This window comes from Lampris incognitus, chromosome 11 (assembly GCF_029633865.1).
Source record: "Lampris incognitus isolate fLamInc1 chromosome 11, fLamInc1.hap2, whole genome shotgun sequence".
In the NCBI taxonomy this organism is placed as follows: domain Eukaryota; kingdom Metazoa; phylum Chordata; class Actinopteri; order Lampriformes; family Lampridae; genus Lampris; species Lampris incognitus.
In genome coordinates, this window is record NC_079221.1 from 40,838,310 (window position 1) to 40,910,398 (window position 72,089).

The 72,089-nt window shown below is 43.9% G+C and overlaps 1 protein-coding gene across 1 annotated transcript; it reads right to left on the reverse strand.

The window, feature by feature from the left end:
• Positions 1 to 42,958: 42,958 nt before the first annotated feature.
• LOC130120591 (rho-related GTP-binding protein RhoE) lies at positions 42,959 to 53,559 on the reverse strand. Its single transcript, XM_056289221.1, has 5 exons — positions 53,303 to 53,559; positions 52,847 to 52,934; positions 45,225 to 45,334; positions 44,238 to 44,372; positions 42,959 to 43,914 (listed from the first exon to the last, which is right to left on the reverse strand). The coding sequence occupies exons 1-5, from the start codon at positions 53,450 to 53,452 to the stop codon at positions 43,666 to 43,668; spliced, it is 732 nt and encodes a 243-aa protein (XP_056145196.1). The 5' UTR covers positions 53,453 to 53,559; the 3' UTR covers positions 42,959 to 43,665.
• Positions 53,560 to 72,089: the final 18,530 nt, after the last annotated feature.

Consider the following 72,089-nt stretch of genomic DNA (forward strand, 5'->3'; position numbering starts at 1 on the left):
TTTGTCCCCGGCATGTGTGTGTGCGTGTGTAATACTGCATGGTCTTTACCTGTCTTGTGCATTAGACCATATTGCTTTCATTAGCAAAGTTCTAATGAGGAGCACGTCTCAACAATATGGTACCCAATTTATGTACTCAATCACTGAAAGAATTAACATTTCTAAATGCTAGGGGTCACACTTTCCAAAATTAAAGCAAGCGAGTTTCAAATGCCATTTCCCCCTCATATGTAATCTGATCAATCTCCACGGGAGCCATATTCATGCTATAACATTTGGCCTAAACGCAACAACAAGCCCCAGTAAATCCACTTTAAATACATTTGCATTTAGATGTTTTTTTAGTCTGCCGACTAAATGGTTAATTATGTAATTCATAGCATTGGTTCTAAAATTGTGACCCTGAACAAGAAAGGACACATTGAAATGGGTAATTATGTTTATGTTTTGAATCTATCATCAGATTTTACACATGAAAGATGACCGAAGTTCAAGCAATTCCCCCACGATACTGAACTGAACAGATCTAACCAGTAATATCAACCAGAGAAAATCATTCATGTTTGATAGTCTGGATTAGCAGTAAAGGTCAGTCAGAGTGCCATGCTGTCTCTGACTGTGTACTACTTCATGTTCAGCATTCACCGTGCTATATTTATTATTGTGCAAAACAAGGCCCAGTGACCTGGGGACTAACATTTCAGTTCACATAACACAACCGCTTTACTATCAGGACAGAATTAGTTGGGACAGGAATAGTGCAACTGCAAGCCCACCAACAAATATGTTATGACATGTCTGAAACAGTACACCCTGGTCTCTTTCCCCTTGGCAATTAGGAGCAATTAAGAAATTATTTTGGAAAAGGCAACAAAGGAGCGCTATGAGGTTTGCACAGACACCTTTTCAACCCTTCTCATTAGCCCATGTGACATGCTCCATATCTGAACTTGTGCTGGTTCCTCCAGCATGAGCTGAAGACATTCCAGATGACATGATTGATAACCTTTTCTCTTTATTTTCTGAGAATCATTAAGCTTTTGTTGGATTTTAGTGGTGGCTGCTGTCTACTTCTTTAGGTATTCCACGTTGCAGAGTCGGAGAGAGAGCGAAGGCTCATTTCATCTGTGTGGACCGAAAGTGTTGACACCCTTGAGGCTGCAGACCGTGCAGAGAAGGTTTGTGTTCAGCGTTTTAAGTTCCAAAGTCATGAATTTCCCATTGTTGACGTTTTCTCCCATTTCTGGGACCACTGAAGTGAGAATGAGCAAAAGTTTGAATATCTTTTAACAATAGCTTAAGTTTAGTATGTTAAGGCCAAAATTACTAGTTTGGTTGTAAATTAGTCATAAATGATTACCTTAAATTTGGTTGTAAATTAGTCAAAAATTACCTTAAATTATGTTTTTACATTTTTCCACAAAAACGGACCAAAACAAAAACAAAAACTAAAGACCTTTCATTTCATGTGTTGGGCCTCCAAAGGGCTCTCTGAAAGTAAGCCTGGGTCCTGGGTCAAGGCTGTGTCCATGAAATGGGAAAATTAAAACTTTGTCGTATGACTAAACCAAATACATCACTGGAAAGGTCTCGACCTGAAGAGTAACATTATGTCAGTCTGGAGATTGTAAATGGCTGATGCTTTAAAATATTGACCTCTGAACCTTGACCTCAGTGCATGTTGGAAGACTTGTTTTTCAGCAACAGAGGGGGCTGCAGACATGGCACCAATTATTGTAGAGAGCTCTGACTTCAGCTATGTGAGTGGGGACACTGTCAAATATGGTCAAAATTCATCTTCACCTATTTAACAATTAGGTATGCACACAAATGTGTCACTCAAATGACTAATTTAGAGGCCTGCTTGGCTGCTGCGAAAAATTTCCAGCTTTTAAATTCGGATAAAACTGAGATGCTGGTCATTGGCCCTGCTAGACACAGACACCAATTTGATCAAGTATCAATAATGCTCGAAAACTGATTTCACAAAGTGTGGCAACCAAAAATCTTGGTGTTAAATTTGATCCCAGCCTTTCCTTTGATAAGCACATTAAGGAAATCACCAAGACTGCCTTTTTTCACTTAATATAACATAGCTAAAATTCGGTCTTTTCTGTCCATGGCTGACCCAGACACTCTAATACATGCATTTGTTTCATCCAGATTTGATTATTGTAATTTTCTGTTTTCAGGTCTGCCACATTCTAGCACTAAAAGTCTTCAGATGGTTCCAAATGCTGCAGCTAGAATCCTAACTAAAACTAGAAAATTTGACCATATTACATCAATTCTTGTCTCCCTTCATTGGCTTCCTACCCATGTTAGATCAGACTTCAAGGTGCTTCTGCTGACTTATAAAATCCTAAATGGGCTTGCCCCATCAGATCTACTTAAACCGTACATTCCATCTTGAGTGCTTCACTCTCAAAATACAGGGCTCCTGTGTGTACCCAAGGTTAAAACAAGTCAGCCGGTGGCAGAGCCTTTTCCTATAGGGCCCCGTGCTTGTGGAATAACCTGCCTGCTGCCATCAGACAATTAGTCTGTTGAGTCCTTTAAATCCAAATTTAATTTGTAGATTTTTTTGTGAATGATTTTGAGACATTTTATTAATCCCCGTGGGGAAATTCCTCTCTGCATTTAACCCTTCCCAGCTGTGTAGCTAGGAGCAGTGGACAACTGCAGTGCCCGGGGACCAACTCCAGGTCGTCTTCCCATGCCTCAGTCAGGGGCACAGACAGGAGTATTAACCCTAACATGCATGTCTTTCTGATGGCGGGGGAAACCGAAGCACCCGAAGACAACCCACCGCAGACACAGGGAGAACATGCAAACTCCACACAGAGGACGACCTGGGATGACCCCCAAGGTTGGACAACCCCAGGGTTCTAACCCAGGACCCTCTTGCTATGAGGCAACAGCGCTAACCACTGGGCCACCATGCCACCCAAACTCATCTGTTTGCCTTAGCCTACATTTAGTTCCCTTTAAATTGAGTACTTCATGCGGTACCCCAGTGGCTCACCTGGTAGAGTGCATACCACTTAAGGCTGAGTCCTTACCAGAGTGGCCTGGGTTTGAATCCGGCCTGGGCCCTTTGCTGCATGTCCCCTGTCTCTCTCTACTATCGCTATCAAATAAAGGCGGAAAATGTCAACAACAAAAATTTTTAAAAAATCTTAAATTTAGTACTTCACAACCTGTACTGCATGGCGGGTTGGTTTCTGTCTCAATGAATTTATCAAGCACTGTTCTGTTGACAAGGTTGTGGAGTATAGATTATTGACGATTGCAAACTGTTCTCTTCTCTCACATGTCTTTTCTCTCTGAATGATTTCTTCTCCTTTCTCTTCTTCTGTGTATGTGAATGGTGTGTTGTGAGTCTCCCGTGTGTGCACGTGTAGTTTGTCGTCCTCCCAGGTCTCCATGGTGACAGTAGTCGCCTCCTGGACACGGCTTGGTACCCCCCTCATCACATTTTTTTTATATAGTATCTTATAAATCCATAATTTTGTTATCCTGTTTCAATGTTATATCCTTCTCTCACTCCAACGTGTTACTAATGTTTTTTCTTGTCTCTTCTCCCGTGTATGTGAATGGTGTGATGTGAGTCTCCCTGTGTGCATGTGTAGTCTGTCCTCCTGCCAGGTCTACATGGTGATGGTGATTTGTTTTTTTTTTAGGGAGTTGTTCCTTATCCGATGAGAGGGTCTAAGGACAGGATGTTATATTGCTGTAAAGCCCACTGAGGCAAATTTGTAATTTGTGATATTGGGCTATACAAATAAAATTGACTTGACTTGATTTTCCCACCCCCTTAAACCGCTCAGTGTACTCATAATTCAGTGTTTACAACTTTCAATTCTAGGAACTACACTAATATTTTTAAAAGCTACTATTCCTTTGAGCCACGCCATGCAGCTTAATACAAATCAGCACCATAGTTGTGGTTCTCCGGGTTTCACTGCAGCCAAAACATAAATTACACTGCATTTAGGTGGCTTATTTGAAAAAAGAATACACATGTTGATTTTTAGCAAGTATTATAGAAACGCGCTTTGGGTTGTGTTCAATGTTGGAAAAGTTTGGAAACTTTGCATTCCAACAATTTTCTGGCAAGACCTGACAGAATCTTTGCAATAACTAACAAGCTAAATATCATATGCACTACTGGACGAAGATTATGAAACACATTTCTCACTAGAAATATTATCAAAATGGATTTTAATTCCAAAAATATCTTAAAATATTGCACTTGCCGCTGAAAAATAAGTCTGCCATTTTTTTCTTTTCGCAGAGAGAAACTTGACAGTCACGTGACGTGGGCACAGCTCCACCAACATTGGCTAAAAGTCGAAGTGTTGATGTGAAACGTATTTTTGGTTGAGAAACGTCGAGATTTGAACGTATCCGTGGTTTTCAGAAACGTAAAATGCCAACATTTTATTCTGTCAACTGGGTTGCCCCCCTTCTAAAGTCAAAGAAAATCTCCCAATTTATCGTTCAGTCCAGCAAGAAAAAAACCGAGAAATGCACCCATTTAAAATGCATGGGCTTAAATTTCGTTCTGTGTAGCACGAAAAAAGTCAGCCAATTGTGCTCCGGGACACGATTCAATAGATTAATTTTCATGACTATGAACACCAAAAGCGTGATATCGGGTTGCGTAAAACCTTTGAAATCATCACGACACCATCTTCGTATTCCCTAGGTCAGTGTTGTAGTAATGGACACACATAAGTGGACGGACATCACCAGCAACTTGTTTCCTGCTGGGTAAGCATTTATGCCGCCCATAATTTTGCCTGTTTAAATTGATATTATGAACGTGCTTAAAACATTCACTTAACAACTATTAACATTAAAAATAACATTACAACCATAAATATCGTTCAACTAATGTTGCTATCACCTGTGTATACTTTTACTGCATCATTTTTAAAATATAGTCTTGCAACAATATGCTGCACATCTAGCCATAGTGACAAGCGAGCAGAAAGCCCAGTCGTAATTAACTTTATCCATCCATTCATCCATCCATTATCCAAACCGCTTATCCTGCTCTCAGGGTCACTGGAGCCTATCCCAGCAGTCATTGGGTGGCAGGCAGGGAGACACCCTGGACAGGCTGCCAGAACATCACAGGACCCACACCCACACCCACACATTCACAGCTAGGGACAATTTAGTACGGCCAATTCACCTGACCTACATGACTTTGGACTGTAGGAGGAAACAGGAGCACCCGGAGGGAGGGAACCCACGCAGACACAGGGAGAACATGCAAACTCCACACAGCGGATGACTTGGGACGACCCGCAAGGCTGGAATATCCTGGGGCTCGAACCCAGGACATTCTTGCTGCGAGGCGACTGCGCTAACCACTGCGCCACTGTGCCACCTAATTAACTTAACTAATTAACATTATAAGGAATACAAATATGGCTGCTGAGGAACTTCCCTTGGCTTCAGCCTCAGTGGACATTCTAGCATTATGTTATCAATCCAGAGTTTATAGATCAGTGCACATCACAGAAGAGGCTGCTTATGGCCTTTGACAGTGCAGTCTTTCCAGACGTCCCTGCTGCCAAATCAGGATCATCAGCTCTTTTCAAATCAGGACATGGCAGTGATCAATATCTCTTATATCCTAGTATGGACACTGTAGTATTACTATAGATGACTGCAAGACACCAATATGGTTTTCATCTACTTGGGCAATCCTGTGAAAAGTAATCAGGTTTTAGTGAGCGTCATTAATTCTGACACAAACAGGACGTCAGCTACCTTTTGCCAGGCTTGCCACGGCTCACCGTGAGCTGAAGTAATATTTGGGTTTCTTTACTGGCTGCCGTGGCCACACAAGGTGATGAAAGAGAGACTTGAAACAGTTTTAACTTCTCATTAAAGTTAGAGCACGAGACACTATCGCTACTTTAATACCACTTATCACAGCGTGTGCTGCTGTTACCACCATTGTACATGTGCCAAACAGACCGTGAAAAATGTGCTAGAGGGGAAGTTTAGGATTTTCCACAAAAAAAAAAAAAACAGAAAATGGTGTCTTTCTGGGGAACCAAAGACCGCATAACTTCCAGGCATTAGTCATTTCCTTGTGTTTTGGCAACAAGAGCCCATTTTCTTTTCGTTCTTTAACTGTTAAGGCGACGACTTAACACTGAAAACAGTTTGCTTTTGCTGGGAAAGTCAAGTCAAGAAAAGAAAGAAAATAAAACGCGTAAAAGTACAATTCCGAGGTGACTGCTCAGTTCAGGTGTATTACATTATGTTATTGTAGTTACTGATCATAACTGCACAACACATTGTGTAACATGTTTGACAAGCAAACAGTTGTGTTGTGATACAACACAAGGAGGGGGGGAACCAACACAGAAACATGTCAAGTTGATGATTACCTCTGCCGGTAATTCACACAACAAGCCAACCACTGGTGAGGCGTCCCATAAACTAAGCTATGAGTCACCTCTCCCCTCCTGTCAAAAAAATGTTGCACTTCAAGCAGACATGAGAAGGAATTCAAATATTTATGGAAGGTTTTGAGTTTGAGTTGGAGAATGGTTTTTTTTTCCCCAGTTAAAAACGGAATCCTGTGCTCCGAGTTGTCCTCTCCCCGCGACGTTGCATCAGTGTTAGACCCCTGACCCTAAGTTTCCAAAAGTGTCTGGGGTTGTTTTGTCACTCAGAACCTCCTCCTACGGCAAACCTCTCAGATGACAAGAGATCGTGGCAAGTCTGACAGGAAGTCCTGGGGCAGAAGGGGCTTCAGCCAGTATTTGTTGTGCAAACCTCGGTTCGAGGCAATATTTTGATTCAAGTGTTTGCATGAGAGTAGTACAGTGGCTTAGTGGTCATCGCCTCACAGCAAGAGGGTCCTGGGTTCAACTCCAGCCCATCTGTGTGTAGTTTGCATGTTCTCCCTGTATTTGTGTGGGTTTTCTCCCACATTACAAAACAAGCTAGGTGAATTAGAGTATCTACACACTCTCCATAGGTATGAATGGTGTGAGTGACTGTATGTGTGGATCCTGTGACGGACTCCCATGCCTCCTGACTAATACCTGCCGGGACTGACTCCAGCCCCCTGCAACCCTGAATTGGTTTAAGCAGATACAGAGCAATGATGGATTGATGGTGGTAACATGGTTCAAAATAACACGGTTTCTCTAATACCCAGATAGGACTCTCTGTGATTGGATTACGGAATGTGGTTCCTTCCCATACTTCCATGTCCTTCTCACTGGCTCATTGTGGTACTGACAGTCCTCAAGCAAACTTCCTGGATCATTTTCTCCACCGGTCTTCGCGGGTTTTTTTTTTTTAAATGTTCTTTTTTGCTATCTTGTCTGAGAGATAAGTGTCAGCCAGCCATAGTTGTTTCGTATTTGTATTGTGCAAACATCTGGCTCACTGTGTCTGGTGACTTTGAACACTCACATTTTCTATCCATCCATCCATCATCCAAACCGCTTATCCTGCTGTCAGGGTCACGGGGATGCTGGAGCCTATCCCAGCAGTCATTGAGCGGCAAGCGGGGGGACACCCTGGACAGGCCGCTAGGCCATCACAGGGCCGACACACACACATTCACACCGAGGGACAATTTAGTACGGCCGATTCACCTGACCTGCATGTCATTGGACCGTGGGAGGAAACTGGAGCACCCGAAGGAAACCCACGCAGATGCAAGGACAACATGCAAACTCTACACGGAAGGTGACCCGGGACAACCCCCCAAGGTCTACCCCGGGGCTCGAACTCAGGACCTTCTTGCTGTGAGGCGACCGCGCTAACCATTGTGCCACCGTGCCGCCCATGATAACATGAATATTTTAAAAATACTCACATTTTCAAAATGCCAAAAATCACTCGCTAAGACAAATACATGCACCACTAAATCAAAATATTGAGAAAAACGAAACAGACTTCCAAAGCGTGTATTTTCACGCCAGTTTTGACCTTACTGCGAAGAAGATAAGTATACATGACTGTCAGACTGATGTGTTTATGGATTTATAATTATTAGCATGCATGTATAAACATAATCAGTAAGAGGGAAAGTCACCTAGAATGATGTAAGGGAATAACTAAACCCATTACGTAAATCCCCATGTGGTTAAACATGTTCCTGAGCAAACTAGTTCTGCATGTTTCTTGATAATAGCAACAATTATATGTCACAGGCACAGCCATGAACTCCGTGTCAACTATGGCCTTGATTTTCTTCAACATGCAATTAATGCCTCAGCATGAACCTAGATTATTTTAAGATTGAAATAATTGGGGTCACCGAGGAATCTGATAGTAGACCCCACACGGAGGACTTCAAATGGGAAATTATGTAGGTCGCCAGTCAAATCTACTATCTTTTCAAATAACTAACCAGTGAGGCAACCTGCATTAGCCAGTCTGTCTCCTCTGCAAGACTCCCCAATACTAACCCTTCCTCACAGATATACAGCAAAGCAACACAGTCACATCCACTTCCAGGGGGGAAAAAATCCACTGACAGCAACTGAAATGTAATATTAATGACACTTCACTACTGTGTGTCTTTCTAGACTTATGTTTGCCACAATACGTTGTGAGGCCTTTGGTCTAGTCTGAAGTGTTTTTCTCCATTTTGAGAATAGTAATTTACTTTCTACCAAAGAGCAGCCATATCACAAAAAGCTCCTGATTCCGAGTCTGAGATCTACGATGATGAAATCTGCTCTCTCTGATGTTCCTCTGCACTAAGGCAATTATTTGAAATTTCAAATACCTCGCTAAGTGTTCATGGCCTCGCCAAAGGAAATTTACTACACGTGGTGTATCTAGATTACATTTCAGAAAAAGGCAATATGGAGAGGCAATCTACAAACTGAAATTAAAAATGAGGCATTGTGTCAACCTACTCTTGTCCCTATATCCCAAAAGTGAAATAATAGTAATCTCTTACGGTAGAGGAATTATTGTAAAAAGCATGATCTACCAATGCTCAGATATAAAGTATACTTTACGGCATGGTGGCCCAGTGGTTAGCGCTGTTGCCTCACAGCAAGAGGGTCCTGGGTTCGAACCCCAGGCCGTCCCGGCTCCTTTCTGTGTGGCGTTTGCATGTTCTCCCTGTGTCTTTGTGGGTTTTCTTCGGGTGCTCCGGTTTCCTCCCACCGTCAAAAAGACATGCATGTTAGGGTTAATACTCCTGTCTGTGCCCCTGAGCAAGGCAACGGAAAGAAGAACTGGAGTTGGTCCCTGAGTGCTGCAGCTTCCCACTGCTCCTATCCAATAATATGGGTTAAATGCAGAAGACAAATTTCATTGTAAGAATACAATGTCAAATAAAGTGGCTTTCAGCTTTCAGACTACAGTAGATGCAGGAACATGAGTACAGATGAAGAAGAAAATATTTCATTCTCTTGTGTACGGGAATGCCACCATCAGCATTTTTCTTGCTCCGTTTTACAGAGCCAGAGGTTTTGCTTGAAAAGCAGAGCATGCTTATAGTGTTGCTTTTTTTTTATTTGATGACTATTCACGTAATATGATCGCATAATATGATCTAAATACACTGAGATCATTTTCAAGTACTCAGAGAAAGCAGTTGTGAAAAATTCTGCCGCTTTCTGGCCTCTATAACTTTTGGTTACTCACCAAATCTCTTTGAGTAAAAAGTTAGCATGTAACCATGACAACGGCTAACTTCAGAGGCGCTCACACAAACGCATAGCATCTGGTTTAGGCAACTCACAGACACACTTTCAAATAATGGATATTTTGATATAACCAAGGATTTCAGAGAACCATCACAGCGACCAGTGTGAAGGTAAGACCCTAAGCCAGGGAACCCCAATTAGTTTTCCCTAAGGGCCAAAGCGTGTCGTGCGTGGCAACATCCGTGGATTTTTTCCATTGCACCAGCAAAAGTTGTTTTATGTGCAGATGTTGTTGCTGCTGCTATTACGATTATTATTATGATTATTGTTGTTGTTATTGCTATTGTTGTTAGTACTAGTAGTAGTGGTGGCAATAGGTCTGGGATTCTTAAAGCCTGTGTATGCAGATGTTGTTGCTGCTATTACAATTATTATGATCATGTTATTATTGTTAGTAGTAGCAGACCAGTGGTTCCGACAGTCATCCTGGCTGGCGTTCGTTCCCTTGGACAGTGATTATTTTTTTGTTTAGTTTGGATATATGTGTTAGTTTGGATATGTGTGTTCTTGTAGTTTTTGGAAGTGTTTAACCCCTTGTTGACAGCTATGGCTACTATTTCAATTTTCCTTAAACAGGATCCTGAGTTCTCAGAGGTTGGTGTTCAGTTGGCTGAATGTAAATTATAAACATCAGAATAATAGAACGTCCAGGACAACAATAATAAAGAAATAACATTTATTCTCTGGTAGGTTATTGTTGTTCGTATATCTTTCCCTCTCTTGATATGTATCAGAACAGTATTTACTTATCAAACAACCAAATCCCTCTTGTGTTATCACATCAACATACTATCAGAACGTAATAACCCTCTGAAATTGCAAACCAAATACTAGAATACAGAACTGAAAAGCTATCAAATATATGAAGTGAACACCTTAATAAATAACCTTGACCCATTAATGAATTTGTAATATCAGACAAGATCCTGAATAAAAGTCTCCAAATAAACAGTTCACCTCAGAGCAATGGTGAATTATATCACCAAGCGCTTGGATTACTAAACGGTGGGGCCCATACGTTGGTGCACAAGAAAAACAATGGAACAAACTCCCAATAGGAACACGGTGATAGTGTTTGAATAGTCTCCTCTTACTCACGCAACCACGCAAAAGATTCACGAGTGGCCCATGGGCAGGTAGATGATGCAACAGGGTAACGCTGACGAATGCCACAAGGTCTGTGCTGACCACGAAGGGACGGCGCCAACGGTCTAATTAGCTTCAGTGAAATCCTCTCGTCTCCAGTTTCCCTGCACAAACTACGGCCGGTGTTTATAGATGACTGTCCCCATGACAGTTCTGGCAAAACGTCGACACTTGATAGTCAGACTATACAGTTTCACAAAGCTAGCTAAGAAAAATAACAACACGGTAAGCAAAATAGCTAACGTTAAGCTAATTGGCTGTAGGCTAGCCAACTTCCACTGCAAACTGGGGAAGAATGAGTTGCGAAACGTCGAGATGCACAGGACTTGAAGCTGTTACAGTATAATACTTGTGCAAATCCTAACAAGTATTTCAGTCCACAAAATATTACTCGCTTCGACACTAAACTGAATTTCTACCAACGAAACGATAACTCAGCAAACTCCTCTGCCATATTCCGGAACACTTCCCCCAAAGTCATCTCTGATAGGCCTAAAGTACACCACTGAAAATACGCGGGTTTAGCCAAACAGGATATCGAAGCTCACAAAAGAATCAAAGAATTATGGCAAATGCACTACTCCACTTGATTTACCCATATTGAAACATGCATAACCGTGCAGACTAGAAAATACTGTAGCGAATTCAGGGGGGGGGGGGGGCGGCCGGACCGTCACAGCCGGGACGCGAACTCGGATCTCCCGCACCGCAGGCGACAATGTTACACCAGTTGACTAAAGGGTCCGACCCGTTAGCCAAGCCTACCGAGCCTATTCATCCATGATCGTTACATTGCCCCCCTCCGTCGGGAAGGGCGTCCCCGGCTGGACCTTCACAGCCGAGGCGCAAACTCGTGTATTCCGCACCGCGGGCGACAACGTTAACCAGTCGACTAAAGGACAGACCCATTAGTCAAGGGCTAAGCGAGTCTATTTATCTGTGCATGCTACACCACCCACCTCCTTCGGGAAACACTTCCGATGGCCTCACGGTCCTTCATGATCTCACTATCCCACTTCTGACACCAATGTAGCGAATTCGGGGGGGGGGCAGCCCGGCCGGACCGCAAACTCGGATCTCATGCACCGCGGGCGACAACATTAACCAGTCAACTAAAGGGTCTGACCCGTTAGCCAAGGGCTAAAGTGTCTACTTATTCGTGTACGTTACAATATATTTCACATATGCATATTCCCATATTTGGCAGGCCTCTACATCTGTTTTTGTCTTTGTGTTGTACTACTGTGGGCTGGGGGAAACAGCATTTCATTTCATTTCATTTCATGTACGCAAGTGCATAAAGTGAAATGACAGAAATTACAAATAAAATATTCCTGATTCCTGATTCCTAGTAGGGATAATTGTGGCAATCATTTAGGCCTGGGATTCTCAAAGCCTGTGTTGAGGGTCTCGCTCTCTCTCTCTCTCTCTCTCTCTCTCTCTCTCACACACACACACACACACACACACACACACACACACACACACACACACACACACACTCTTGAAACAAAATAAGTCAAAAACCATTTAATTATGGACAAATGGACAAAAATAAATGGATGTTCATTCACCAATCCGTGAGAGAAGTGAAGAGTGACGGGATGAGGTAATCTTTCTGATGGCGGGCCTGTATTTTGTTGTGGCAAGCCTGAGGCACTGGTCAAGATGTGCACTGGAGAGTCTGTTTCTTCCCTGGTTCTTGATCAAGTTCATTGAAGAAAAGGATGATTCACATATGTACGGGGAGGGGAAAATTTTGAGTAGAAGCACTGCAATAGCGCTCATGTTTTTTAATCAAACTTGGGAAAGCACGTTAATCCAAAAGTCACTCACCCCAACGTCCTTGTGTTGTGCTTTGAGCGAATCAGATGTTCTCATCCCCAAGACCTCCATCTGAAGAGTTGCCTCATCTGTGGAAGGTCAGCCTTTTGGCCTCTGCAGTCCCCTGGCTGTCAGCCAAAACAGAGAATGGCTATCTCAGGAAGAGGAGGAAGTCACTGAAGAGTTTAGGGGAGCTTTCAAATTCTCCTTTAAGTTTTCTGCCAGGCTCGTCACGAAATCCTTCATTGCTGGATCCTCCTGCATTTCGTTCTTCTCGCAATGCTCCCGCAGACATGAAAAGTGCAACTTTCTCCCGTGAATGTCTCTCTCCAAAAGGTTCGGCTTTGACCGGAAAGCTTCAACTGCCTCGTACGGTCCTGCAACAGTGTGGAGCTTCCCTTGTAATTGCAGATTAAGGTGATTTAGATGAGACATGATGTCATACAAAAAAACAAAAAACACCATATGCCATCACCTTATTGTCATTTAAAAACCTCTGATATTCTTGGGCTTTTTGGCTCTGCAGTCCAGATAAAAATGACAAGCTCATCATGCAGGTCGCATACCCTTTCCAACACACAGCCTTTGCTCTGCCAGCGAACATCATCATGCAGCAAAAGATCCTTGTGTTCCGCTGACATTTCCTCCAGCAATGCTCTGAAAAGGCGATGTTGCAGCCTAGAACTCTCACGGATGAAATTTACCAGTCTCCTCACAGTATCCATCACCTCTTTCATTTCCCCACATAGTTTAGTGCACAAAACCGATTTTTGAATAAAGCAATGAAATGCTAATAGTGCTAAGTTAACAGGGGCAAGCCTGTTTACCAAGCCCTTGTGTTGTCCCACCATTGACAGAGCCCCATCAGTGACATTGGACACAATTTTGCTCACATCCAAGCCATTCTTCTCAAAGAACTGTGTTAATTCATTAAAGGTAACTTCCCCAGTTGTGTGCCTAGGCAGAGGAAGCAAACAAAGTCGGTCTTCCCGAAAGATCTTCCCATCAAAAAATCTTGTGAACACAGATAGCTGTTCCATATCGGTTCGGGCACAGGACGAGTCTATGGGTAGTGATATGGCTTCTGCTTTCTTCAAATCGGTGAGTAGATTGGAAAAACACCCCTCTGCTAAAAGTTCTACTCTTCTTGTTGCAGTGTTAGCCGAAAATGGCACCTGTTTTAATAGCTCCACAATTGTTTTCTTGTTTTTCTCATCAAGACTTAAAACTTTGCCAACCATATCAATTGCACACGTCAATCAACTCAGCATCAGTGAATGGCTTCTTAGCGTTTGCAAGGTTCCATGAAACATGCAATGATGCAGCTGTTGCACTCTTTTGTACCGATGTTGATTTACAGAGTAGAAAAGGAGTGCTTGTATGATGTTATCATTGCTATTTTTTGTTTGTGGCGATCTGATTTTGTAGGGTAGTTGGCATTAAAACTGGTAGCATGCATAGTGTTGATGTGCCGCTTGAGATTATCTGCTTTGCAAACAGCTACGGTCTGCTGGCATAACAAGCATGTTCGTTTGACGTTGGCGTGGTCCGGTTGAATAAAACAAAACTGATGAGCCCAGTCAGATTTGAACTGATGGTTTTCCTGGTTGACTTTCCGCTTTTACGCGCAGGCCAGGTTCTTGGTTTAGGACAGTTATTTATTATCTGTGACTTAGCTGGTGAGGGGCTCTGTTTAGTCAAGGACCGTAGAGAGCGCGGAGTACGTCTTAAGTCTATGCACTCTCTACGGCATCCAGTGTACAGTGTGGGGTGAGGTCAAAATAAAGTAGAGCAGCTTGCACTTTACTTCACATTTATGACCGATGCGTGAGTGCCAATGCGTCGGCATGGGCCATGCATATAGCTCTCACGGGCTGCATCTGGCCCGCAGGCTACTTATTGGTGTTCAGGGCCCTAGGTGATCACTGAATATGTTCAAAATGGGTGTTTGTTGAGTTTGTAAAAAAAGTTATGGGGCAAAAAGAGCCATAATTTTCTCAAGACTGCTTTCTCTTAGGGCTGAGAGATATATGGCTGATGTATCACGATAAAATTTTTCATTTCAGTTGATATCGATAATTGTTGATGAGTTTTAATGACCTATTTTTAATAAAGACGAGGAGAAAAAAGGTTGAATTTAACCACGCTATTCTGAATTTAACCACCAATGGTGTTGTTATATCGGTCAGGCTAAAAAAAATAAAAAAAATAAAAAACTGCCATACTGGTGAGCTTACCTGTCCTTTCTCCATCAACAATTTCCTCACCGTCTGCACTCATTTTCTCACTCCCTGCCGTTTCTGTAATTGTTGTGTTGCCTGTGGATGGTGCAACCCAACACACACCTGTTAATGGTTGGCTGTTTGCATGTCACTTGTAGCATGCTCCATTATCAAAGGATATATGATAGGCTGTTTATGAGCCAGGGAGGGAGCACGCATATTCGCGATGCACTTTCATGGCAGTTTGCATTTAATGCATTTAAGTGAGAGTATCGAACATCCTGTCGAACAATTTTCTTATTGCTGCCGGTGAATTGTCCACCACCGGTACATATCGCTATCGTTTTGTCACGCAGGCCTACTTTGCATACTTGCAAAGAATCTCATTGTATTGACATCCTGCAGGAGTCAGGTGAAATACAGCAAATAGCCATCACTTGTAAGCACAGTGAATCTTTAACACTTTTGAAGGCCACCCCTTTTGCTGCAAATTACCTGTAATGAAAGTGAAACCAAGGTTTCATATGCCTCGCTTGAAATCACAATAAACCATGAAATTTCTCAAAAAAAAAAAACCACTGGTAAAGGGAGAAACACATCACAATTGACCCACAATGTTACACAACATCACATGCCAGGCACTTTCTTAGTGTATGATATCTGACACGCACACTACTCTGTAAATAACTTTGCTTTCCATAGTCAAGTCAGTTCTCACCACATTTGTCCCCTCTGGCAGCTGTCTAATCCAAACAGACCGCTATCAAATTACACCCAGTAATACTTTCCAAACTATCAAAATCAGACACAAAGCTTGGTACAGCCAAACATGCATATGCACAATGTAGATGTATAAATGTGTATATTCACATACGATGTTCAATATTTTAACTTCAGGTGACTAGGGGAAAGCATCGTGTCTGCTTTGTTTTTATCAGGACTGCTTTCTTACGAGTGGAAAACAAACAGCAGGCTACATGCAAGTTCTTTTGGTTCTCGTCAGCGGAAAATGAGAGTAGGAATTACGCCTCTGGGGAGCCTTCAGGTATGTCCTGTCTCAGGAAAAGACCCTGCTCGCCCTCCTGCCCACCTCCCCTCTGCTCGAGCCAAGGAGTGAAAACGAGACCAGATTCAGAGGAACTGATTCTGCAGCACCTGGATAATGTTTCAAAAGCTGGAGCGCCCCCCCCCCCCCCAACACACACACACACGTCCAAAACCAAAATTGCACAGCACGTCGTGATCGTTTTAATTGCTGTTAAAAGCATCAAGGGGTTTTATAGTTGCAGCACTACAAACATTACCCATTGTGGTCGGCAAAGTGAGCCGTCTGGTCGTTTTTAGTATTCACTCTGCAGATTCCACACAGCTTTTATCCTAATTATGAAGGTGGATTAATTTCATAACGCGTCACAATTTCATTTTTATCCCACCGAGCCTCCTCTCGTTATCAACTCAACGGTAAACGCGGTAAACAAATCTTCTGTGACTCAGTCAGAGGGAAAAATATGTATACATACATATATATACATATACATATCTATATATATAGATATATACACACACACACGCACACACACACACACACACACACACACACACACACACACACACACACACACACACACACACACACACACACACACACAGTTAAGGTCAAAATTAGTAGCCCTTTTATGAAATCAAACAAAAACCTTAACTTTTCCATGGAAATGACCGTAACCAAAAGTGTTTATAGTTTAATTGCTTGCAAAAGAACAAAGACAAAATCTCCACTAAGCTTGATTAAGATATTTTACTGATGCGCTGAATTGAAACAAGAAAAAACAAAAATGACAAGACCAAAATTATTAGCCCTCTGACAATTAATAGTCAATAGTGTAACCTTTCTGACTCACAACTGACAACAACCTCTTGTGGTAGTTCCTAACTAGGGTGGCACATGTCTCTTGAGGGATCTTAGCCCATTCTTCCATGGCAAATTGTTCCAGCTCATCCAAATTGCATGGTTTTCGAGCATGGACATTAACCTTGTGCGCCCCCCACAGATTCTCAATAGGATTGAGCTCTGGGCTCTGAGAGGGCCACTCCAGGACCTTGATTTTGGTGTCCTTCAGAAAGTTTTGGACCAACTCTGATGTATGCTTCGGGTCTTTTTCTTGCTAGAGGACCCAGCAGTGACCTAAAGCTAGACTGGCAGCAGATTTCTTTACATTATCCTTCAAAATGTCAACATAATCTTCTTTCTTCATGATCCCATGGACCCAAACAAGGTTCCCTGTGCCTGAAGCAGCAAAACAGCCCCACAACATTATGCTCCCACCACCATGTTTAACTGTGGCAACTGTTAAGGGTTGAAGGCCTCTCCCTTCCTTCACCAAACAAAAGCAACATCCATGTGCCCAAACAGCTCAAGTTTAGTCTCATCAGACCAAAGGACAGACTTCCAAAACTCATGCCCATGTTTCAAATGTTCACGGGCAAACTTCAGTCTGGCTTTATGTGCCGCTGTGTGAGCAATTGAGTTTTTCTTGGACGATGACCTCGAAGCCCACCACGATGAAGAGCCCTCACAACAGTCTTCCTTGAAACATCAAGTCCAGAAGAGGCCAGTTCAGCAACAATCATCTTGGCAGAGATCTGGGGACTGTTGTTGACATCTCTGACTATTTTCCTCTCTATAGTTTTTGAAATCTTGCACTTTCGACCACGCCCAGGTTTGTTTCTCACAGAATTTGTCTCCTTGTGCTTTGCAATGATGCAACATACAGCTGTTCTAGACACTTGGAAAATTAAATTGAAATTGAAATGGCAGTATAGCCTTCTCCCTTAAGATGAGCATCCACTATCTCCTTTCTGAATTCCAGACTGATTTCTTCACTTTTTGGCCTGATGAAATTACTTCTTACCAAGAATTTAAGATTAGTCCCTCTCAATCAAGTGCTCAAGTGCCACTAGCCCTGTTCACTTGAGTCCCTTAAGGAGAGTTCAATGCTGATTGATTGCTCTGGTGTGGTTTGAAAGCTGACTGATTGCACAGGTGTGTTTTGAAAGCAAAAAAATCACATGGGGGCTAATAATTTTGACCACCTCAATTTTCATTACATTTGGTATAAAGCAAACCTGAAGATTTATTTTACATTCCAAAATGTACTAAATAGGGGCCTTAACACTGATGAGTGTTTTGCTATGTAAAGTTTTATTAATGATGCAAACATTGGTCAGAATTTTAAGGAAATGTTCCATAGTTCCTTGGGGGCTAATAATTTTGACCTTAACTGTATATATATATATATATATATATATATATATATATATATATATATATATATACAGTGCTGCTTGAAAGTATGTGAACCCCTTGAGCAGTTTAGATTTTTCTGTTGTTTTACCATGATTTTCTTATTCTATCATCACCAGTTTTTATGTATGAAATGTCAGATATATGTTTATCAGTTGCAGGTACTTGTTTAGTGGGACTTGTTTAAGTAGCCCAAAAACTACATGAAACATCGAATTAGTGTATGTGCAAAAGTAAGTGAACCCCCAGCTGCATTGGTTAAGTCAAGCAGGTAACAGACTCGGGTGAAACACATTTGGGTGCTTAATTAATCATTTAAGCAGACCAATGAAATGAGACATCCTTGGGAAAGGGTTTGGCCTGCACTAATTAAAAGAGAGAGGAAACCAACCAAACCACTGTGATCCCATACAAATCAACAATGCCGAGAGCAAAGGAGATACCCGAGGACATGAAGAAGAGGGTAGTGATAGCCCATCAGTCTGGGGAGGGCTATAAGACCATCTCCAAAAGATTCCAGCGCCATCCATCCACTGTAAAACAAATAATTTACAAATGGAGGGCCTTCAACATGACAGCAACTCTGCCTAGAAGTGGACGCCCATCAAAACTATCACCCAGTAGCACCAGAAAAATAATAAATCAGGTAAAGGCCAACCCACACATCACCTCTAGAGAGTTGCAGACCTCTCTGGTAGCATCTGGAACAAATGTGCATGCGTCTACAATCAGACGAAAATTGAATAGCCATGACATTCATGGGAGGGTTGCTAGAAGGAAGCCTCTGCTCTCAAAAAAGAACAAAGCTGCCCATTTCAACTTTGCCAGAGAGCACTTGGACAAACCAGAGACCTTCTGGAAGTCCATTCTCTGAACAGACGAGTCCAAAATAGAATTATTTGGTCACAATCAAAACCAACATGTTTGGAGAAAAGCCAACACTGCATATGAAGAAAAGAACCTCCCCCCAACAGTGAAGCATGGTGGTGGAAATGTGAAGGTCTGGGGCTGCTTTTCTTCTTCTGGACCTGGACGACTCCATATTATCCAAGGAACCATGAATTCTCCGGCATAGCAACAAATTCTTGACCAGAATCTCCTGCCATCAGTCAGGGAGTTGAAGCTGGGACGAAAATGGATTATGCAACGAGACAATGACCCAAAGCATTCCAGCAAAACTACAAAGGAATGGGAAAGAGAAAGAGGATTCGTACTCTGGATAGGCCCAGTCAAAGTCCGGACCTTAATCCAATTGAAACGTTGTGGCGAGACCTGAAGAAGTTGGTACATACCAGACGTCCCTCCAACCTCTCTCAACTGGCTGAGTTCTGCAAGGAGGAGTGGGCAAAAATCCCCATAAGCAGATGCGAGAGACTGGTTAGTGGTTACAGAAGACGTTTGGTTGAAGTAATGGCTGCAAAAGGAGGAGCCACAAGCTACTAATACAAGGGTTCACATACTTTTGCACATGTTAAATTTTCAGTTTTTGTGAAATAAACTACCTTTGTTGAATTAAATAATGAAAATATATCTCTTTTTGTGTGTGTGTCCATTATTTGGAAGGTGTGCTTTACAAATTGGGATTTGGATGTATGTGTAATAAGCTTATTTTAATGTTTTTTACAAAAACAGTGACCATGTCTGGAGGGTTCACAAACTTTCAAGCAGCACTGTATATATAGATAGATAGGTATATAGATATATACATACATACATACATACATACATACATAAATAAATATATACACACACACACACATATATATGTATTCATCCATCCATCCATCAGCCAAACCGCTTATCCTGCTCTCAGGGTCACGGGGATGCTGGAGCTTATCCCAGCAGTCATTGAGCGGCAGGTGGGAGACACCCTGGACAGGCCGCCAGGCCATCACAGGGCCCACACACACACACACACTTTCACACCTAGGGACAATTTAGTACGGTTGATTCACCTGACCTACATGTCTTTGGACTATGAGAGGAAACCGGAGCACCCAGAGGAAACCCACGCAGACACGGGGAGAACATGCAATCCCCACACAGAGGACGACTCGAGATGACCCCCAAGTTTGGACTACCCCAGGGCTCAAACCCAGGACCTTCTTGCTGTGAGGCGACCGCGCTAACCACTGCATCTCCATGCCGCCACATTATTATATAATCAGGAATCAGGAACACTTTGTCATTTCATTTCATGCACTTGCGCACATGAAATGAAATGAAATATGGTTTCCCCCAGCCCATAGCTGTGCAACACAAAGACAAAAACACATATTCAAACTACAAGAACACACATATCCAGACTACCAAAAAAAAACCCAACAAAAACTATAAAACATATATATCCAACATAAAAAAAAATCACTATCGAAAGAGAGCGAACGCCAGGATGACTGTCGGAACTGGTGGTCTGCATGGGCTAGCAGTTAGCTTAGCCTGCCCTGCTTCCGTGCCCTGCCTATACACATATACAATAATATTATTATATATGCTCTCAATATAGTCTCTCTCTCTCTCTCTCTCTCTCTCTCTCTCTCTCTCTATATATATATATATATATAAAGCATCTCCAAGGCATACTGTTGTATCAAGCTTTTTCATAGCAAATCCAGGTATGACTTTGTATTTCCTCACTGCAAAACAATACACTGTACCCATTAAAGTATGAAATAGCACCTGAGCAGCTGTTCAAGAGAGCCATCGAAGGAACATCTCAGAGACCCCCGTTAACGGAAACAATCCAACTGGTTTGACCAGCGGACCTTGGTCACAACTCCTTGGCCAGCCTGTGCTGTTGTGCTTTTGCTATCCAGGAGGTTAATGTCAGTGAAAGCCCCCCATGGCTACATGTCCATTCGGTTGTATGTTCCTATTGATTGAATTGATAGGCAGGCTCTTGGTAATGGAATTCGGTGCCCTCGGGCACACGTACATATTCTTCCCCTCTCCTTCGGCTCTCTGGGTAAGCGGGATGCTAGATGGGTTGCTGGTAAAAAGAAAGCGACACTAAGGAATCAAGGCAAAAGGGAATGCCCCGGATAATTATGCGAGTGCATTAGTTCACATCTCAGTGCATCCTCAGTGGAGGAGCTGGCAAAATAGCATCCCACAGGCAGACTGTGAGACCTGCTTACAACAAAGGACTCGGAAATGGCCAATGCCAACAGCTGGCATGCATGGGAACTGAAGCGGGTCTAGAGGGAAGCTGCAACGTGTTTAAAAAAAAAGTAAAAAGGTTTGATGCAGACATAATTTATTTTTACAGTTTTCTGTTCCTTTCTACATGAAGGGACGCACATTCCAATGTGGGTTATGGCATCTTGACTGCTGAAAACATGAATGATGTCATTCGTTACAGGGCGGGGTGGGCTATCTTTGTGTCATGTCTCCTGCCATTCCCTGGTAGTCCAGGGAATGGCAGGAGATTCACTGTGGGAATATAGAATACAATAGAATACTATTTTTTTAGTCATTTTGTACATACATACAAATAAAATTTACTCTCTGCATTTAAGACATCCTAGCTGTGTAGCTAGGAGCAGTGGGCATCGGGGCACCAACTCCAGTTACTTCTTTCCATTGCCTTGCTCAGGGGCACAGACAGGAGTAGTAACCCTAACATGCATGTCTTTTTGATGGTGGGAGGAAACCGGAGCACCCGGAGGAAACCCACGCAGACACGGGGAGAACATGCCAACTCCACACAGAAAGGACCTGGGACAGCCTGGGGTTCGAACCCTGGATCTTCTTGCTGTGAGGCAACAGTGCTAACCCCTGGGCCACCGTGCCGCCCGTGTCTTGACCGTGTTTGCACTGAAAATGAATAATTTACCGAGGGACACAGAAAAGAGGCTTATTTGAATGGATCCATCTTTCAAATTAACCTTTTAGGGGCAACAGTGCTTATATCTGCATACCGAGGCTGCTACTAAGCTTGGATTATCATTAAACTGAACACATAGATATATAGATATGGTAGATATGATATGGTATGGTAGGTATGATAGATATATGATAGCTCGACATAGATATAGTATAACCAGCCACCTAATTGAATGCCTCACACTCTATTGCATATTTGTGGTATCGTTAAACATTTAGCATATGTCGACAATTACACTTTAAATTGTTGATGTGCGTCTGTATCGATAACACAACAAAATCCTGTACAGTCATTATGTTGTGGATGAAGGCGATGTGGATTCAGATACCATATAACGGTTATTAATTCTACAGAGACAGCAAAATTGGTGATGGAATCCCAGCTGTAGCTATACTGACCTTTAACAGGCCTCTGCATAGCACGAGGTCAAAGGGTGAAGGCCCCTTGGTACAAGAAAGCTGATGGTGATTGAGTCTCTGTGAGCTTGGCCAGCCTCTTCGGGGAGAACGGATCCATCCAGAAACACTGACCATTAGCACCAAACGAAGTCCATTCTTCTGCAGAATCAATTTTGGCTGAATGGTCCGAGGATGAGCAATGGACCACACGTTTACCATGTCTGACTGCTGCATTTTTTTTTTCATTTATCAGGCTCCTCCAAAGCTATTCAACTGCCTCAAGCAAATAAACATGATAGAGTTCCTCTGTGGAATCCCTTTACTGGATTTCATCTGGGGTGAAAAATGACGTGCCGCTGATTATGATCTCATCTTTTATGCATTATCTTTGCTTTATTGCAGTTGAATACCGGCAAACAGATTTCCCACTCCCCAAACACCGGGGTGTTTTATTTCTTTCCCCATTTCCCAAAAGGTCACGGGTAATGGCTTCAAACAGTGAAGTAGCGTGGCACCCTCCCATGAAGTGGTTGAGGCAAACAGACTTGCCCTATTAATCACGCCGGACAAATTGACAATTTACACAGTGCGTCTGACACGTAATTGCTTATTAAAGTGCAGATAGCTGCAGTGCTGTGTAATTGCTCCTCTCTCTATACTCGGGGACGGGGCTGCAGCAGGGCTCGGGGTGGTATGGCGGACACGGGGCAGTGCGAATCGCATCAACTCTGCCTCATCGTCGCACGATGGGTTTGCAGCACTGCCGCCAATCTCATCCTCAGCTCTACACCCCACCCCACTCCCTTACCTTTCCCCCTAGGGGTCTAATCCCTGTAAAAGTACCAACACCCAGCCGCCCCCCCCACACACAATCTCGGCATCCCAGCCCCCCTCCATTTAAACCCGCCTCTTAGTGACCGTGGGGGTCCGGCCACTGTTTACCCACAACTAAATCTAAATAAATTACTGTCTGCAGGGAGGACACACTCAGCAGGGGAGTGTCTTCTGGAAGCAAACAGAGACGGGGATGAGAGAGATAAAGCCACACTGAAACCGTCACTGGACCATTAGGTGAAGATGAGGGGTGTTTTTTACTCTCTCTCTCTCAGTCTAGGGAAGGGATTTGTCAAATCAAAACACTCGGTGAGGGGGACAGATTTTGTCGCTACGCCTCACGGTCTCAAACCAAGCCCTTGGAGTCTGTGGAGTGGTGTGAGGACAGGTGTGCTTGCAGGAGTAAAAAAAACAAAAACGGCCGATGCCACCTTGTCCTGTTTGCTGGGTTTTAGGGAGGATTTGTGGGCGGTCACATTAAAAGACACCACAGGACACATCGGTCCTGCGGGCTTCGCATGGTGGATTTTCCGGGATTAATTTACATTTCTATGTGGGGCTGAAAAGAACAGGGGATTCTCTGCTCTGTGTGGAAGGCTTGAATTTATTCTTATGGGGTAAACATTTTTAGCCTTGGTATGCGAGTGGTTGTGGTAAACATATAGGGGAGGACAGGGGAGGAAAAAAACCCTCTCGGATGATTTTCCCTTCCACAGAGGGAAAATCCCAGATTAATAATCATCTATAACCTCCATATATATATATACACACACATATATATATATATATATATAGAGAGAGAGAGAGAGAGAGAGAGAGAGAGAGAGAGAGAGAGAGAGAGAGAGAGAGAGAGAGAGAGAGAGAGAGAGAGAGAGAGAGAGGCTGTCTTCCCCTCCCTTCCGTTTCACATCCTGTGCAGATCCAAAGACCAAAGACACAATCCCTCCTAACACCTCTCTGACAGAAAGTAGTCCTCACAAAGGCCGTATGTTTTCAAGGGGGCTTTGTGCTGCGTTGAGTGGCTGCCCATTAGTCCCGGTTGGTGGTGCTGCTGCTACGGCCCAATAGAGGCACGCCATCTGCGAAGGAGAGTCCGTGTGGCAGGTAGGTCTATAGATGATACGGCCTTCTATTTAAAAAGCAGAGACGCCCCCAGCGGTCCCATGGCTAGGCGGAGAAAAATGAAAGCAAGGAGAGCTCAGAGCCACACCCGAGTTATTTCACACAAAGTATGGTGGGGAAATGGAAACGGTTTCCTGACGTAAAAGAAATGATGAGAGGTGTGAAAAGGAGCGCTGAGGAAAAGAGCGCGGTTTTCTATTACAAGCGACCTTTCTTTCAAGCCATGCCGAAATCCTCTACTCAGCAAAACACCAAGCTGGCGATGTGAGCGTGATTTGCATCTTTGCATAGATGTAAAGAACTAATCTCACTTTCACTTTTGGCAAAAATAAAAATAAAATAATATTTTTATTTTATTTTCATTTTGGGCTGCACGGTGGCGTAGTGGTTAGCGCTGTCGCCTCACAGCAAGAAGGTCCTGGGTTCAAACCCCGGGGCTGTCCAACCTTGGGGGTCATCCCAGGTCGTCCTCTGTGTGGCGTTTGCATGTTCTCCCCGTGTCTGCCATGGGTTTTCTCCGGGTGCTCCGGTTTCTCCCACCATCAAAAAGACATGCATGTCAGGGTTAACACTCCTGCCTGTGCCCCTGAGCAAGGCAGTGGAAAGATGAACTGGAGTTGGTCCCCGGACGCTGCTCTGCGGCTGCCCACTGCTGCTAGCTACACAGCTAGGATGGGTTAAATGCAGAACGTGATTTCCCCACAGGGATCAATAAAGTATCTCAAAATGAAAAAGGAAAAAAAATTATGAAAATCATCATTGTCAATTGACTCGACAAAGTTATGTTTGAAAACGGTACAAGACAACTTCATAGTGAATATGGCAGGGTCTTCTCCCGGGGGGCTATTTAACATCGATCCCATTTAGAAGCAGATTTACCATTCATTAACATTTCCTACAAATCCATCAGTTTACACAGGGTAATTGGGCCGGCATCATGCACGATCATAACTACACACACACATACACACGCATGCATGCACATATGCACACAAGTGCACGCTCCCTTCTGTGCATATCGGGATACAAAATGAGGCAATGCGAATGAGGAATAAAAGTGTGGATGAGAAGATATTCAACACCAATGGGAATTTACGCCTGTGTGACTTCATGCAAATGGAGAACAGTCTGCGGAAAACAATTTAAATGACAGAGCCGCGCTAAGCGGTGCACAACTTATGTTCCTTTGAAGTGTGACAAGAAAAATTGCTAAACATAGCAAAGCATCTGTTGTGTAATACCATCTATCTCAAAGCAGTTTCACATGTCTGCAATAAGACCACTGCAGCCTTCTCACAAAGACTTAATCTTTGCTCATTATGCAAAATTCATCCGACATTGATAGCGTTTTGCTGTTTCATATTCAACGGATAGATAACACGTGACCATACAATAGTCGCCGTATCCTCTGAAAGTTCAGCCCAATTGTTAATCTTATCACTCTTCAGTATTGTTCTAAAGTCAACAACGGCAGCTGATTGAGGCGGCCTTTTCTAATAAGTCCATCAGGACGGAGCCAAACCTTATCGATTCACTAATCCCAGCGAATCCTCGCAGCGGTAAAGCTCATATTGAGTTTTGTGATCTTAACCGATACACATTAATGTGCTGATGCTATCACAGCCGTGTAATGGGCCCACGTTTTAATTATACCAGGGCACCACGGGATACTTTATCATGTCCAGTTATCACCCACATCTCATCTGTTTGCACAGATGTGTGTTCGGTAAACACGGGACCAAAACTCTGCTCATCCCCCCCATCACTTCTGGATTAAAGCACTGGCCAACTTCATACCGAATGAAAGCCCCGTCATATCTCTCTATTCATGCACACATGAAGGAAATTATACGGAGCCAAGCCGAGCTGCAGTGTTTTCCATTTGCATATACTAGACAGCATTGGCTCACTGAGGCAAATATTCTGGTGCCACTTTCAGAATAACGTCTGTGACAGGTAACTGTCACATCACTAGAATGAGTAATAAGATGTACTGCACTGCACTCGAACGGTGCGATGTTTATGTCATTATGTGGTATCTGGATGACTTTGCCCCACAAGCCATTAAATATCAAGTGAGGATTATTTGAATTCATAGTGTTGACATCATCCACATGCTTCATTAATACATGTTAAATTCTTTTTTCTTTTTTTTTTTTCTTGGCAACAAATGTATCAGTAAAAATGGCAAACTATATCAGGACTCAGGAACAATTTATTGTCATTTCTTACATGTACTTGCGTACACAAAGAAACAAAATTTCGTTTCTCCCAGCTCACAGCAGTGCAACACGAAAGACAAAAACACAAATCCAAAATTTCCCAAAAACGACACCACCAAAAACATACAAAAACTGAGAGAACAACGCAAATGAACACAAACAGTTAACAACACTGCCCACTCAGTGCAACACAGTCCCAAAAATTCCTCTGTCCAGGAGAACGAACACCAGCCAGGATGACTGTTGGAACTGCTGGTCTGCATGGGCTAGCAGTTAGTTTAGCCTGCCCCGCTTCCGCGTCCTTTCAGACCGCCCTTGGTGTTTCCTCTTCGTGCGCAGCTCCAGTCAGGGCCATGTTCCTTGGGCCCACCGGACGCAGCAGACCAGGCTCCCTCAGCCGATCCAATGCTAGCGCTCCCAACCAGACACCTTCAACACACCTCCCCCACACTCCACACGACGACACAAATGCAGACGCACACAAAAACACTGCGCGGACAACGCTAGCTGAGGCTGCCGCCAGACCGCCATGGTGTTTCCTCTTGTGCGCAGCTCCGGGCAGGGCCCTGGGCCCACACGATGACACAAACTTAAGGAAGACGCAGATGTGGACAAAGACACTGCATAGTTGGTACTGGGTGAGGCCGCCACAAACGTGAGTTCATGCCGCCATCTTTCCACACCAGAAGCAGTGCCGTTGTATGTATTACAACATATGTACGGACAAAATGTGTCTGTATATGTTACAGTTTCATTTTTAGCAACGTAGCCCAAGAATGGAGTTAAAAGAATTATCAGACTGGTGGAAGTTCACAATTCAGATAGGCAAAATTCACAATTCACATGGAAGAAAAAAAAGACAAAAGACAAAAAAAAATGACCAAAAGACGAGAAAGAAGCGACTTAAACACAAGTGTTTTTGTGTTATTGTGTACACCCTCAGACACCCGTGGTACTATGCAAAACCCACCCATTTACCATCAATGGACAAAAGAGGTTTTGTAAAGGTTACTCGTCCCCTGATCGTAATGATAATTCTCATCCATTTTTGCAGTCACATTGCTGTAATGCTATCACAATTAAGGAATAGTATATTTCCCTGCACAGCACTGGCTGGTCCCAAGGACATTCATAGATTTATAGATGTAGCTGAATGACGTTATTTTCTCATGCTCTGTGAGTCTGCAGGCGATACTGAAACGCTGGGCTATATTGACTTAGTATAATCTAAATATAGGTGTTACCGGCAGCCCGGTGACATGGCACCTAACACCTAACAGATTATCAGACAACTGGCTCCCTGTGTTAAGGATGACAGCGGGCTTGTGTCCTCAGCCATCTGCGGATTTTCCACACCTGGTCTTTCCTTGCTTATCTGAAAAATGTGACAAGCTCCCTACGTGATACTTTTACATGGTGCTTATTCATAAGTCAGTACTTTTTTCTTTTCTTTTTTTCATTTTATTAGGAATGAATAAATTACCTAAATACCTTTCTCAACCTTCATGGAAATGTCTTCTCTGTGGTGGCTTAAGCACTGGCTTTAGTGTTAAAGATCATGACACCATCCATGATATATTCCAAAAAGCCTCAATGAGGTTTTTGTAGGCTTTTTCGTCTCTATTTCAAAGGATCTCATGTAATTCCTTTTTGCTTTTGTTAAGACTCAAAATAACACTGCAGAGAAAGAAAGACACTAACAGCATGAGGATGAACAGTTGAGGAAATACTAGTGGGGAGCGGGGGGGATAATGGTCCACATAAGGACTAAAAGGTATTCCCTTCATTGTGTCATTAGAGAACCACCACAAACCCATTGTGTTGGGCAGGCAAAATGGGAACACATTCATTTCTCCTCCCCTCCCTGCATTAAGAGGCTGCAGCACATGTTGTCATGGTGATGGTACCTGGATGTGATGACATGATGCGGGGATCCGCCGTCTCACCGGGGCCTCCCCAGTGCGACAGATGAATAATGGACGCGTACATGCTAGAAACATGTTTCCTGCAGCGAGCGGATGATCAGGTGTGGCTGGGATGAATATTAAGGAGCCGGAGTCATGAAGCTCACTCTGTGGTGCAATATTAATAGCAAGATGAGGTATATCATTCTACAAAAAGAAAAGAAGAGAAAAGAAGGAAACAAGTGATTCAGTGCTGTATACTTTTCTTGATAAAAAAAAATGTGGGGGGAAAATACTGAAGCATGACATAATTGTCAAGTTTTTCCATTTAAACACTGAATTCATTGGCGTGCCATCAAAGGAACATTCTCTTGTAACCAGTAGAGGGGTCTGCATTATATCAAGACACCTACATTTTCGATACGAAAATGCTGATGTACAAAACACCGGTGGAACTTCTGATGCAAGACGTTCATCAGAACATTTGCACGATGGTGTTGCGTAGTGGGTCTGACTCTGCGTTGTGTTGTGTAATAAATGAAGACAGACTTTCCCGAGATGCGCGTCTGATCTGTATTTGTGTGTAGAGACACGTTCCCAGTATGAGTCTCTTACATGGTCTCATTCGGCACCTGGGTAACGAGTACAACCACTACATGCTCCGTACGAGCCTCAACAGCACCCACTAGCGTGACAAGACACACGGCAGCCCTGCGACACACAAAAGCCTCGACACACTTCTACACTAGTTAGCAGATGTACGCATAAAAGCAACCGAAATGGCCATTCTAAAACACAGCACTGCTGTTACGCTGACGGCACATGTGTTTTGAAGTACTTTTAACGTCATCTTTTCAACTAAAAATGGCGAATTTATAGAGTGGGTGGACAACTGCATAACTCTCCCCGGAAATCCCAAAAACAAAGAGGAAGTCAAGCCAGCAGAAATTACACAAGTGCCTTTCACAATACAATGCTCGCCCTACTCTGCTTGGCTATATTCCCCGCGATTTCCCAGAGAAAGGCGTTTACTCATCATGTGAAACCCCATATTACTTATTTCCAACATTTTATAAAGACATACTAACACATATCAACAACACCGATGATAGCCCTTTTCGACCAAAGTAGCTCTGGTTCAGGCACCGGTTCCGTTCAGGATTCTGAGAACCTTGGTGTCGCGTGGCGAGCGGGCCCGCGTTTCGACCAGTTTTAAGCGGAACCGTTGTACGTCATCAACGGGGGACTTTGTGCGTTGCACACCGGATGTAAACATGAGCTACATCCCACTGAAACCCACTAGCTAGCAATAATATGGCGTCATATTATTACGTCGTCCAGCTCCACTTTTAGACAACTCTTTTTTATCGTCTCGGTAGTCCTTCTGAAGTGTTTTCTTTTTAACTTGTTGATAATTTGTTCTTGCATTCGAGTGAACCCATTCTTGGCCATCTCTTCTACTAATTCGCCATACAGCTTACTCTTTCTCCTGCTACTCTCTAGTTTTTCCTGAAACTCGGGAGATGCCCGGATAACAACCACACACTGAGTTTCCTCAGCTGACCGCTGCGCACCATCGTTATCTGCCGATCCGATTTCGCCATTATCCGCCGTTGGGCTATCGCCTCTCTTCTTCCTCTGGAATGTCATGCGCCCATTGATGTCGTCACGGTTCGCGCTGGCGCCCATTGATGTCGTCACGGTTCGCGCTGAAAAACCTGCTATTTTTTGGTGCCGGTTTGGAACTACCTTTGCGGGTTCGCAACCAATTTATTTTTGCTCGAAATGCTCTGAACCGTTCAACAGCAACAACAAAAAAAAGTTTGCGAACCGGCACCGAACCCGTTCCCTGAAAACAAAAAAACAAAAAACAAAACGCTAACCTGTCTTTCAGAATAAAAGCCCGTGTTTCAACCCGTACAACGTTCTCCAAAATATACCATGCCCTCTTCATAATACAGCAGAACAACATCACACTACTACAGTTGCATGGAGCGTCTAATAAAACATGTTGAGATGTTTCTCTTTGTGCACCCATACTACACTTATGGTGTGCAGATGACCCCCCTTTTAACATGAAAATGTCAACATAAAAAATATGTGGTTAGGAATGTGTAAAACAGGTAATTTCCTGAATTTCTGAAAAGAGGACTGTTGATGACACCGTTTTGTATTCTAATATAACAACGGGAAACGTTATTTGTCCGTTATGAAATATAAAAAGCTGAGAATGGACATTGATTTCATTCTCAGTCAGCTGACCATAAAATCCACAGAGACATAAGGTGCTATATGTCTGCTAAAGTTGGACAAGTGTTTGTAGGGCAGGAACGAGCCTGCGGTCATGACGGTCCATTCCTCTTGATAAAGAGGCAAAGGTCTCCAGTGTAAAGCCATGCTCCTCAGAGTCCCTCTCAGTCACGTGTAATTGTCCGCAGCTTTGCTTCGGGATGAGAAAAAGCTGACGGCCCCAGCACGATGCCCGGCCCTAATGACAAAGCCCCCCACCCCCCGCAGAGGAGGAAGGTGAGAGTGAAGGCCGGTGGGTTAATCCGGGTGGGACAGGCCCACTTTAGCTCTCTGTCCCCTCATCGTCTGTTCCATGGCTGACTTGACAAGGAGCCCTCTCTCTCTCTCTCTCTCTCTCTCTCTCTCTCTCTCTCTCTCTCTCTCTCTCTCTCTCTCTCTCTCTCTCTCTCTCTCTCTCTCTCTCTCTCTCTCTCTCTCTCTCTCTCTCTCTCTCTCTCTCTCTCTCTCCCTCCCTCCCTCCCTCCTGACAATGACCAGTACTCCATAACAGCCTGACACCACAATGGCTTTTCAATCAACTCATTTGCCCTCGAAATGATCCCAGGACTGTGGTTCAGGACAGATGACAAATGTGATGGATATGATGCTTTACCCAGCCAGACAAATGGAGGTTAAAGGGCGCTGGGGAAATATCCGTGGGATATGATTTGCATCTGTGAGTTTCTAAGAGTGAAACTGGTTGAAATGAAATCACAAAACTAACCTACTTTGCATGCCTACACATCCTGTAAGAGGGAGCCCTCTCCTGATGCTCTTCCCGAGGTTTCTCCCATTCGTTTGTTTTTCGAGAAATAACTTTAATTTTGGAGTTTTCCTCATCTGAATCAAGGGTCTAAGGGATGGAGAGTGTCATCCATTGTCGTTCACTGTATCTAACTGTCTCTCATTATAGGAATGGGACTAGATTAGATTAGATATTCCTATCACGTATTATTTGTCATTTTGTGAGTGCACGGCAGGCTTTCGTCTAATATAACTTATTCTACAATCAGGACTGACATTTTGCTGTTAACATCAGCAATGTGTCTGCCCATACTAAAGGATCATAACATAATGCTGTTGTTTGTTAGACATCACCACTTGTCTGTTACCCTCACCGCACATTTAAAATTACAGTCCTCAAGATCGTCTTTACTGTTAAACATACTCACACCTCTGGTGATACGTACTTGTTGCAGTGGTGTTTGTCAATCCAAAACCCAAAGAACCACCAAAAATGAAAGTGTTGCCGGCGGTGTCATGTGTTATGCTGTTGCCAAGCGCCAAAGAAATTTAAAAAATTGAAACCAGGTGTTAGATGTTGGTATTGATGTATATATTGGTAAAGGCCTACTTGGTAGCCTCAACTCTTATTTAAACTTATTGTAATTTGCCTTCTTCCTCATTTAGCTGCAACATTAAAAATGAACATCATGGGTGTCCAGGTGACATGGCGGTCTATTCTGTTGCCTACCAACACGAGGATCGTCGGTTCGAATCCTCTTGTTACCTCCGGCTTGGTCGGGAGTCCCTACAGACACAATTGGCCATGTCTGCGGGTGGGAAGCCGGATGTGGGTATGTGTGGTTGCTGCACCAGCGCCTCCTCTGGTCGGTCGGGGCGCCTGTTCAGGGAGGAGGGGGAACTGGAGGGGATCCTCCCACGTGCTACGTCCCCCTGGCGAAACTCCTCACTGTCAGGTGAAAAGAAGCGGCTGGCGACTCCACATGTATGGCAGGAGGCATGTGGTACTCTGCAGCCCTCCCGGATCGGCAGAGGGGGTGGAACAGCAACCGGGACAGCTCTGAAGAGTGGGGTAATTGGCCGGATACAATTGGAGAGAAAAAAAAGGGGGGGGTGAACATCATGATGCGCTGTCATTTTCCCATGAAAGTCCCGATAGTAACCATTAAAATAAGCAAGCACAAAAAAAAACCCTTCATGATTTGGATATTCATGGATTAGCTATTGTTTTAATTATACCAGCAATAAAAAGTATCAGAGAAGGACATTTGTTTGGCTTGTTAACCCACAGCAACCAAGCAGGCCTGTTAGTTTTGTAAAAGATTGGAGCCTTGTACTGTTTGCATTGTATTTCGATACTCAACCCCTCGTCCCGTTGTTGAGTAACCGGCGAGACTGGGCGTGGTGACTGCTAAGGCCCTCACTTTCACACTCCCATCCTCTGCTCTCCTGATGTCAGCCCTCCGGGGCTTGCCAAGACCTGTGAACACTAAAAACAACAGTCAGAAGACATCAACCTTAACCTGCTCAACACAAATTGGCCATTACGGCTTGTTAAAGCCTCGTCCTTTCACTCTCTCTGTGTTCCTTCACAAGATCTGGCTGGGGCCCAATAAACTTGTGCTTTGACTGAGAAAAAAAGAAAAGAAAAATGGCTTACTGTGCCCGTTTATAATTGTCGTTTTCCTCCAGTCACCCTGGGGTGATATCGATACTGGTCCTCTGCGTCTGCTATTTGCAGATGATGTCATTCTTTGTAGTCTGTTGAGACGTCCTGTCTGCGTTACACAAGACTTTATAAGACAGGACTTGATTCTGCTCCAAAACTCCTCTCTGTCTGCCAGGAAATACTTCTTTATGCCATTGGTTGGGGCTCCACCCGCCCATAGCTCATCTGGTTCAAAGCAGAGACATTCAGACGGGTGACACTAAAAATCCAACGCTGTTGAATGGCGTTCCTCCAGTGCCTCGTGCAGTCGTGAGCATTAATAAAACAGGAATAGCTCCTCGAACAGGTTTGATCTCAGAGCTCATATCCTGTTGAGGGGAGGATGGCTGAAAATGTTTAGGATAATGTTATGGAAATGATTGCATTTTGCTCCGAGGCATGCTCTCTTTCTGCTCTCTCCAGCATCATCTCTCTTTGAATATATGCATCTTAAGCTCCATTTATGCCTCTGTCTCCAGGAGGCAGCGCGTTTCAAATGAACAGGGAGTGGTTCACGATGGAAAAATTGTAGGCGAACGGGCTTACTAAAATGGTTAGTGAGACGTTGCAGGTCTTGAATGTGCGCTATCAATTTAGACTCGGTCAACGAGTAATTGCACAAGATAAACTGTATAAGTTTGAAAAAGAAACGTAAAAACTATTTAAATGACCAACTTACTTATGACCCAATTTACTTAATGGCACAAAACTGACAATTTTTGTGTTGCCAAAACCTTAACTACCTCGGTTCTGCACCAAAATACAATCAACCGCACCCGAGGTTTGTTGGCATCAGTGATGGTTACATGAATGTGGAAGTAGGACGGGAGCCCAACTCTGTTGTACTTCTCCTATGTGGTAATTCGTTATACTTATTATTTGTATTTTTTAATTTCTTATTCACATATTCTTCCATTCACTAGACTAAATTATCCAGGTCAAGGCCACAAGGGGCTTGAGACTATCTCAGCAGGCTTTGATCAGAACGCAGAAAATCCACCCAGACAGGTCACAAGTCCAATCATCCACACACCATTCATCTCTAGGAGCAAATAAGAGTCTTCAGATTCACCTCGCATGCGTGTCTTTGGACTGTGGGACGTACTCAACCTACTCAAACACCACACAAAAGGGCCAGGATCGAACTCGAGACCCGCCTATTGTAAGGCAACAGTACTAAGCCACCATGTGATGGATACTATTATCCATCCATTGACTATAGCCGCTTAACCCAATTCAGTGGTGTGGGGCACCGGAGACTCTCCCAACATGCATTGGGTGGAAGAAAAGAAGACACCCTGGACACGTTACCAGTCCCCCACCCCCCACCCACCCACACACACACACACACACACACACACACACACACACACACACACACACACACACACACAGTCATTAACATCAATGGGTAATTTAGATATTCCAGTTAACCTACCATCTGTGTCTTTGGAGGAAATCTACTCAAAGACAACACAAAAGCTCCAGGATCAACCCAGAAGCATCTTTATGTGAGGCTACAGTGCTAACAACTAAACCACCATGTGATGGTATCATTTTTAATAATATTGCTGTTGTTGTTGTTGTTGTTGTTGTTGTTGTTGTTTGAGAACAACTACAGCTCTATGTTTGTACCGGATCTAGTTAAATGATGTTTTGCCCCTTAATTGTCACTTCTGACGCTATTGGTTACTCTGCTGGCATTTGATTGAGGTGGGATTTATCAGTTACTGTTATATATATAAAATCATATATATATATAAAAACACATGCATGTTAGGGTTGCTACTCCTGTCTGTGCCCCTGACTGAGGCACGGCAAGACGAACAAGAGTTGGTCCCCGGGCGCTGCACGGCGGCTGCCCACTGCTGCTAGCTACACAGCCGGGATAGATTAAATGCAGAGTGTAATTTCCCCATGGGGCTCAATAAAGTATCTAATATATATATAAAAAATATATATTTACTTGAATCGCTGGACTATTTTGCTCCTTATTTGTTGAGCACTTTCCCTACTGTTGAGTGTTTCATTTAACAAAGTTATATATATACACTACCGTTCAAAAGTTTGGGATCACCCAAACAATTTCGTGTTTTCCATGAAAAGTCACACTTATTCACCACCATATGTTGTGAAATGAATAGAAAATAGAGTCAAGACATTGACAAGGTTAGAAATAATGATTTGTATTTGAAATAAGATTTTTTTTACATCAAACTTTGCTTTCGTCAAAGAATCCTCCATTTGCAGCAATTACAGCATTGCAGACCTTTGGCATTCTAGCTGTTAATTTGTTGAGGTAATCTGGAGAAATTGCACCCCACGCTTCCAGAAGCAGCTCCCACAAGTTGGATTGGTTGGATGGGCACTTCTTTGAGCAGATTGAGTTTCTGGAGCATCACATTTGTGGGGTCAATTAAACGCTCAAAATGGCCAGAAAAAGAGAACTTTCATCTGAAACTCGACAGTCTATTCTTGTTCTTAGAAATGAAGGCTATTCCATGCGAGAAATTGCTAAGAAATTGAAGATTTCCTACACCGGTGTGTACTACTCCCTTCAGAGGACAGCACAAACAGGCTCTAACAGGTACTATTTAATGAAGATGCCAGTTGGGGACCTGTGAGGCGTCTGTTTCTCAAACTAGAGACTCTAATGTACTTATCTTCTTGCTCAGTTGTGCAACGCGGCCTCCCACTTCTTTTTCTACTCTGGTTAGAGCCTGTTTGTGCTGTCCTCTGAAGGGAGTAGTACACACCGGTGTAGGAAATCTTCAATTTCTTAGCAATTTCTCGCATGGAATAGCCTTCATTTCTAAGAACAAGAATAGACTGTCGAGTTTCAGATGAAAGTTCTCTTTTTCTGGCCATTTTGAGCGTTTAATTGACCCCACAAATGTGATGCTCCAGAAACTCAATCTGCTTAAAGAAGTGCCCATCCAACCAATCCAACTTGTGGGAGCTGCTTCTGGAAGCTTGGGGTGCAATTTCTCCAGATTACCTCAACAAATTAACAGCTAGAATGCCAAAGGTCTGCAATGCTGTAATTGCTGCAAATGGAGGATTCTTTGACGAAAGCAAAGTTTGATGTAAAAAAAATCTTATTTCAAATACAAATCATTATTTCTAACCTTGTCAATGTCTTGACTCTATTTTCTATTCATTTCACAACATATGGTGGTGAATAAGTGTGACTTTTCATGGAAAACACAAAATTGTTTGGGTGATCCCAAACTTTTGAACGGTAGTGTATATATATATATATATATATATATATGCATTTCTTGTTAAAGACAATGACAGTTGTAAATGCAAAGCACCATGCCTTGCATTCAAAAAGCAGGAAGAACGTTTCCTTTCGTAAAGTTAGTATATTTAGGGAGAGATGCGGTGGCATTTTAGAATTGTTACTGTTGCGTGAATATCTTTAAAAAAATGCAAGCCTTGTTTTAATGAAAGGGCTAAAAAAAAGCAGTTCTCAGCACAGCTCCAAATTCAGTGTAGCACAATTGTCATTCACCTGTATGAAGGGAGGCGGAGGCTCCTTCTCGGGCCAAGGTAGTCTGATTAGACTCTATCTGCCTGGCAAAGGAAGAACAGGTTGCAAACCAATTTGGCTCTTGAAGAACAGGGCGTCCGCGGAGATTTCAAAGAAGGGCAGTAGAGAAGAGGCTTTAGGGCTACTGCAGAGGGAATGCGCGATGAGTGGAATATTGCTCCTGTCAGTAAAACAGCATTTAAATAAGATTAGCTTCTCTCACATTACTGCCTTAATCATAGAGGATATAGTGGCTGCTGTGAAATGCTCAAGGCTGTTGTTGCCAGAGAAAACTGTAAGGCTGCTGATAACTGAGGACTGACAGGTGGAAACATGCTGTTATATAATGGGACAGCATGCATTGTAATTTTTTCCTGTTTTTCCAATATCATTATTTAAACGGTGAGCACAGCTGGAAGGCTAGATTGCTGCAAACTTGTTAGAGTTCATTATATTTGATGTGGCAATGTATATTGTAATATTTGCCATCTCTTCTTTCATATAGTAGCGAACCATGCACTTTCTCAGGGAGAGGGCATTTGCATATGTAGCCTTTCAACCTTGAAATGCATGAAATTGCATTGTGGCAACACGCAGAATCTACAAAATGGGCGGGGGGGTGATATGGTGGTGTTTTGAATTGCTTATTGTTTTTTAAGTATTATTTCTGCAAAGAGAGATATTCTCATCTAAAACGGATGCGTAACGGTCTCTTGAATGTGGGCGGCTCCATTTTAAGATCCAAAAACAAAACCCCAAACCAAACAACAACCCGAAAGCCTATAATCCTCCTCCTCTCCGTCACACCTAGAGGAGCTGCTCCTTTTAAACTCCACGTACGCGTCCTCTGCCGAAAATATAAACCACAGCCCCTTTTCATATTATCAGGAATCAGGAACAATTTATTGTCATTTCTTTCATGTACGTGCGTACACAAACGAAACAAAATTCCCTTTCCCCCAGCCCGCAGCAGTGCGACACAAAAGACAAAAACACACATCCCAAATTTCCCAAAAATGACACCACCAAAAACATACAAAAACAGAGAGAACAAAGCAAAAAGAAAAAAAAATGAACGACACAATCCACTTAGTTTAACACGGTCCAAAAATTCCACTGTCCAGGAGAACGAACGCCAGCCAGGATGATTGTCGGAACTGCTGGTCTGCATGGGCTAGCAGTTAGCTTAGCCTGCCCCGCTTCTGCACCCCGTCAGACTGCCCTCGGTGTTTCCTCCTTGGGTGCAGCTCCGGCAGGCCCATGGTCCCTGGGCCCACCAGATGCAGCAGAACATGCTCCCCCAGCCGATCCAACGCCAGCTCTCCCAGCCAGACACCTTCGACACACCTCCCCCGCACTCCACACAACAACACTAAAACACAGTCAATGCCAGGCGGGACCGCCACCAGACAGCCCTCGGTGTTATCGGAACTGCTGGTCTGCATCGGCTAGCAGTTAGCTTAGCCTGCCCTGCTTCCACATCCTGTCAGATCGCCCTTGGTGTTGTGTCTTCGGTTGCAGCTCTGGTCAGGGCCGAGATCCCTGGGCCCACAGGATGCAGCAGACCAAGCTCTCCCAGCTGATCCAGCCCCAGCCCTCCTAGCCCTCAAACGAAGACAAAACTTAGACGCAGACATGGACAAAGACACTGCATGGACGGTACTGGGTGAGACCGTCGCAAACATAAGTTCACGCCGCCATCTTCCCACACTGGTACTGGGTGAGGCCGCTGCAAACGTGAAATCGCGCCACCATCTTCCCACACTGGAAGCGGGAAACAAAAATCTGTTCTACTATTATTAGCTGTTCTACTTTTCTTTCTCATAATTATGTAGTCTTACGGTTTGATATATTTAGCCTTGGATGAAATTTGTTGTTGAGAGAAACAAGGTTGTGTACACTCGATTTACCAACTCACAAATCGAGCGACAAGTCAAATTCCTAGTCTGGGCTTCATGCTGAATCAGAGTCCTACATGCTGTGATGGAGGTGCAATAGTGTGTGCATGGACGGCAAAACAATTTCTCATGAGAGGTCAACTCTCTTAGGTGGGCAAGCAATTTGTCTACATAAAGCAGCTGGCCCTCCCATTTTTGCACTGACACATGTACTGTGTAAAAAGTTTGGCTTTGAGGGGAGAGACGCTGGTGCTGTTCTGTCCTAAAGGATACTGACTCACTGAGGACAGAGATGTCCCAGCTGCTCCCTGGCATGACTGGCTAAGCGAGGTTCATTGACTTGACTGGGATAGACTCATCATGTATGTATGCAGCAGGCTGCATAAATAATTTGTAGCTACTCAGAAACACCATAGAACATATGTTTGCAATGTTTTACACGGAATTCAGCTTTATTAACTGCTCACAGGTTACAGAGGGTAATGGAGAAAAAGGGAAAAAAATAGAACAAGAAGGCGAACTGGCAAACAACTGCCATATCAGCGCATAATCCATCATGAGGGTTTGGATGGTGTTCTGCATTCCTCATACGCGAGCTCCAGATCAGCGAGGCATGACTTTTTCCATTTCTCTGATTTGTTGAGCAGACTGTGCTGAGCTCTGTACAATGTCTAAATCCCATTCACGGATTCAGGAGGCTTCCAGTCTACCTACCGCACCGCACCGTATGCGCTGCCATGCCTGAGATGGGAGAGATAGCTTTAATGTGTTGAGGTTAAAAATGGCTGTCGTGGGAAGTATTGTCACGTTGACTGCATAGCTGGCAAGTTACACTTCAACATGTGGAAAAAGTAAAATTTGGCACCACAATAATGAACAGAGGCTGTGCAGTATCAGGAATTCTGTTGACAATGTATGATATGAGAACTTGCAGTTGAGGGCCTTCATAGTAGCGGGTTTAATACAATCCAGGTAGGCCTCTGTGTAGTGAGGTGTACCTATTTGTTAAGTTGTGTTGCATCTATGTGGCTTATGAATTATTTCAGCATGTCACTTGCTCATTTTCCTGTGTGATAATAATCCTTTCTTTTTGGGTTGATCTTATTAGGGGAGAAAAATCTGATTCAGCTGGAAGACAGCTTGACTATGTGAGACAAGGGGACAATCTGTGGGGGGACTTTACATCCCCTTTGAGGTAATGGTGCTACAGGAATGTTGGTAAATACAACGAAATCTATTATCAATATTTACATTCAGGGGGCGTCCAGGTAGCATAGCAGTCTATTCCGTTGCCTACCAACACAGGGATCGTTGGTTCAAATCCCCGTTTTACTTTCGGCTTGGTCGGGCGTCCCTACAGACACAATTGGCCGTGTCTGCAGGTGGGGAGCCAGATGTGGGTATGTGTCCTGGTCGCTGCACTAGCACCTCCTCTGGTCAGTTGGGACACCTGATCGGGGGGGACTCGGGGGAATAGCGTGATCCTCCCACATGCTACATCCCCCTGGTGAAGTGCCTCACTGTCAGGTGAAAAGAAGCGGCTGGCGACTCCACATGTATCGGAGGAGGCATGTGGTAGTCTGCAGCCCTCCCCGGATCGACAGAGGAGGTGGAGCAGCGACCGGGACAGCTCTGAAGAGTGGGGTAATTGGATGGGTACAATTGGGGAGAAAAAGGGGGGGGATTCAAAAAAAATTACATTCTATCAATATCAGAAATGTGCATACCAGTAGCCTCGTCCTTGGCTGTATCGAGACATCTCCCTATTGTCAAATCCAAAATACTTGGAATGACCATGGTTGCGGTAGGTAATCCCCCTTTCAGCAGCAGACTACTGTGATAGACTGATAAGAGTACGGTCAATTACCCCATACCCTTCTTTCCACACTATATCACTCCAATTTGCTATACAGCTTGTTTTTGGTTTTTATTTTTCTGGCTTGAAGTTCATGAAGTATGTCGTTATATGTGGTCTATTCTGTGGACATTGTAGTGAATGAATATGGTAATGAAAATAATTTTTAGCAAGCAAAAGTATAATGAGTATAGAATTACTAGAAAAACATCTTGTTATAATAGAAATCACGGGGGAGTCTAATCACAGAACCAAGCCGTAAGGCCAGAAACACATTTTTTTCCCCCCCTAAGCTCTCCAATAGGTTTTACGTACACTTGGTGTAAGAAAATCTTTCATGCTGGAACTTATGTAGGTCAACGGTTAGTTTAGAAGGTGATTGTGGTTTCTTTGAAAGCCTCCTTCCTCCACCAGGGCATTTGTCCCCACCAGACAGACGTCTGGAGATGTAACAAACTGAACACTGTGAGAGACCTACATGCTTCCATCGCCACTGGAAAGTCTTTTGGTGCAATAAAAACACAAAAAAAACACACACACAGGAATGTAGGCAAACCATGAAGTCATTACTTTAGTGTGGTTTAGTGGTTAATCAAATGCCAAATAAATCTTCTCAACTTCGGTTTGAGAGAATTTGTCAAACAAAAACACCGCTTTGGGGAAGAAGACGCTCATCTAGTATTTTTTTTTATTTTTCTTTTTAGAACATTTAAGTTTCTTCCAAGTGGTTTAAGTTTCCCATTAAATAATAAAATCTAAATTTCAATTATTTTCAACCGTAGCGCTGTGGGAAGGAAAATCCTTAAAACGGGATGTTTTTGCCCGTCCGACCTCATCAATTCCAATCTTAATCCAACAATTTGAAACGGATGCTGGTTGTCTCCGGAAAGCTCACAGATGGAATCAAAAACCGCTTGTTGTTCTAATGGGTACATGAAAATATCGACCAGATGAGTCAGAAAACAAAGTCATTTCACTGTACATCAAACTTTATTTTCAAGGGAAAAAAAAAGAACTTCAATAAATACTGTGGAAACAAATCACACAGACATACAAATGGACGAACATTCAAAACAAGTTGATGTTCTACAGCTAACACTTTCTTAACGTCAATTTAGTATTTTCGTAGAGAGCGTACACCCAGTAGCTAGTAATACTGCCTTGAGGACTACTCAAAAGAACAAGATACTGATAAAAGGTATCAGAAAGCTAAAACTGCACTCGTCTGATGATGAGGCTCTAGGATGTGACCGGTCGACTTGTGCTGGTTTCAGAACAGGTTGATGGAGCTAGATACAGAACCTGTACACTTCGTAAGCTACTTGGATGTCTGCCCTCAAACAGCTGCTTTAAGGCCTTACAGTGAAAGATCCACCTTCGGACCCAATTCAGGTTATGCATACGAGTTTGGACACTTGGATCGTGGCTTTTGCACACAAACGAGTCTCCCCCAACATCAGAAACAATGCGAGACAAAACAGTTAGGGGTGCCCATGAAAAGGACGTATAGATCTGGGAGAGACATGGTCATGAACTACCAACATATTGAGCAAACCGTCCTTGATCCTAAGTGTCACAGGTAGGACTGCCGTTTAAGGGTGGATTGCTTTTCCCTTTGAACTGCCGAATAAGCTTTAGAGAGTACCAGGGATAATGCAACAATTAATATGCATAACATAGCCCCAGAAAAGTTGACTATGCAGAAACCCCCCCCCCTTTTTTTTTTTAATCCCCCAGCAAAATTCTGCTCTGCATGTGCAATGACAGCTGGCACCTTCAGCAAAACATGAAAATGTAGACAATCATCACAAACCATGGGGAAAACTTGTGCATTGCATAGCCGACAGTGAATTGGTGGCAATCTGTGCAATGACTTTTCTGAGCGACAGCTGATAAGGTTCCCAGACAGCCCCATTTCGCAGCCAGCGAGCGCTATAGTGACCAGAGTCCAATGTAATGCAGGGGGAATTGGTGTCCTAGTGACGAGGCAGCACATCTGAGAACTAGCCCCGTAGGGAAGAATCGGGATGTTACTACACTATAGCCATACGGGTATGGCTGGCATAAGGCTGCAACGCTTAGTACTTCAGATTCAGCAACCCCCGCCCTCAAAAACGTTTCTTTGGTTGCAAAAACAAATGTCGAAGAAAGAGAAACGAGAGGATCGGACTACGCTGAGGTTCAGTCGATTCCAGAGTGACATGTAAAAGAAGAATATTTAAACAAGGTGTTGAGATCAGAGTGACAGTGTGCAACAGCATCAAACAATACAAAACATCCCATTTGCATTTGGGAAACTCATCAAGGCCGAGACAAAATAAAAGAAGTTACACAGCCAACGTAATATGGCGAACGTAATACAATACAGCCAAATTATCTGAACCACAGTGTTTCTGTCACTTTAACTTCCCAATTTTTAAGTGCCAGCCCTGTGGGTCAGTGCAAGAGATCCAGTTGTACTTTCCATTTGTACACATTTCACTGGAGGAAGAACACAGCAGCAGTTGCTTGCATGCTTTTTTTGAAACAATTTCCTCCAGAGTGAATCCTCATCCATTCTTCACATACTTTTTGAACCCAAGAATAATAAAATATGACAATTTGTGGCTCATTTCCCATCCAGGTTGTTGATCAGAGACCCATCTAGACCAGAAAAGAGATGTACCGACATTTCCAGGGAAACGGTAACAGGAAAGCAAAAGACCAATGAAAGGGTCCACACATCTCCCTCTATTGCCTTATTGCAGTCTACACAGGGACCAGTATTGCATCACAAGAGAGAAAGTCCATACTTTGAGGCTCGATGTAGTTTCCAGTTTGTTTCCCCTTTAGTTTAGAGACTTCCTCTGTTTAGCTGTATGTTTGTCCTATGGCACTGTTTAAGGGCTACTAGGTTCTTACAGTTGGAGCATAACCAAACCAAGGGGGGAAAACAGATGATTTAAAGTGCAGAGCATCCCATCATCTCACTGCTTGGCACATGACGATGCCTCAATCCGCTGTGCCCATTCCCTTTTTTCGCCTCTTACACCATCCACGACAGTCTTTCTAACTTGGCTCATCACATAATCGTACAGCTCTTGGCCTTATCTTTGCGCAGGTCGGACGTTACAGCTGCTGTCATTTCAGGCCTGCTGGGCATGTGGGAGATCCTCTTGGTGGCCCGCGAGGACTTGCTGCGTTTGACGTTCTTGTTCTTGTTGACACAGGCCAGTGTGGCCACGTGGAAAATGTCTCTGACGCTGTTCTCAGACTGCAGGGAGGAGCACTCGATGTAGGGGGCGCTCAGCTGCTTGGCCATGTTGGAGCCCTGGGAGACGGGAGATGTAAATACCAATCTTTAATCGATGTCAAAGTTGTACTTTTTAAAATTATTTGCTCAGATGAGATGCTTGCGCTGGTAATATAGTTAGATAATTGAAAAAAGTTCGCTTCTGCTCTTATTTCAGATGATCTAGTGTTTTCTATAGTAAATGGGGATTGTTATGGTAGATCTGTGATATACGACAATACAAACAGAAATATTGGTGCCTTTCCCAATAAATGTCTTGACTTTTACAATAAAAGGTAATTGAAATATTGCGGCTAGTGCAAATTATCAAAATGTTAACCCACAACTGCAAAGAAAGCTACCTGATCATAAGACACTGGTGTCTGTCTGTGGCTGGATAGTTCCACCAATGTGGTCAAGTCCGTTCTGAGGTCTGACTTGCATCCCACCAAAAGGATCTTTGTGTTGGGGCAGAATTCCTGGATCTCGCCTCTCCACTGAAAGAACACAAAAGAGAATTAAATCTCAAAAAAATTACTTAAGTAGCATCAATCCCAAAGCCACTTCAGAATTCAAGACTTGCAAATAAAAGTGACTCAGCCACCTTGATGCTGCTGCCCAGCTATGCTGTCATCCTTGAACACAAAGGGCCTCTCTGTTAAATGTGGTCATACTAACTGCAAAAATAAAAAACCGACTTTCCCAGGCTTATTCTATGCCATGGACCACTGGGTTTCTTTGGCTTCCCAGGACCAGATGATGTTCCAGTTTCCCCCTTTGGACAATGCCTAGTCTTATCTACCAGTCACTGGATGGTAGGCCTGTGCCGCATTAAATGTGTGTAGTGAGTTCAGCGGAGACAGAGACAGACTAGTGATTATGTTCCCAACAGGGTAGCCCCCACCCCACCATCTCCCACCCACCGCTGGTCCACACTCCTCTCAGATGGCAGACGACTGAGTCTCACTGACCTCAAAAGGTCAAAGGGCAGATTACATTCAATAACCACGTCTGGGACGTGAATATTAGAGGGACCACAGAATCAAATACCATTCAACTCCCAGATCTCCCTGACCACACATCCCGTCCCCTCTCTCAGTGGTACAACGCTGCCCCCCCCCCCTTCACTCCTTCCATGGTACAGCTCTACATTTTTTCCAAACTAGGTTTTTCAGAAAAGGCCAGTCTTTGTGTTAGTGGGTCAAGTAGTTTCTAGAAAAGGTCCGGGGACATAGTGAACCCATGCCATCAGGGATGAGTAACTTCCTCCAAGTGGAAAAACAAAAATCACAATAGTTCCCTTTTAAGATGGTTGACAAGGTTTTTTTTTGTTTTTTTTTGTCACCAACCTTCTTCAGTACGCTGTCCAGAGTCTCTGGTCTGCTGATATCGAAGCAGATGAGGACCGCATCCGAGTCAGGGTAGGAGAGAGGTCGCACGTTGTCATAGTAAGGTGAACCTGGACAAAACAAAAAGATATCCGGAGGGAAAAAAAAAAGATAAATGCGGAACGATTCAAATTGGTTTAATCAAAAATTAGCTAGCATCTATACCACATAACAACAACAAACCCTCATGTGTGCAACTAACTGATCCATCATTTGATCACAAAAATCCCTAAATGTGGCAAGAATTACAACACAAAAGAAAACCTCTAAGTCACTATTTTAACGGCCGCCTCGTGTACTGTTTACGAGTGTGCACTTGGGACAACCATGAATTAATAAATATTTCACATAGTCATCTCAGCTGTTGCGTGCCTGGGCATAAATCCTTGCATGAATCACTGGCCTCTATTCAGCACTGCCGAGAGAGAATCGGATAAGAATATCACTTTATTTTCTGACCAAGGTCTGAAAATTGTCCTTTGCCATGATCACATTTAAAAAGACGATGGATAAAAACAGAGGACAGATACAAATAATAATATTAAGATACAACAGTATTCACCTAGTTTTCATATGGAGATCTACTTAAGCGTGGGGGGGGGGTTCTGTATGTTTTTCATTGCCATCATTTGAAAGAAAGTGTCTTGAACATAGGGATGATCATATACACACATTTATATATTTTATATATATATATATACACATACACACACACACACACACACACACAACCCCACACTTGGCCAGTAGATCAGAGTTTTACTGGCCCCACAGCCAAAAGATGAAAATAACTCTTTTATCCATTATTTTAGTGATCTACTTGTTGTCGAAAATTTGTTTCTTCATATAATGTGTCAAGAAAATCACAACTGATTCTTACAGACAACTGATCATCTTTTATGACATTCAACGTTATAACATTATTCCAGGGATTTACACCAACAATGACTCCAAACTCCTTCCGTCTGCCTCCACGAGCATCTTCGTAAGCTTCTCCATCCCCTGGCGACTCGGTATTCGCCCGTCTTGCCCAGGTGTGAAGCGGGATCTGGTGACGGGTTGTCCACCATCTGCTTGGCTCGCATACACTGCAAGTGGTTTCTACTTGTCGTGCACGTCGAGAGCATGTTTTGATAATTATTAGTCCCTTTGAAAAATGAACCCCCCCGAACCAGATCGACCTTTTCAGGGAATTGCTGGCAAACTGCAAAAACATACCACAGTCGTCGTTTCCCACCCAGGAATTTCGTTGCTTCCATGAAAATAGAAAGCCCCTCTTTCTTTCCATAGCCTCGTATGGTTCCTTCACGGACATTTATTTCGAGTACTGGTAAGTATGACAACGATTATGATGAATGAAGGACGCTAGGGCGGGAAAGATTTAAAAGGGACCTACCCATGACTCTGATCGGCAGTCACTGGCCCATTGCCTTGCATAAACATTTACTGGTCACATTATACACACACACACACACACACACACACACACACACACGTGTCTATCTGGTAGGAAGTAGGCCAATTAGTGGCCGTGAGTCATAAGTGCCATGAATGTATACATGTAGTACAAGCATCCCTCGTGGCCACTGAAGCCTCTACCCCCCCACCGTTGTACTGTAAGTGATATCTGTCTAGTCAGTCATATCGATCCTTGTGTATTCATTGCCAGAGCTTTTCTACAAACAGACAAGTTCATCCAGCTGGGTTTGTATCTGGCTAGCTGTACTAACTACCAGGGATTGGCTGGGACAGGAGACATCTTGGAAAAGGGACTGGAAAAATAAATCATCCTATCATGGAGTGATCTGTAAATAATTAAATTAGTCAAAGTTTTCTCCAGTCAGTACACTGCACAGTGAGCCACACCAGTGTCTCATGGTTTGACAGCATTTGCATTTTCCATAAAGGCAAAGACAGAGAATGATTGAGATGTTCAAATTTGAAATGCAAAAAAGGATAGGCCAAATACCACCCCCCCCCAAAAAAAAAATTGTTATGAAATAAGTTTCTCATCCATGGCAACTGCATTTCAAAAGCTCAAGAGAAAACCCCAAACTCTAACAAGTATGATATCATAAGTCTATTAATAAACCACCCCAAAACAGCCCCGAGATAGCAGCCACATCACACAAGCTGCCCGACAACAACCTCCAGAAAGACAAACACTGTATCCGAGCCCCGATATGGGGAATGCTGTGCCAATGCCAGGAATTTCTGGAATTTTGTTTTCTCCAGATTACCAGCTCCTCCTCAGAAACCCCTGATGAACCCAAAAAAATGGAGGTGGTGGAGCGTTCTATACCCCGAAAGCTGTCGGGGGTGGGGGGGTGGGGAACAAACAAACAAACAATCGTGAAGTGCTGAGTGAGGCGTCAGTGTTTAATCAGGGCCGTCAGATGCAGGGACGGTGTGACGTTACTGTGCAGCTGATGAGGTACCGACATGCCTGTTATTCAGCGATGACAACACATAAAAAGACTCTTGTAGGAAAGGGTATCGAGCGGGAGAGGAGCTCCTCCATCAGAAGGAATGCAGATAACAACAAGGTGATGATTCACGCAGCAGCTAGGGGTTGTTTCTTTCATTCCTGACGTGATTAAAATTCACAAGATGGCTTAAAAAAAACCACGCACACACAGTTGGCTTCCTGTTTTCAAGTCATAAGACAGGGTGTTAGATTAGATAACGATGTGAACAGGCTTTATAGTGATGGGTAAACATTGAAGCTATCCAGGGCCCATGAAAACACACGTTGCATCAACGCAGGCTGGATTTAAACCAACTTTAATTGAAGAGATTTCACAGCTGAGACCAAACACCCGTTTTAAAGACAACAGATGTGAGCGATTCCACACTGCAGCTTCAGTCTATCTTATTAACAAAAAAACAAAAAAAAAATTGGTGAATCATTTTGTGCGTAAGGTCTATGCCTGATGCTTCTCCATGACAGAAGTCAGTAAAGAGGTAAAAAAAATGCTTGTTCATGTAAAAAAAGATAATTTGTTGAAGCAAAGCCTCAGGCTAATTTGTGTGCACTAGTGCATCTATACTTTTAAAAGAACAGCAAAAGCTATGGGCAATAATTCAATATTATCATTTAGTGTCTCAATGGTACTGTATTGTCATGAAATATGGATATTGTCATACACTGATATATCATTTTGTTGTCTAAATTAATGAGGGTCTATTGCTAAAAATGTTTAGAAATTAAGAAATATTTGAGAGAGCGTTACCAAGCAGTTCAATGTGATGAACCTCAGTTGGGTTTATTTAGCATTGTATTTCTGCATTGGCAGATATTGTGATATATTAGGGTTGGGTGATATGTCAAAATTTTCCCACTGGCCACCATCAGCCAAAAAAAACAAAAAACACAACAGTGATTGCCAATATACTCCCCTGCACACCAGCCATTTTCGGCGAATGCGATCATGGAAGAGCTCGTTGTGCAAAAGAATACAAAATCCCCTATTTGGGATTGTTTTGGTTTCAAACCAGATGCAACCGGCAAAATGAAGGACCTAAACAAAGTCATTTGCCGTCTTTGCAAACGAATAGTGCCGGTAAAAGATCCTAACTGCAGGTAGTTTATGGTCCAGTTCTCAAATATGATTTATGAATGGGCGTTGCTTTTCAGCACCAATTTATCATCAGGCAGCAACCACTAATGATGGCTTAATTGTTATTTAGTCACTGCCCTGTTCTGTGAAAGACTCATCGGAAATCAGTGCAACAAGAAGGTGCACAGGGCCCAACTCCCACTGCCACTTCCTACTGGCGCACGCTTTGATAAATTGCACTTTACAGGTTAATTACTTACCAAGTTCAATTCTCGAGGAGGCAGACCATTAAATTAGCAAAATAAAAGGACAAACATTGCGTACGCAAAAAAAAAAAAAAAAAAAAGCCCAAACAAAAAACCAACCACCAACTGGACTGAGCCAATCGCATATCGTCAATATATTTATTCAATTGCCTAAGCCTATATTGATAATGTGTAAAATTCCATGTGATTATCATGATAATATTTCTCATATTGCCCAGCATGAAGCTCTAGACCTATTAATGGATAACTTTTTAAGGAAGCAAGGACATTTGGATTGTCAGGTATGTTTGTATACTATTGAACTACCTTATTTTTAACCATTCTGACCCGCTGAGCTAAACGCAACAGCCTATTGATCAAGACCAGAGTTCAGATGAGATAGCTTCTGACCACATCCTGAACAGGGTTCAAAGGGCATGGGTCATCACAACCATGCTGCTGAAGGGATGATGAGGAAATGGACAAACAATGACAAGCAGGGTACAGGCCTCCAGAAGAGACAAGGATGAGCTGACAAGGATGAGCTGGGGGGGGTTGACTGACACCTCATTAGCCCCATTCCCCTTCAGCCTTGAGCCCTCAGCAGCTAGAAATCAGCACACACACACAGCCTCCATTCATGTCGATGCTTTTGGGAATAAAAACACTACAGCTACAGTACAAAATGGAAGGCGGGCAGTAGCGGTTCAAATCGATTTAGGCATGGTTGTTCGACAGATGAATGCATCAAGCGACACCAAGCACAAATTCTTTGGAAACCGATTTTGCCCACTCTGTGATAAGAAGGAAACAAATTTGGCAACTGGCTGTCAGGTTAAAGTGCAGAAATCTATGGCAGTCTTTGAAAATGTCCTATTTCTGAAGGTGTGCACCATGGGGGGGCAAGTGTCAAATCAACCCATTTTTTTAGGTCACTTATTGTGCTATTTATGTCAATTAAAGGGTTATTAGTGTCGAATGACAACCTGTAGAGAGAAAAAAACACAACACATAAGGTAAACACGGATTTTGACATTTGCAAATAAACATTTGCCAGACCATGAAGAAACATGAAATGGCAAAGCCGACGCAGAGACAAAGCCAATTTACCGGATTTGAAGATGAATCTGACAGAGGGTGACACACTCAGACAGATTCATCATGTGGACATTTGAGAGAACAACGTTTCGTCGGCCGCATCTTCCATTTGTAAGCTGATCCCAGAGCAGCGAAGACCTTTCGTCCCCATCACCAGTGAAACGGACCCCGACATCAATCTCCCGCTGATGGTGGAGGACATGTTTTAACGTGCTGAGGAAGCACTCCCTGGAGACTTCACTCATTCTGAGGTTGCCGCACCCCTGACCACTGACACCGAATCATTTATCAACACGGGGACGGACGACCCTCTTGTACAAAGAGTTACGCTTCTTAAAGATGAACTGCAAGAAAGTGCAATCTCACTTTTCCCAGAGAGAGGAATGAGATAGGGAGAGGTTGTGAATACTGGAGGTGTTTGTACTTCCATTTCTGATTTCTTTTTGACAAATGTTGGTACCCAAGTCACTGGAAAAAACAAACAAACAAACAAACAAACTATGGGCTTGAGATGAGCTGCAGTACATCTCCTGTTACTGAGCCTCAAACATCGTTTCTGTCCATCAGTATCCATCACTTCATTTAATAAAACAGGTAGAAAAATATACACGTGCATGCAGGGCTCAGCAGAAAGCTTGCAGACGACAGGCCCCTGAACAACAGTCTGAGTCCACTACATGGTATGAAAGACATGCCAAGGTACATATGGGGTGCTACAACCTATGGAGGAGCTGGCAGACCAGCAATAATCAGACCACAAGATAGCTAAGAAAACCGGTTTAGCAGTCTGACAAATGTTCCATGCTAGCCTCTTTTTGTTACCCCATAGGTTGTCACAATCTCTGATTATGATACTTTATTAGAAAAAACAAAGGGTTGACAAACAGAAAAATCCAGCTAAATACGTTACTGACAATAGTGTTTGCCTTGCAATAGACTTAAACGAGCATGCTATCTGCTGCACACCACCAAAATGGCTCAAAAATCATCAACTCCCCTGAGGCTTTATGGCGTCCTAGGAGGGTATTGTGTATCAAATGGTGTAAAAGGGGGTTTACTGCAGTACACAAAATAGCCGGTAAACAAATGACCTGAATACCCTCTAGTTTCTAATGAGCCTCTTAATGAAAGCACTGATTAACACCTTCCATCAAGAAAACAAAGAAGCAGAGGTACACCCTGCAAGGCTACTCTCGTCTCCTTTCATCTTTTTATTCTACAGCCATGTCTGTTAACTTAAACAGTCCCATCCACAGCATGGCCGACGAAGAGGATTCATGTACCAGCATGACCCATTTCAAACTGCACAGATTTGCATGGAAGAAGGCAAGCCTGAAGAAACGAGTGTGCTGCATTTGTTGTATCCCAGTTAAATATTGATATCAATTGTAAGATTTTCTCCATTGTGTTCCTAGGTTATTTTCCTGTGTGTTCTCTGAGCTACAATGAACCAGAGGTCCACCAAAAGTACAACAGTGTACACAATGTCATCATCACACATGTGGGTATATTTCACAATAACATAACAAAATCAGGAGAAGAAAAAAAACGTTCTTTATACCCAGACACAATATTGGGTCCAACAGATCATCACCACTTTGTAATTTTCCTCAAAATCGTCTCAGAGTAGCAGATACTTTGGATTCGATTCAAAATACAAGGTGCTGTGTAGTCCAGTTCACTGGATGTGTTTTTTTAAAAAAAGGACAGTTTCCCCTGACTCACGGTGTAATCACAGCTGTACCCCAGAGGAACCTCCAGGGAAGCTGCAATCAGCCGGAGGTCACACAGAGGAGGTCTAAACACCCCCCCCCCCACCACCACTAGAGGAACACTAACAGCAGAGTCAGGCAGCTTGGGGTGGGTGGTGAAGCCCCAGTGTCCCAGCCTGGCAACATGAAGTAATTACCTTCAGACCCGAGGCTGCTGGAGATCCCCAATGATCTGAGGGCAACAGTTAGAAACACTACGAGTAATGAAAGTACCACATCAGTTGTGCGTTCTTGTTCAGCTGTTATCTGTGTGGACCAATTACAGTTTTTAACCGTAGAGAGCGAGGGGGGGGGGCATTTTGGCTGATCCTCACTTCTTCCCCACGTCCATTTGAGGGTTAGGGTTCAGATTGACGGTTATGGTTAGAATTAGGATAGGCATGATGTTTACGTTTCGGGGGGTAGGGAGAGAATCTAGTCAATGAAGGTCTTCACAAGTATAGAACAAAATAGCTGAGTGGGGGGGGGGGAGACAGAGGGAGGGGGGGGGCAGAGAGTGTGTGTGTTTAACCATTACAGTCACGAGCCGTAGCGATGTGGAAAATAATGCACGGGCACGTTTTCTAACTGCATAGGTGCCCTAGAGCCAAACTGTGCGCAGCAGCAGCACCTTTGGGTCTGAGTCCTGCTCGCTGCAGGCTTGGGAAGTGGGAGGGGAAGACCACTGGCAGCCTAAACACCAAGTCTAATAAATAAATAAATAAACAAATAAACGAACAAACAGTCCATCCTAACATTACAAACAGCTTGCAGCATCTTTGGATACAAGACTTCCTAACTGTCGAACCCAAGGCTGCAGCTTTTCACACGTTTCGGGGTAGAAATAATGACATTTGTGAGCGCCGTCGCCCTCCTGTAGTAATGCACAGGGACCGGCCACAACGGGGAATCCAGAGGGTCCTTCTTACCTGACGTGTCCCACAGACTCAGCTCTATTCTCTGTGTGTCGATCTCAAAGCTCGCAGTGTAGTTCTCAAACACGGTAGGAACGTAATTCTACAACGAATTAAAAAAAAAAGGGGGGGGAATGTTGAGGTTAATACTTTCAGAAATAATCCAGCGTGTCAAGTAAATTCCTTATGAGACAGTACAAGCCTGTGTCGTGCCATAAGCAGCCATCGGCTGTGAAATATACAGAAATACACATCTGCTTCATAAAGCGACACAACCGAGATGTCAACATCATCAGAGGAGCGGCCGTCTGAAACAAGTTTGAATGAAACGCCGCGACTTTCCCAAATCACCGCGTGAAGCCAATTAAACGCCACTTCGCCGCCCATAAACAAAAGTTTATTTACATATAAAAATGGATACATGAATAAAAGAACGGAAGACAGCGCGCGCGGCCAGCACGCCCGACATACCTCCGGAAAGCAGTCTTTAGCGAACACGTGAAGCAAGGCGGTCTTCCCACACTGGCTGTCCCCGACCACCACTATCTTACACTTCACACTCTGGCTAGGATCCATGCCGGGTTCGGGAGACAGCTTCAGACCGGACTCCGTCTCCTTCATTGACTCCCACTGACGGCAGCGAGCTGTGAATGGCGTGTGAAAGGAAATCCCAGACTTAAACGAGTATCCTGCGAGTCCCCACACACACGCGTGTCCTCTCCCCCCCCTCTGGCCACTGCAGGTTGCAGTCGGAGCCGCACACGGTGACTTATATACGGCAGCTGGGAGCCAATAGCCGCTCTCGCTCGCCTGACGTCCGTCCCTGGAGAGACAGCGCCCCCCTGCTGTCATGTCTCTCACGGACTGGGCAAATTTCACCGGGCCTTTATATTTGGGAGAGAAATGGCGCGCTCGTGGAGCAGTTGCGTATCGTCTCATAACCTATTTATGTATTTGAGTTTTCCTCACGAACCTGTCTTAACTCACCCACAAACCAACATTTTGACGTCTTATGTTTAGCTGTACAACCTTGAGTAGGTGTGGGGGGGGGGGACTCCTACAAAGATTTTGAGTTTCTTGAATTGAATTAAATATTATTTAGATTAACATTATAATCATCATTGGTATAAAAATGGTGGGGGGATTCAGTACCCCCCCCCACTTCTGTTCTCTCTTGGGCTCCCCCTCATATTCTATCACTTGGTATTGTCCATGTGGTTTCATTCAAGGTAGGATTTCACAGAAACACCATCGACAGAATGGTGATGGTGACCACTATTATCAGGATGGCCGAGTCGTCTAAGGCGCCAGAGTCAAGGCAAATCGTGCTTACCCGGTCTAGGGATTTCTGGTCTCAAACTGGAGGCATGGGGTCAAATCCCACTTTTGACACGTCAAACTTCACGGCAAGAAGGTTCAATTCCCGCCTGGGGCGGTGTTAGCACTGGGGGAGTTGTAAGTTCTCCCCAGCCCTGTCTGTGTGTACTCTGCATGCTCTCCCGCGTGCTGAGGTGGGCTATCTCTTGACTACGGACCTTTCTGTGTAGAGTTTGCATGTTCCCCCTGATCTCACATGGGTTTCCTCCTTAGGGGATCCTTGGGGATCGGGAAAAGGGAGAGATTTGTTTCCATCATGTTCTACCACAGTATTACGCAGCTAGCTGTGACTGTTCTAGACTGCACCTGGCTCCGTCGTGCAAAGTATTATTATTCTTTATTTTTTACATAGATGTCAACTACCATACAAGTTTCACGAGTCTCGCTTTGGCATTTCCTGGTTGACTGCAGCTCATTTAGGGCCCTGTGGTGGACTGGCGGTCTATCCAGGGTGTCTCCCCGCCTGCCGCCCAATGACTGCTGGGATAGGCTCCAGCATCCCCGCGACCCCGATTGGAATAAGCGACTTGGATAATGGATGGATGGATGGGCTAAGACAACAAAACCAACTCGAAATGGCTGTTTCACATTAACAATGTTAGTGTAACGACAAGATTCGCTGAAAACGGCTATTTAAATGTATACAGTGCCATGGTACATAGTACAGTGCATTGCGACCAAGTCCAGACCCACCTGTCACTCAAAGCAGGCACGCCCATAACTATGCATAACTTTAAGCCTTAATGTATTAAACAGAAGATGACTTATATGAACCCCACGTTCAGTCATGACAGTGGGGGAAATTAGCTTTAGAGACCAAAACCGTTTTTGAACCAGACAGTAAATATTGTAGCGAATTCGGGGGGCCACCACAGGAACCGCCGCAGCCGGGACGCGAACCCGTATTACCCGCACCGCGAGCGACATCGCTAACCACTCGACTTAAGGGTCTAACCCGTTAGTCAAGGGCTAACGCAGGGGTCGGGAACCTTTTTGACTGGGAGAGCCATAAAAGCCAAATATTTCTAAATATATTTCATTGAGAGCCATATAGTATTTTTAACGTATAATAAATTAAATATGTCTTACTTTTAATGCGACTTCTGGTGCTGCATGGTTTTGCTGATGGCCTTGTAGTCTGGTTCATACGTGGTGAGGTTGAGCTTCATGCAGGCGTTGAGGCTTCCATCAGTTAAACGTGAGCGTAGGTTGGTCTTAATGTTCCTCATATGCGAGAAAGACTGTTCACATGCATATGTAGAGCCAAACATGGTCAATACGGCAATACTCACACGCTGCATTGTGTGGTATGTCACAGGAAGCTCGTTCCAAGTTTTAAGAATCAGCTGGTCTTCAGGTTGAAGATTTTTAATTTCTGTCCACTTGTGTTCCCTCGCCAGCTCTGCTCGCTGTCGCGCAAGACTTTCCAACTCTCCATTAAGTGACTCGAACTTACTCATCCACATGTCTGATGCCTTCAGGTCAGCAACTTCCAGCTCAAAGTCTCCGATAGAGACCCCGGGGATGCATGTCAGGTCGATTTTGTCCACTGCACACTCATGTGGATGAGTGATGAACTTGAAAAGACCAGTGCGCGCACGAAATTCTCCAAAACGTGCTTTGAATGACTGCAGGAGATTGAACGTAAAGCCAGCTAGCTGCTGGAGATCCAGATGTTGAGTGGAGTCACTTGCTAAGCATGCATCTCTAAATTGTTGCAGTCTTTCAAAGTGCAGAAGACGACCTGTTTCAATGTCCCTGAGAAAGACTTCCAGCTTGCTTTCAAATGCAAACACTGCTTGTTGAAGGGATGAGATTGTATTTCCAATACCTTGCATTTTCACATTGAGCTGGTTCAGATGGCCAGTTATGTCCACGAGATAGTGAAACTGCAGGAGCCAGTCAGTGTTGTCTAGCTCAGGATGCTTGACGCCTTTCATTTCAAGAAAAGTCCGGATTTCACTCAGGCAAGCTGCAAAACGGCTGAGCACCTTCCCCCTTGACAACCAACGCACGTTGCTGTGTAAAAGCAGACCGGGATAATGATTCCCAACTTCTTCTAACAGAGCTTTAAACTGGCGATCATTTAAAGCTCGGGCAACAATAAAGTTGACCACTCGAATGACCAGAGACATCACCTCGCCAAGCTCCTGGCCACACGTCTGAGCGCAAAGCGCCTCCTGGTGCAGGATGCAATGACAACTTAGGATGGCTCTCTTTTCATGTTCACGGAGAAGCGCTACAAATCCTTTGTTCTTCCCCAACATACAGGGTGCACCGTCAGTACAGACAGAAATAGGTTTATCCATCGGTAGTTTTTTTTCTTTAGCAAACTCCATGAAAGACATGAATAAATCCTCTCCTCTTGTTGTCCCTTTCATTGGCAAAACAGCCAAGCTTTCCTCACGCAGTGTGTCACCTGCAGCATACCTGGCAATGATACTGCACTGAGATAGATGGCTAACGTCTGTTGACTCATCTAACGCGAGAGAAAAGTATGTCCCGGCGTTTATGTCCTTAATTTGTGTTTCCTCGACTTGGTTTGCCATCATGATGCTACGATCGTGCACAGTTCTTGCTGACAGGGGCATGTCCTTTATTCGTTTGATTATCTTGTCTTTATTTGGGAAGTCATCAAACAGTTCATTGGCCACATCAAGCATGAATGTTTTGGCATACTCGCCATCTGTGAATGACTTTCCATTCCTTACTATTGCCAAAGCCCCCGCAAAGCTAGCGGAATTCCCGTCACCTTGCTTGGTCCACACACGTAGTTGCTGCTGACTCGTCTGCACTCTCCGCTGTAGCTCCTCGCGTGCCCTTTTCCTGCTGTCCCCCGCTGGATATTTCGATGCAAATGAAGCATGGTGCGTATCGAAGTGCCGCTTTATATTTGACCGTTTCATCGATGCAATTTTATCATTGCATATTAGACATACCGCAGATCCTGCTCTCTCCACAAATGCAAATTCCTCTGTGCACGCAGCCTGGAATGCACGGTAATCATCGTCTTTTTTTCTTTTCGCCATCTTTTCCGTTACAAGGGTTGAAGCGGATAAACTAGTTGGCTATCTGATAAAATTGATTTCTTCACCTTTACAATGACCCGGACATGCTCGCGAGCCATTGGTTCCCGACCCGACCCACGGGTGACCCGTGAAATTTATCTTCAAAACTAATTTCTGTTTACTTTAAAATGACACAGTATTATTAAGAAATATCACAAGTATTTTAAAATCAGTTCCAAACTGATTTTTTTGAAAAAAAAAAAAATTTCAACTCAAAATTGTCTGGGAGCCATATGCCGTCACCGGAAGAGCCATATATGGCTCGCGAGCCATAGGTTCCCGACCGCTGGGCTAACGTGTCTACTTATCCGTGCACGCTACACTACCCGCCTCCTTCGGGAAGTACTTTAGTATATCAGCACCTTATGCCCTCACGCGCTTCCGACGGCCTCCGGTCTCACATCCCACACCAGTGTAGCGAATTCGGGGGGGGGGGGGGGGCAACCGCAGGAACCGCCGCAGCCGGGACGCGAACCCGTATTTCCCGCATCGCGGGCGACATCGCTAACCACTCGACTGAAGAGTCCGACCCGTTAGTCAAGGACCAACGTGTCTACTTATCCATGCACGTTACACTACCCCCCTCCTTCGGGAAGCGCGTGAGGGCATATCAGCTCTCTCACGCCTCTGGGTACACGCGCTCCCGATGACCTCACGATCTCGCCATCCCACTTCTGACACCAATGTAGCGAATTCGAGGGGGCAGTCCGGGAACCGTCGCCACAGCCGCGACGCGAACCCGCGTCTCCCACTCCGCAAGCGACAACGTTAACCAGTCGACTAAAGGGTCCGACCCATTAGTCAAGGACCAACGTGTCTACGTATCCATGCACACTACAATATGTTTATTTCTGCTGTAAAGGATGGCATTTAACATGGAGCCAGGTTTCTTTTCGCAACCAGTGGAATTTCCCCTGCTGTGCCATTAAACAGAATGCAGGTTTAAGGCACTTCCGCATTGGCTTCACTTTTCAGACCCGGATGTTGCTTCTTGGTCGAGAAGGGTCTGCCTGCAGACTGCAAGACAGAGGCGATCGTGTAGGGGGTAACTTGTAGCAGGACTCCCGTAACTTGCCCTAACCTTAACCTCCCAACCTTAACGTTGTACTGGGGTTGTTTCTTGTACTTGGGGGCGTGTCTTGTATGTTACCCCCCCCCCCGTCTTGCAGTCCCAAGACAGATACTGTTGCCTTGGTCTGGGGCCAGGCAACAGTGCTCCTGGAGGAAGGACAGTAGGATGGGAAAATGCAGAAGTAACATTTCTTCAGCCACCACTCCCTGCATCTGCATCAGTGTGTGTGTGTGTAGCTGTAAGACAAAGACTCTTCTCTAAAGACAGAGATGCAAGTAAGATGTGTACTGTCGCCTTAAACCTGCTTAAATAAATCAATCTTTAGATAAAAGTTCTGAAGTGTTTCTGATGTGTCAGGTGCTTTTCTAGGTTGTTAGTTAACAAAAACATCATTCAGATGAGCAAACTTTTAGCTCCGTGCAAATGCCTCTATCTTTATAACGCCAAGGTTAAGCATGAAAGCAAGATATGATGTAAATAATATGTCACATTAGTTACTCAACCAATACAAGGCCCACTTCCAATTACAAAGGCATGGGGGGGCATGGTTCAGGCGGTAGAGTGAATCCTCTAGTAATCAGAAGGTTGCTGTTTCGATCCCCGGCTCCTCTAGAGAGCATGTCGAAGTGTCCTTGAGCAAGACACTGAACCCTTAACTGCTCCTGATGAGCAGGTTGGCTCCTTGCATGGCAGCCTCCTCCATCAGTGTATGAGTGTGTGTGTGAATGGGTGAATGTGAGGCATACACTGTAAAGCGCTCTGAATGGTCGGTAGACTAGAAAAGCGCTATATAAAAATGCAGTCCATTTACCATGAAAGACAGTCCTGATCCTGCATTGTTCTGCACTGTTTCTCACTTCTATAATGTCCTTGTTACTTCTGTCTGCAAAGAATATGGAAATCTACGGTGGCCAGTGCGTGCCACCAAATGCCAGATTAATTCAATATAATTTAAAACCCAAAATCCATTAACAAATCATAAAACACAGAAGCGAAACGACAAAAAGAAACACAAAAACAAAAGGGCAAAGCAACCATAAACCAAAAGCAGATGAACTGCAGAGCACACAACATCACAATATCAAGAAAACGTGCTGCAGAAAGGGAAAAAAAACAAAACAACAATTACACAATGGAAAGAACCTTTATTTATTTATTTTTTGCCTGTATTAGCCACTGCAGAAATGAGTCCACAACAAGTCTTGCAGTATACCACCAAGGAAGATAGCGTTTTGCATAAGTGGCTGCTGAATTTGTTTCAAATGATGTAGTTCTGAGCAACAGGCAAGCAGCCAGTGAATCCAGCAGGGCTACCTGAGAACATAAATGATCGCCATTAAATGAACAGTTAGCTGAGAGACAAAGAAGACAGCGGTTCAGCGCTTCACTATTTACTGTGAATAGATATTTGATTCACTCTCCCCCACTTTTCACCGTTTCTCTTCAGAATATGCTCACATTTTTTTTGTGTACTTTTCTTTGCCGTGTGGTGCATCTGCCCTAGGTAGTATCAACAACTGGCTGATCTAATGAGTGATGACAGAGGGCACCTGCTGTCTCTCACCTGAGAAACTGCATTAGTGCCAGACCACATGTTCTCTTACAGTAAACTGGTTAAAAAATTATCCTTCTCCTTGATGGAGCATACATTTGTACGGTACCTAAATAAACACGGGAGGACCGATTCCAAGTTGGAATGGTACTACTACTACTACTTTCGGCTGCTCCCGTTAGGGGTCGCCACAGCGGATCATCCGTTTCCATTTCTTCCTGTCTTCTGCGTCTTCCTCTGTCACACCAGCCACCTGCATGTCTTCCCTCACCACATCCATAAACCTCCTCTTTGGCCTTCCTCTTCTCCTCTTCCCTGGCAGCTCCATATTCAGCATCCTTCTCCCAATATACTCAGCATCTCTCCTCCACACATGTCCAAGCCATCTCAATCTTGCCTCTCTTGCTTTGTCTCCAAACCGTCCAACCTGAGCGGTCCCTCTAATATAATCATTCCTAATCCTGTCCTTCTTCGTTACTCCCAGTGAAAATCTTAGCATCTTCAACTCTGCCACCTCCAGCTCCGCCTCCTGTCTTTTCGTCAGTGCCACTGTCTCCAAACCATATAACATAGCTGGTCTCACAACCATCTTGTAAACTTTCCCTTTAACTCTTGCTGGTGCCTTTCTGTCGCAAATCACTCCTGACACTCTTCTCCACCCACTCCACCCTGCCTGCACTCTCTTTTTCACCTCTCTACTGCACTCCCCGTTACTTTGGACAGTTGACCCCAAGTATTTAAACTCAAATGCCTTTGTCACCTCCACTCCTTGCATCCTGACCATTCCATTGTCCTCTCTCTCATTCACGCATAGGTATTCCGTCTTGCTCCTACTGACTTTCATTCCTCTTCTCTCCAGTGCATACCTCCACCTCTCCAGGCTCTCCTCAACCTGCACCCTACTCTCGCTACAGATCACAATGTCATCCGCGAACATCATCGTCCATGGAGACTCCTGCCTGATCTTGTCCGTCAACCTGTCCATCACCATTGCAAACAAGAAAGGGCTAAGAGCCGATCCTTGATGTAATCCCACCTCCACCTTGAACCCATCTGTCATTCCAACCGCACACCTCACCATTGTCACACTTCCCTCATACGTATCCTGCACCACTCCTACATACTTCTCTGCAACTCCTGACTTCCTCATACAATACCACACCTCCTCTCTCGGCACTCTGTCATAAGCTTTCTCTAAATCTACAAAGACACAATGCAACTCTTTCTAGCCTTCTCTATACTTCTCAATCAACATTCTCAAAGCAAACATTGCATCTATTGGAAGTTGGAATGGTACTCTAGTTTAAAAAAAAGAGCCAGATAAGTGTTGTGTAGCAAAGAGTTGGACATTCACTTGAAATGAGTTCACTTGAGAGTCAAGGTCCATCCATTCATTATCCAAACCGCTTATCCTGCTCTCAGGGTCACGGGGATGCTGGAGCCTATCCCAGCAGTCATGGGGCGGCAGGCGGGGAGACACCCTGGATAGGCCTCAAGTCCATCACAGGGTTAAGGAGATTCAAGGTGAGGCAACTAAAGTTACCTTTAAGTGTTAAGTACCTCAAAACCATAGATAAATTCAGGTATCAAGCACGTGTACTAGTGAATCACCTCCACTACTGACTGTAGCGAATTCGGGGGGCAGTCCGGGAACCGTCGCCACAGCCGGGACGCGAACCCGTGTCTCCCACTACGCAAGCGACAACGTTAACCAGTCGACTAAAGGGTCTTACCCGTCAGCCAGCGGCCAACGTGTCTACTTATCCATGCACGTTACAATACTCTCTCATTTTACTTACAGCAGTGGGCTACTATGACTTCCCTGCCATTGCCCTGTTGTCGTCCATCATAGTAAACGCATAACGAGGCCTCAAATGGGAGAGAGATTCCCTGTCTTTGCGCGAACGAAAGCACATCATTTGCAGGCTCGCCCCAGGGCCCTGACGATTAGTGCTCCCCCTCTTCATTCTAAATGAGCCACTAATGGCGTCGGCTCCCGCTGATGATCTTTGTCATGCATGCTGCATGCTGTATATATATATATATATATATATATTCCAGTGAGTCAAATAAATTCTTTATGAGACAGTACAAGCCCGTTTCATGCCATAAGCAATCATCAGCTGTCAAATATTTTACAGTAGTTTTTTTTGTTAAACCAGTAGTAAAATGTGCAATCTATGTCTAACTGAAAAATATGTTATCATTTGCAAACCAGAAATGTCCACATCGACTAACAGGAATGAATTGACCAGCAGTTGCAGACATAGATATAAGCGCCTATTTTATAATTATAAATAAATCATGCCGACAGACAAATACCCCCCTTCCCCATTGGACCGTTAGCGATCACATGTTTTTGAACATTTGAATGTCGCACCTCTCCCTTCCCTATTGGACGTTGTGCGCGTGATGTGCATGACGAGGCAGTAAATGGTATGTTCTTCCATAGTAGCTTTATTGACAGCTGATGATTGCTTATGGCATGAAACAGGCTTGTACTGTCTCATAAAGAATTTACCTGACTCACTGGATTATATATATATATATATATAAAACGCTATGTGTGTGTGTGTGTGTTTTCTCTCTGAAAATTGTCATTTCTATATGCACAGGATGCTGATATGCATTAGCGAGACAGTTGCACCTGTATAGAAAATGATGGTTGATCCACCAGGTGAAAAAGGACACCATGTTCCATTGTGCTACACTATCACACCTATATCTGAGGCTACCGATTCACTTTTTAGACCCAGAAGCAGGTTGGATGTAGTGCCACGAAGGTAGGTGGTGGTAGAGGGGAAATATGGCAAGAAATGAGCCTGTGCCCTTGGAAACACATCCCCCACCAGTTCAAAGTGCCATATCTGACTGCTGCAGACAGCATGCAGTGTAGCTGCAGCACGGTGGGGAGCAGGACAGGCCTCACATGGACCAGCTGTGACGGGCAGAAACTGCCATCTACTCCTCGTTGTATGGAGTATACAGCTTTAGTTTTACCTTTTTCAGGATCCCCCCAAAATATCATTTTCCAGTTTTTGATAATTTGTTTTTACAATTCTCCCAAACTCCCTCCCTAACTTCACATTTTATTTTATTTTTACAAATAGACAATGTGATTTAATGCAAAAAATAAAAATAAAAAATGCCTTATTACAATTTTGAAATTTAAAATCCCCGGAAATCCCTGGAAACGCAGGGGTCAGCAAATTTAGTGACATTTAGAAAAATGAAATTGGGTGTCCGGGTAGAGTAACGGTCTATTCCGTTGCCTACCACACAGGGATCGCTGGTTCGAATCCCTGAATTAAATGAAGAAGAAAAAAATGCACCTTTGGGCTATATTCACACCCATCACCAGGATTTCATGCAAGTGTTCATGAGTAAGTCTGCTACCAGAAGGTACACTAACCGCTTCCCAACCAATTGTTTGTTTTGCTGAGAGGTTGATTGTACGCATCTTACTCATAACCAGCCCTATGTAAACATGTTAATCTGTCACCCTTTCCATTCTAAACGCTGCCCCAGGTAACAAAGGAATGCAATCTGTTGTTGAAATCTTCATTGTACTGCAACTGCATGTGGTCAACAGAAAAGTTATCGTAATGCACCTTTAACACGAGACCACACCTAAAGTCAAGCCAGGTCAAGTCAATTTTACTAGTGTAGCCCAATATCACAAATTACAAATACCTCAAGGGGCTTTATAACAACACAACATCCTGTCCTTAGACCTTCACATCGGATAAGGAAAAAACACCCTAAAAAAAAAACCTTTAACAAGTCCTGCTCCGACTGTCAGCAGAAGGTAAGGTCTTCAGATCAGGACCTACTACCTGAGGGCTCCTGGATCCTCTTTAGATCCGTCACTCTTAATGTATTGAGTGACCACATGAGCAGCATATCTGCAGGCCCTGTGCCATCTCCCTTTCTATTTTTTTACTCTTACTCTTAACACGCCGACACAGACCGAGAGACACTGACAGACGTGCCTCAGAAAGAGCCAGTGGAAGTGTGGGGTGGGGACTAAGACTTGGCAGCCGGGGTAAGGAGATGGAGGACCACTTGCAAGCGAAACCAATTTAAAGCAAAACAAATGGGTGTGCTGTGAAAGAGTGGACTACAGTTATGTTTCCATCCAACTTTCAAGTAATTTTCAAGTAAATAATCAAATGTCGCCAAATGCATTTCCATCAGAGCGGTTACGAATCCCCCAGCGTAGGCCTACACCGTCATACATCTATCTATATGTTGACACGTACGAGGGAGACGTACCAGTTAAGGTTGAGAAACGGCTGATTATGTGTTTAAATTGCCTTTCATTGTTTTATTTGGCAAATGCATTTCGATCGCAATCCATGACATTTCCTCATATTGAGGAGATGTCCCACCTCAGGCCAGCGTACAAAGTTTTATGCAAGCTTTGGGAATTTTATGGGACGTTTGCCCGTTCAATCGAGCTTTTTCAATTCGAAACAACAGAATCGGCATAAAAACACTGGGTGGAAATGTGCAGAAAAACAAGGTAAGGGAAAGAGGAGCGGAGGGGAGGAAGGGTTTCTGAGATGTCATCATCTTCCAATTTCGCTTCTGACACAATCTTGGTGTGTGTGTGTGTGTGTGTGTGTGTGTGTGTGTGTGTGTGTGTGTGTGTGTGTCTGTGTGTGTGTGTCTGTGTGTGTGTTCTGAGCCGTTGAAATTCAGTCTCCGTCCCAACAAATGGGTGAGTTGTCAGATGGAAAAGTGTGAGGCCTGCATTGAAGTGCAGTTAGTTCTGTCACACCATGGGCATGTCTGAGGTCCGTCTATATATGGTGTTTATTTTAACACCAGCGAGTCATGCACAGGGCCGGGTCCGTTCTGTTGATGTCATTCCTGTAATTCTTCCATGTAAGCGAGGCTGCTTCCACTGACTCACCCTTCCTGGAATGTGTGACCAAATGGTTTGCACCAGGCTCTGGTCAGAAGACGGGCGGACTTCTGAGGCCCGGCCTTGGAAGAACAATGACACGGCGGTGAGATATGCTCCCTTGTCAGGACAGGGTGTGTCAGAGCGTAAAGGTCCGGTTTTGGAGTGAACTCACTCACAAAGCTTTGGTAACAAGTTTTTTTTTTGTATTATTAAAATGAAACGTTGCATCAGGGCATGAGAGATAAAGTTTATCTGGCGATCACATCTCTCTCAGAGAAAAGGAGGACAACTGCCTGGAAAACATTCGGTATTGGACAACCGGGGGAAAAAAAACTTTTCACTAATCAAGTCGCTAATTTTAAATGTGTGGTGTAGCCATCAAGTGAGTTTATGCGGGGAAATGCGTTTCCTTGTATACACTCAGACTTGATTAGACGTCTGGATATACGTATCCAACACAGATTCACAATAAGCCACTTGATCAAGCTGTTGTTGCAGAGTACACTCTTAAAAGTTTGTGGAAGAGGACACAAGGTAACGGTAGAAACATGATACCAAACATTTGGCCTTGTTTAATTTGTGTTAGACTCCCCTTACTGGGCATCTGAGTAGCACGGCGGTCTACTCCGTTGCCTACCAACACGGGGATCGCTGGTTCGAATCCCTGTGTTACCTCCGGCTTGGTCAGGCGCCCCTACAGACACAATTGGCCGTGTCTGCGGGTGGGAAGCCGGATGTTGGTATGTGTCCTGGTCGCTGCACTAGCGCCTCCTCTGGTAGGTCGGGGCACCTACTCGGGGAGGGAGCGGGAACTAGGGGGGGGAATAGAGTGATCCTCCCATGCGCTACGTCCCCCTGGTGAAACTCCTCACTGTCAGGTGAAAAGAAGTGGCTGGCGACTCCACATGTATGGGAGGAGGCATGTGGTAGTCTGCAGCCCTCCCCGGATTGGCAGAGAGGGTGGAGCAGCGACTGGGATGGCTCAGAGAGTGGGGTAATTGGCCAAATGCAATTGGGGAGGAAAAAAAAGGGGGGGGTAATACCAGTATACTGTACTGTACATTGTACATATACTGGTACGCTCTGTCATGTCCATCTACCTCAGGCACGTATGTAAGTAACCTGCTAACATCTAGTTCAGCATCTCTGATATATTCTCTGCACCACTGTACCTTATCACCTCGTATATCGCCTGTATAAGTCAAGCATTGTGTGTATATCTGAAGACTGTTGTGTTGTAGTGTTGTTATTCTATGTCAAGTACACTGAGAGAGCCACGAAACCGGAGTCAGACTCCATGTAGTGCAAACCTACATGGCCAATAAACATGATTCTGATGACTCTGATTCTAATGTTCTGAAGATTTGCATTACATATTAACATGGTTGTTGCTATTTGAAACAGTTAAGTAATGAATTTAGGTAACAATTAGCCCGAGATCATCTGGAGCAGAGTTTGACAACATATAAATCCTTACTTTCTCATTCTGGACAAATGGCACGTCTTTCACAAGCTGGACCAACGTGTGATCGAAGTCAGGCTCTATGGTTTCAGAGGACTCGCACTCAATATTTTCACGTATGAAAATTTCATGACCATGGGGGCGGGGGTGGGGGGGGGAAATCAATGGGATGTGTATGAGGCAATAAAAACCAACCCCACAGAGGCCAAGCGGTGAAGGCAAGGTCATTCTGCATATCCTATTCAAACCTTCTTGAGGGATCTACCTCTTACTATTAAAACTGAATCTGGTACAAGCAACAACCCCCCCCCCCCCCGGTAGACATGAGTCTGGGGTTGGGCTTTTTGAATGGGGATTTATGACTTGTGGTAACCACAATACATAAGTGAGCCACAAGTGTGTACTTTTGAACAAAGAGGGAAAACATCCTCGGCTATATGGTCACCCCCACCCCGACCCCCACCCCCGTTGTTGAGTATGCTTACCAAAGCTTACCAATATATGGATGTGACATGATTTCCCAAGTAGGATGGGAGACAGCTTAAATTCATGAAGCCAGCACAGGGTGTGTGACCTATACGTGGTGTCCAAGTCCGGCCTGATCAATCAATCAATCAATCGGATTTTATTTGTAGAGCACTTTTCATACAAACAAATGTAACACAAAGCGCTTCACACAATAAAACAATGAAATCAATAAAATCCCCCCCGCCCACAAAAAATAAATAAATAAAAGTACAGGCAAATTCTAGAAAAGTACAAACAAGTTTAAAATTGGGTTAGTGAAATAAATAAGTAAAAGTGCCATAAACACTGATTAATTAAAAGTAACAACAGAGCAGAATATATAAAAATAGCAAAATATATAAAACACACACACACACACACACACACTATGAATTTAGCTGTAGGCTGTTTTGAAAAGTCAGGTTTTTAACCTGCTTTTAAACGTGTCCAGTGTGGGGGCCTCTCTCAGGTCCTCAGGCAGGGCGTTCCCTCTACTTGGGGCGTAAATAGAAAATGCAGCTTCCCCTGCTCTAGACCTAGCACGAGGGATGGTTAAAAGACCACTGCCATTGGACCTGAGAGGTCTTGCTGCTTTATAAGGAATTAACATGTCTTTTATATAGCGTGGTGCAAGGCCATTTAGCGCTTTGTATACAAATAAAATAATTTTAAAATCAATTCCAGTTTTAACGGGGAGCCAATGCTGAGATCTAAGCACAGGTGTAATGTGCTCATACTTTTTAGTTCCGGTGAGAACACGCGCTGCCGCATTTTGAATTAATTGATGACATGACCTTTGGCCCGACAGCGTCCTTCTTTTCAGGTGACCTCACCACCGCTCTCCGTCCATGTTTTCTATGTTGACGCGCAACTAAAAGATAAATATGGTGAACATAATGACTAGTGCTGCACGATTCATCCAATCGCAATCGCGATGTCAGCCTGCGCAATTACATATCCGCAAAAAGCCGCGATTCAATTAAATAATAAAATGCGCGTCTGCGTGAGGCGTGGACGTCCGTTCGTGTGCTGTCTGCATATCTACGCCCATAATTAAGAGATGACCAATCAGTCTCTGTTTAGGCAGTGACGCGTGCGCAGTCTACGGTCACATGACTATCTGGTGCGCTGTGTGCAGACCGGGAAGAAGGAAAAAAATGGATGCCGACGACAGCGAGCAGGTTAACGATGATAAACTGGTGGCAAACATTTTTAAAATAAATTGGATTCAAGCTCAGAGACATTGAGCAGAAAGAGGTTCCGAGTAAAACGTGCAAATGAAAGTCGCTACATGTCGCGGCAACACAACAAATTTTTATGTGTATACTGTAACGTGCACAGATAACAAGACACGCTGGCAAATGGCAGGCGATTCTGATCCTTTAGTCGAGCGGTTAGCGATGCCTCCTGCGGTGCGGGCGATACGGGTTCGCCTCCCGGCCGCGGCACTTCCTGTGGTTGCGTTGTCCCCCGAATTCGCTACAGCGCTATGTAATTTGTTTGTTATATCGCGATCGCAAACCACAATATTGTCCACAATAACCGCAATATGACTTGTTTCCACCAAATCGTGCAGCACTAATAATGACACACACGACATTCATAGACATTCAGTACAGCGAGAAATAACAGTAGAACAAGAACTATGCAGGAAACACACGGAATCTATCTTGGAAGGTTTAGAAGAACGACCTAGTTTTAATAGTCTGACCATGTGGGCCCACACATATTTCTGCTAAAACCCGTCAGTGACCACAGGGATCTGTCTCAGACGGCTGCAAGGTTGGATGGATTGGCTGAACCATGTGGAATTTACTCCGTCCCCCCTTTTTTTATGCTCCCTTGTGTTCAAGCAAACGTAATTTGACGCGGGCTCTCCAGATCTCTATCACCAGCTCGCACCTACACAAGGCGACTTCCTCGCGCAGTAAGATTGTGAACATTTTATCGAATGGCCTAAAAACCGGATGCAGATTAGAACCTCGTTTATGGGTTTTATGTCTTTATGCTCATCTCTCATATCACGTGACTCATCTCAGCGACCACTTCGGTCCCAACTGACTGCAGGTAGTCCCACCCTTATAAACAATACAATTTTATAAGGGTGGGGATACGTGCAGTCAGTTGGGACTGAAGGGGCCACTGAGATTACTGATGAAACATATCTGTCAATAAATTTTGTGTCCAGATGAGCTGATTCAACTTTCTGTGACATGGTTTTTTTAGTTCATTTTAACGAGAAAGAACTGCTGGGATAAGCTGGTGATCTAATGCGAGATTACGATAACGTGTACGGAATTGCAGAATTTCCCCACGGGTATCAATAAAGCATACCCACAAAAAAAGAAAAGGATTTACAGTATCTAGGATTTAGTGGACAACAGTTTACATAGAGGTCTGCCCTTTACAAATGACTTAGTGCTGAGCAAATCAACTCCAAATTTAATAATTTCACCAATTCACTGCATAAAATTATAATGACATCCTACGGGGAATGAACTGCATGTGCTTTCTATGAGATGCCAAATGTACTGAAAATAATAGGACATCAATTTATTGGTGACCGGTTGTGATACGTCCACCCATTACATAGCATGAGCCTCATACTTCATTTATACAGCTGGCAAGGGTACAGTCTCCAATTTCTTTTCATGACACAATGTTGGCTTTCAGCCCCTACAATGCACATGCAGCACTGCTTCTGACATAGTCAGGAAACCTGTCTACAGTTACAGAATGTCACATGTGCCATTGTTTTAGCCGGGCTAACGAAAACCACATGCTGTATTTTGATACATTGCTTCATATGTGAAAACACAACCCACAATCAGTCATCTTAAGCCATACTTATTTCTTTCAAAACCACCGACGGTCAAGAAGTAACATTGTAAATACGTCTGCTGGCAGTGTGGGCAGGATAGATGGATGAGGCTCATTGACAAAGAGACAATGGATGTGGAGATCGCGCCACTAGAGTCCAAGCATGGAGCCAGCAGTAACTGTCAGAGTCGAGGGAGCCAAATGGAGGCTGAAATGCAGTCAACGGTCGTCAGGGGCTGGTCGCCCCTCAATATGGTATATTGCACCAGGAGAAAGATAGGGGTTAATAGAACCTACAGACGGAAATAAATCAGTGTAGCATGTACCCTTTTGCCAAGAGGCATGATATATATCACGCCAAAACATTAGGAGCTGATTGCTGGTGCTGTGTTCAGCCTTTAGTGCCAAACCATCACTCTGGTGGAGCCTCATCCTGTTGTTGGGGGTGTTAGGTTTGTATGTGACCTCCCTGGGGCTTACATACAAAGATGAGAAAAGGTTTCATTTTAAATGTATGTGGTCTGCTGAGGAGTTCGTTATATTTTTTTTTAAAAGTGTTATATCGCAATAAATTATGTTCTGCATTATAATTTTAATGTCATGTGTTATACACTGTTTTGGCTAGGCCGTGATTATTCGGGGAGCAGTACTGACTGGTCCTTGTCCACTCATTTGTTTGTTTTGTGGTGCATTTGTTTGTTGATTAATTCTGCCCTTCCGTCCAACGCCATATCTGAGACACCGCTACTATGACTTTTACTAAACATGGGGTAATGATGTCTTTATGCATGCTCAATATTCCAGGTAGGGAAATCACAGAAAGTTGAATCAGTTCATCTGAACACAACGTTCATCACTCATCTAAGTGACCTCTTCAGTCTCACTGACTGCAGGTATCCCCACCCTTATAAACAAGTGGCATAACGGCCGAAACCATTCATATGAAAACTACCATGACCATTAACAAGAGTTTCAATGGCAATGTGCACTATTCGCAGAACTCAGATGCTTTTCAAACCCCAAAACACACTGCACCAGAAGTTAGTGCACCCCAAGGACCAGGTCCCCTGGCACAAACAGAGCAATATAGTGTACGCTGTTAAGTGCCAGGAGGATTGCCGTGACTTGTACATTGGGGAAACCAAACAAACGCTGGCCAAGAGGATGACACAACACAGAAGAGCTAACATGTCAGGCCAGGACTCCGCAGTCTACACCCATCTACAGGCCAGTGGTCACTCTTTCAGGGATGAGGTTGTGTACATCCTTGATAGGAAGGAACGCTGGTTTGAATGGGGAGTCAAAGAGGCCATCTATGTGAAGAGGAAACCTCTATCCCTGAACCGGGGGGGGGGGGACTAACAGTGCATCTGTCACCATCTTACAATGCTGTAACTGCAACCATTCCCAAATCGTCTGTGAATGGTACACATGGCCATTGTAACTCTAGTTAATGGGCACACCCATATTTGCATATGAAACTGATCGCTGGTTTCGGTCGTTATGTAACTGCATTGTTGAGTTCGAAAACGACACTAGTTGGTCAAAGCAGGCAACTACAATAATTAAATGAATAATGTTGACAACCAGTTATGTCGCCCACACTGCATTGTGAATGCCATGAAATGTGATGCACATGTCCAAAGTGAATAAGCTTTCCCCATTTTTGGCAGGCAAAATTTAGGACAACTACATGGTTCCGGGAATAAAAAATAACCATACATTAAATAGCCAGCACCACCTTGCATTATTTTATTTCCCACCTATATTCTGAAAGGTCTTGCCATCTGTTTTTTCCTTCTTTCCATAACTTCTTTATAGGCAATGCCTCAACTTAACCCCTTCTCAGCTGTCCATTTGGCAGACTGCATCCTAGCACAAGAGGTTAAAATTTGTTGGATGGGTTCGGGGAAAATAAATAACACTATGGGCTTGAGGCCGGACAAGCTACTGTTGTGCATGTCCTGACTTCTACAAGTGAGAGAAGTTGTCAGATCAATATTTGATATTTTGACTATGGGCTAACCCTAACCCTGACCTTTACCATATGAATCTGATTGAATAAATTATATAACAGCCCCAGTGCTTCATGTCAGATGTAGATCTGAGAACATCTATCACTTTCACAAATCAGGAGAACCCTGCTGCCGTCAGTGTCCCATTTGTATAATATATTTTGTTGAGCTCACTGTGCCATGGGAGGATACAGCACCGGAAAAAGTGTAGATATTCTGATTTTGCTGCAGAGCCTTGGGGAATGTGGATGCTTATAGATTGGGCGGTAAGGGTTTGTTTCCATTCTATATCATTCTAAGTGACATAGGAATTTGTGCAAGGAGCAGCAGTGAAGTCTGTCAGAAGCGGCTGCAGGAGCTAGTGCGTGGCTGTGGTTGCAGAGGAAGCATCATGAATGCATGGGGTCAAAGAAAAATAGCAGGGTAAGTTAAGCGAGTACTTACAGTAATTAGGTAGCGTGTAGCCAGCGCTC

What these genes read in the sequence shown, in the direction of transcription:
- LOC130120591 (XM_056289221.1), bottom strand. Translation starts at nt 53,452, where the DNA reads ATGAAGGAGACGGAGTCCGGTCTGAAGCTGTCTCCCGAACCCGGCATG. An exon ending in CTAAAGACTGCTTTCCGGAG is followed by an intron (nt 52,935 to 53,302) that starts GTATGTCGGGCG and finishes AATTCGTTGTAG; the next exon opens with AATTACGTTCCTACCGTGTT. An exon ending in GAGTCTGTGGGACACGTCAG is followed by an intron (nt 45,335 to 52,846) that starts GTAAGAAGGACC and finishes TGTTTTGTCCAG; the next exon opens with GTTCACCTTACTATGACAAC.